The 72,089-nt window shown below is 43.9% G+C and overlaps 1 protein-coding gene across 1 annotated transcript; it reads left to right on the top strand.

The window, feature by feature from the left end:
* The first annotated feature begins 19,521 nt into the window (after positions 1-19,521).
* On the top strand, positions 19,522-55,842 carry COQ10A (coenzyme Q10A). The gene is made up of 5 exons (XM_069758386.1): positions 19,522-19,953; positions 38,932-39,087; positions 50,656-50,848; positions 53,944-54,045; positions 54,170-55,842. Exons 1-5 carry the CDS (start codon positions 19,829-19,831, stop codon positions 54,335-54,337), a joined length of 744 nt encoding a protein of 247 aa, XP_069614487.1. The 5' UTR covers positions 19,522-19,828; the 3' UTR covers positions 54,338-55,842.
* The last annotated feature ends 16,247 nt before the right edge of the window (positions 55,843-72,089 follow it).

Raw genomic sequence — 72,089 nt, 5'->3', positions numbered from 1 at the left:
CTTAGGGACCTCCTTCAGAGCTCGTCCCATGTTGCTCCTAAACCACCAGATCATAACAGTACAAGTGGCCAAAAATGAATTAAATGCATCTCAAAAGAAGGAAAAAAAAATTCTGAGCCATTTTTTTTCTGTGCTCTGTTTTGTCTTTTTTTTCCTCTTGATCTCTGGGTGGTTCAGGATTTATGCTCTGGCATGGATGTTCAGGGCTTATTTTCTCATGTGGATCAACTTGCTGCAAGAGTACAGAGTATCCAAGATTATGTTGTCCAGACTCCGGCTTTGGAGCCTAAAATTCCTACTCCTGATTTGTTTTTTGGAGACAGATCCAAGTTTTTGAACTTTAAAAATAACTGCAAATTGTTTTTTTGCTTTGAAACCCCGTTCTTCTGGTGATCCCATTCAGCAAGTTAAAATCATCATATCCTTGCTGCGTGGTGACCCTCAGGACTGGGCATTCTCCCTTGAATCAGGGGATCCGGCATTGCTGAATGTAGACGCATTTTTTCAAGCGCTCGGATTATTGTATGACGAACCTAATTCTGTGGATCATGCAGAAAAAACCCTGTTGGCCCTGTGTCAAGGTCAGGAAGCGGCAGAATTATACTGCCAGAAATGTAGGAAATGGTCTGTGCTCACTAAATGGAATGAGGATGCTCTGGCTGCTATTTTCAGAAAAGGTCTTTCTGAAGCCCTTAAAGATGTTATGGTGGGCTTCCCTACGCCTGCTGGTTTGAGCGAATCTATGTCTCTAGCCATTCAGATTGATCGGCGTCTGCGTGAGCGCAAAGCTGTGCACCATATGGCAGTGTCCTCTGGGCAGAGTCCTGAGCCTATGCAATGTGATAGGATTTTGACTAGAACAGAACGGCAGGAATTCAGACGTCAGAATAGGCTGTGTTTTTACTGTGGTGATTCTGCTCATGTTATTTCTGATTGCCCTAAGCGTACTAGGAGGGTCGCTAGGTCTGTTACCATCAGTACTGTGCAGCCTAAATTTCTTTTATCTGTGACCCTGATTTGCTCATTGTCGTCCTTTTCTGTCATGGCGTTTGTGGATTGGGGTGCTGCCCTGAACTTAATGGACTTAGAATTCGCCAGGCGCTGTGGTTTTTCCTTGCAGCCTTTGCAGAGCCCTATTCCTTTGAGAGGCATTGATGCTACTCCATTGGCCAAGGATAAACCTCAGTACTGGATGCAGATGACCATGTACATGGCTCCAGCACATCAGGAAGATTGCCGTTTTCTGGTGTTGCATAACCTGCATGATGTTGTTGTACTGGGTTTTCCATGGTTACAGGAACATAATCCGGTGCTGGATTGGAAAACTATTGCTGTGACTAGTTGGGGTTGTCAAGGGGTACATAGTGACGTTCCTTTGATGTCAATTTCCTCTTCCCCCTCTTCTGAGGTCCCTGAGTTTTTGTCGGATTTCCAGGATGTATTTGATGAGCCCAAGTCCAGTTCCCTTCCTCCACATAGGGACTGTGATTGTGCTATTAACTTGATTCCAGGTTGTAAGTTCCCTAAGGGCCGACTTTTCAATCTGTCTGTGCCAGAGCATGCCGCCATGCGGAGTTATGTTAAGGAATCTTTGGAGAAGGGGCATATTCGGCCGTCTTCGTCACCATTGGGAGCGGGTTTCTTTTTTGTTGCTAAGAAGGATGGCTCCTTGAGACCCTGTATAGATTATCGTCTTCTTAATAAGATCACGGTCAAATTCCAATACCCTTTGCCTTTGCTTTCTGATTTGTTTGCTCAGATTAAGGGGGCTAGTTGGTTTACTAAGATTGACCTCCGAGGGGCATATAATCTTGTTCGTATTAAACAGGGTGACGAATGGAAAACTGCATTTAATACGCCCGAAGGCCATTTTGAATACCTTGTGATGCCATTCGGGCTCTCTAATGCTCCATCTGTGTTCCAATCTTTTATGCATGATATTTTCCGCAATTATCTTGATAAATTCATGGTTGTATATTTGTATGATATTTTGATTTTTTCCGATGATTGGGAGTCTCATGTGAAGCAGGTCAGGATGGTATTCCAGATCCATCGTGATAATGCTTTATTTGTGAAGGGGTCTAAGTGCCTATTCGGAGTTCAGAAGGTCTCTTTTTTGGGTTTTATTTTTTCTCCCTCGTCTATGGAAATGGATCCTGTTAAGGTCCAAGCTATTCATGACTGGATTCAACCCACATCAGTGAAGAGCCTTCAAAAATTTTTGGGCTTTGCTCATTTCTATCGCCGTTTCATTGCCAACTTTTCCAGTGTAGTTAAGCCCCTTACTGATTTGACTAAGAAAGGCGCTGATGTGGCGAATTGGTCCTCTGCAGCTGTTGAGGCCTTTCGGGAGCTTAAACGACGATTTACTTCTGCCCCTGTGTTGCGTCAGCCGGATGTTTCTCTTCCTTTTCAGGTTGAGGTTGACGCTTCTGAGATTGGGGCAGGGGCCGTTTTGTCTCAGAGGGATTCTGATGGTTCTTTGATGAAACCGTGTGCTTTTTTTTCCAGAAAGTTTTCGCCTGCGGAACGCAATTATGATGTCGGCAATCGGGAGTTGTTGGCTATGAAGTGGGCGTTTGAGGAGTGGCGACATTGGCTTGAGGGAGCTAAGCTGTTATGAACTGGTGATTCAGAAACACAATGGACCTGGTGGTTAAGAGCACACAAAGTGACCTGATAGTTACTAATAACATAGGACGAGCTCTGAGACGTGGGAGCTCTGCTGACCGCAATCCCTAATCCTATCACACCACACTAGAGGTAGCCGTGGAGCGCTCCTGACCAGACCTAGGCGCCTCGGGCACAGCCTGAGAAACTAGCTAGCCCTGAAGATAGAAAAATAAGCCTACCTTGCCTCAGAGAAATTCCCCAAAGGAAAAGGCAGCCCCCCACATATAATGACTGTGAGTAAAGATGAAAATACAAACACAGAGATGAAATAGGTTTTAGCAAAGTGAGGCCCGACTTACTGAATAGACCGAGGATAGTAAAGATAGCTTTGCGGTCAGCACAAAAACCTACAAACAACCACGCAGAGGGCGCAAAAAGACCCTCCGTACCGACTAATGGCACGGAGGTGCTCCCTCTGCGTCCCAGAGCTTCCAGCAAGCAGGAAAAACCAATATAGCAAGCTGGACAGAAAGACGATCCAGGAGAGAGCAAGACCAATACTGGAACATTGACTGGAGGCCAGGAACAAAGAACTAGGTGGAGTTAAATAGAGCAGCACCTAACGACTTGACCTCGTCACCTGAGGAAGGAAACTCAGAAGCCGCAGCCCCACTCACATCCACCAGAGGAAGCTCATAGACAGAACCAGCCGAAGTACCACTCATGACCACAGGCGGGAGCTTGACCACAGAATTCACAACACTAAGCACCGCGTTGTGGTCTTGACTGATTATAAGAATCTGATTTACCTCGAGTCGGTCAAGCGGCTGAATCCTAGACAGGCTCGAGGGTCCCTGTTTTTCTCCCGTTTTGATTTTGTGGTCTCGTATCTTCCGGGATCTAAGAATGTTAAGGCTGATGCCCTCTCTAGGAGTTTTTTGCCTGATTCTCCTGGAGTCCCTGAGCCGGTTGGCATTCTTAAGGAAGGGGTGATTCTTTCTGCCATCTCTCCTGATTTGCGGCGGGTGCTTCGGGAATTTCAGGATGATAAGCCTGACCGTTGTCCAGTGGGGAAGCTGTTTGTTCCTGATAGATGGACAAGTAAGGTAATTTCTGAGGTTCATTGTTCAGTGTTGGCTGGTCATCCTGGGATTTTTGGTACCAGAGATTTGGTTGCTAGGTCCTTTTGGTGGCATTCCTTGTCGCGCGATGTGCGTGCTTTTGTGCAGTCCTGTGGGACTTGCGCCCGGGCCAACCCTTGCTGTTCCCGCGCTAGTGGGTTGCTTTTGCCTTTGCCGGTCCCTGAGAGGCCCTGGACGCATATTTCCATGGATTTTATTTCGGATCTTCCTGTTTCCCAGAAGATGTCTGTTATCTGGGTTGTTTGTGACCGGTTCTCTAAAATAGTCCATCTGGTACCTTTGCCTAAGTTGCCTTCCTCCTCAGATTTGGTTCCATTGTTTTTTCAGCATGTGGTTCGTTTACATAGCATTCCGGAGAATATTGTGTCTGACAGAGGTTCTCAGTTTGTCTCTAGGTTTTGGCGGGCCTTTTGTGCTAGGATGGGCATTGATTTGTCTTTTTCTTCGGCGTTTCATCCTCAGACTAATGGCCAAACTGAGCGAACTAATCAGACCTTGGAAACCTATTTGAGATGCTTTGTGTCTGCTGATCAGGATGATTGGGTGGCTTTCTTGCCGTTGGCCAAGTTTGCCCTTAATAATAGGGCTAGTTCGGCTACTTTGGTTTCACCTTTCTTTTGTAATTTTGGTTTTCATCCTCGTTTTTCTTCTGGGCAGGTTGAGCCTTCTGACCTTCCTGGTGTAGATTCTGTGGTGGACAGGCTGCAGCAGATTTGGACTCATGTGGTGGACAATTTGACGTTGTCTCAGGAGAAGGCTCAACGTTTTGCTAACCGCCATCGGTGTGTTGGTCCCCGGCTTTGTGTGGGGGATTTGGTTTGGTTGTCTTCTCGTCATGTTCCTATGAAGGTTTCTTCCCCTAAGTTTAAGCCTCGGTTTATTGGTCCGTATAAGATTTCTGAAATTATCAATCCTGTGTCTTTTTGTTTGGCTCTTCCAGCCTCTTTTGCCATTCATAATGTTTTCCATAGATCTTTGTTGCGGAGATATGTGGTGCCCGTTGTTCCCTCGGTTGATCCTCCTGCCCCGGTGTTGGTTGAGGGAGAGTTGGAATATGAGGTTGAGAAAATTTTGGATTCTCGTTTTTCGAGGCGGAGGCTTCAGTATCTTGTCAAGTGGAAGGGTTATGGCCAGGAGGATAATTTTTGGGTTGTTGCCTCCGATGTCCATGCTGCCGATTTGGTTCGTGCTTTTCACTTGGCTCGTCCTGATCGCCCTGGGGGCTCTGGTGAGGGTTCGGTGACCCCTCCTCAAGGGGGGGGGCACTGTTGTGAATTCCGCTCTTGGGCTCCCTCCGGTGGTTGTAAGTGACACTTTTGTGAGTTCTGCTCTTGGGCTCCCTCCGGTGGTTTTAAGTGGTATGGCTGCTCCTTGGATTTAGCAGTCTGCAGCTGCTTCCACTGATTGTCTTTCTGCTCGGCTATTTATGCCTGGCTCTTCCCTTCAGCCAGTTCCACTTGTCAATGGTTCCTGGTTGGATTCATATCTCTCTTGGATTTCCCTGATATCCTGACCAGTTCAGCAAAGTTAAGTCCTTGCTTTGCTTTTTTCTGTCCACATGTTGTGGACTTATTCGTTCTGTGCATTCTATGTTTTGTCCAGCTTGTTAGTATGGATTAATTCTGTTAAGCTGGAAGCTCTGGGAAGCAGATTTACCCTCCACACCTTTAGTCAGGTGTGGAGATTTTTGTAAACTCTGTGTGGATTTTTGTAGTTTTTAATACTGACCGCACAGTATTCCATCCTGTCCTATCTATCTAGCTAGACTGGCCTCCTGTGCTACATCCTGGTTTCATTCTGTGTATGTCTTTTCCCTCTCCACTCACAGTCATTACTTGTGGGGGGCTATCTATCCTTTGGGGATTTTCTCTGAGGCAAGATAGTTTTCCTGTTTCTACCTTTAGGGGTCGTTAGTTCTCAGGCTGTGACGAGGTGCCTAGGGAGTGACAGGAGCATCCCATGGCTACTTCTAGTGTTGTGTTGAGCTTAGGGACTGCGGTCAGTACAGGTACCACCTCCTTCAGAGCTCGTCTCATGTTGCTCCTAAACCACCAGATCATAACACATTTCAAACTTGCTTATAGCAGCATGTTATGCTACATTACAGTGATTTATTAATGACCTACAAACGCGGTACCTTCCCTTTAAATGAGAAGGTGTGTCCAAACTTTTGGTCTGTACTGTACATAGTGCTGAACATGTGTTGTACATGTAGTATAGCGGGCTGGGCAATTTTTGGCCTTCTTGCACTGCGATCATGTACACACTGCATTCACAGTGAAGGATTACATCCCAGGATGTTCTTTATGAGCACAGTTAGTTCACAATGTGCTCCCGTCCCACAGTATCCAGCCACAATATCTCATATGATGTATATGCTCCAGGCCCAATATCTTGCTATCTGCTCTTTCCCCAGTGTCTTCTGTGATGTATGCTTCAGCCCCAATGTCTCAGGGGATGTATATGCTCCTGCCCCAGCATCTTCTGTGATGTACAGGTCTGGCAAAAATTAAGAGACCACTGCAAAATGTTCAGTTTGTCTGATTTTTTGTCTTTATAGGTATATTTTTTGTGTAAAATGTAAATTGTTATTTTGTTCTATAAACTTCTGACAACATGTCTCCAAATTTCCAAGCAATAAATGTAGTTGTTTTTTTTCTAACAAAGAAAATTGGTCAAAATGAAAAAAACAGTGCTTTCAGACCTCAAATAATACAAAGAAAACAAGTGTGTAATCATTTGCAAACAATAATACTAATGTTTTAACTCAGGAAGAGTTCAGAAATCAATATTTTATGGAATAACCATGAATTTTAATCACAGCTTTCATGCGTCTTGGCATGCTTTCCACCAGTCTTTCACACTGCTTCTGGCGCAAAAATGTAAGCAGTTCTTTGTTTGATGGCTTGTGACTATCCATCATCCTCTGGATTACATTCCAGAGGTTTTCAATAGGGTTCAGGTCTGAAGATTGGGCTGCCCATGACAGGGTTTTGATGTGGCGGTCTCTTAATTTTTGCCAGAGCTGTACATGCTCCTGACTCAGCATCTCCTGTGATGTATCTGTTACTGCCCCAGCGTCGTTTATGTTATATACAGTGGGGCAAAAAAGTATTTAGTCAGTCAGCAATAGTGCAAGTTCCACCACTTAAAAAGATGAGAGGCGTCTGTAATTTACATCATAGGTAGACCTCAACTATGGGAGACAAACTGAGAAAAAAAAATCCAGAAAATCACATTGTCTGTTTTTTTTAACATTTTATTTGCATATGATGGTGGAAAATAAGTATTTGGTCAGAAACAAAATTTCATCTCAATACTTTGTAATATATCCTTTGTTGGCAATGACAGAGGTCAAACGTTTTCTGTAAGTCTTCACAAGGTTGCCACACACTGTTGTTGGTATGTTGGCCCATTCCTCCATGCAGATCTCCTCTAGAGCAGTGATGTTTTTGGCTTTTCGCTTGGTAACACGGACTTTCAACTCCCTCCAAAGGTTTTCTATAGGGTTGAGATCTGGAGACTGGCTAGGCCACTCCAGGACCTTGAAATGCTTCTTACGAAGCCACTCCTTCGTTGCCCTGGTGGTGTGCTTTGGATCATTGTCATGTTGAAAGACCCAGCCACGTTTCATCTTCAATGCCCTTGCTGATGGAAGGAGGTTTGCACTCAAAATCTCACGATACATGGCCCCATTCATTCTTTCATGTACCCGGATCAGTCGTCCTGGCCCCTTTGCAGGGAAACAGCCCCAAAGCATGATGTTTCCACCACCATGCTTTACAGTAGGTATGGTGTTTGATGGATGCAACTCAGTATTCTTTTTCCTCCAAACACGACAAGTTGTGTTTCTACCAAACAGTTCCAGTTTGGTTTCATCAGACCATAGGACATTCTCCCAAAACTCCTCTGGATCATCCAAATGTTCTCTAGCAAACTTCAGACGGGCCCGGACATGTACTGGCTTAAGCAGTGGGACACGTCTGGCACTGCAGGATCTGAGTCCATGGTGGCGTAGTGTGTTACTTATGGTAGGCCTTGTTACATTGGTCCCAGCTCTCTGCAGTTCATTCACTAGGTCCCCCCGCGTGGTTCTGGGATTTTTGCTCACCGTTCTTGTGATCATTCTGACCCCACGGGGTGGGATTTTGCGTGGAGCCCCAGATCGAGGGAGAATATCAGTGGTCTTGTATGTCTTCCATTTTCTAATTATTGCTCCCACTGTTGATTTCTTCACTCCAAGCTGGTTGGCTATTGCAGATTCAGTCTTCCCAGCCTGGTGCAGGGCTACAATTTTGTTTCTGGTGTCCTTTGACAGCTCTTTGGTCTTCACCATAGTGGAGTTTGGAGTCAGACTGTTTGAGGGTGTGCACAGGTGTCTTTTTATACTGATAACAAGTTTAAACAGGTGCCATTACTACAGGTAATGAGTGGAGGAAAGAGGAGACTCTTAAAGAAGAAGTTACAGGTCTGTGAGAGCCAGAAATCTTGATTGTTTGTTTCTGACCAAATACTTATTTTCCACCATAATATGGAAATAAAATGTTAAAAAAACAGACAATGTGATTTTCTGGATTTTTTTTTCTCAGTTTGTCTCCCATAGTTGAGGTCTACCTATGATGTAAATTACAGACGCCTCTCATCTTTTTAAGTGGTGGAACTTGCACTATTGCTGACTGACTAAATACTTTTTTGCCCCACTGTATATGATCCAGCCCCTGCCTCCTATGTGATATATAGTGGGTACAGAAAGTATTCAGATCCCTTTACATTTTTCACTCTTTGCTTCATTGCAGCCATTTGGTAAATTCAAAAAAGTTCATTTTTTCCTCATTAAAGGGACACTGTCACCTGAATTTGGAGGGAACAATCTTCAGCCATGGAGGCGGGGTTTTTGGGTGTTTGATTCACCCTTTCCTTACCCGCCGGCTGCATGCTGGCTGCAATATTGGATTGAAGTTTATTCTCTGTCCTCCGTAGTACATGCCTGCACAAGGCAATCTTGTTTTGCACTGGCGTGTACTATGGAAGACAGAGAATGAACTTCAATCCAATATTGCAGCCAGCGGGTAAGGAAAGGGTGAATCAAACACCCAAAAACCCCGCCTCCACGGCTGGAGATTGTTCCCTCCAAATTCAGGTGACAGTGTCCCTTTAACCCCTTTCTGACCTCGGATGGGATGGTACATCAGAGGTCATATCCCTTGCTTTGATGCGGACTCCGGCGGTGAGCCCGCATCAAAGCTGGGACATGTCAGCTGTTTTGAACAGCTGACATGTGCCTGCAATAGCGGCAGGTGGAATCGCAATTCATCCCCCGCTATTAACTAGTTAAATTCCGCTGTCAAACACTGACAGTGGCATTTAACTAGCGCTTCCAGCCTGGGAACTTTTCAGAATATTTTCCCATGCTCGAGTTCATATGAGGACATCAAGCAGAGGGCGCATTACCGCAACTGAAGGTAACTACAGGTCATTGACCTACATTCCATCATTCCCCGGGGTTTTACAGGCAGAAGCACAGCTGCATTAGCAGAGCTTCTGCTTGTAAAATTAGTTAAATCCTTCAGATGGATTTACATCATGGGACGTGACAGAACAACGGAAGGTTTGGGATATTGTTGATTTTTATTTTACCTTTTTTACAGAACGAGGGTCTTCAGGTGGATTACCAGTATAATAATATATTACAAAAATCTGTGTATTTATTTCATTAAAATACTTTGTAATAATGTGTGTGTTTTTTAACCATTTCATACTATTGGATTAATAATGGATAGGTGTCATAATTGACGCCTCTCCATTATTAACCTGGCTTAATGTCACCTTACAATAGCAAGGTGACATTAACCCTTCATTACCCCATATCCCACCGCTACACAGGAATGGGAAGAGAGTGGCCAAGTGCCAGAATAGGCGCATCTTCCAGATGTGTCTTTTCTGGGGTGGCTGGGGGAAGATGTTTTAGCCAGGGGGGGACCTATAACCATGGACCCTCTCCAGGCTATTAATATCTGCCCTCAGTCACTGGCTTTACCACTCTGGCGGAGAAAATTGCACGGGAGCCCATGCCAATTTTTTCCGCGATTTAACCCTTTAATTTAATGGAGCGCCCAAATTTTGCACATGCACACTACTAACATTAGTAGTGTGGAATATGCAAAAAAAAAAAAAGGGATATGAGATGGTTTACTGTATGTAAACCATGTCTCATATCATTTCGGGTTTGGGAAGGAGATAGCTTAACCCCTTAAGCCCCGAGGGTGGTTTGCACGTTAATGACGGGCCAATTTTTACAATTCTGACCACTGTCCCTTTATGAGGTTATAACTCTGGAACGCTTCAACGGATCTTGGCGATTCTGACATTGTTTTCTCGTGATATATTATACTTCATAATAGTTATTACTTCGATATAATATGCGTTTATTTGTGAAAAAAATGAAAATTTGGCGAAAATTTTGCAATTTTCCAACTTTGAATTTTTATGCCCTTAAATCACAGAGATATGCCACACAAAATAATTAATAAGTAACATTTCCCACATGTCTACTTTACATCAGCACAGTTTTGGAACCAACATTTTTTTTGTTAGGGAGTTATAAGGGTTAAAAGTTGACCAGCAATTTCTCATTTTTACACCAATATTTTTTAGGGACTACATGACATTTGAAGTCATTTTGAGGGGTCTATATGATAGAATGGTGTCACACTTGGGTATTTTCTAAAAACTGCACCCCTCAAGGTGCTCAAAACCACATTCAAGAAGTTTATTAACCCTTCAGGTGTTTTACAGGAATTTTTGGAATGTTTAAATAAAAATGAACATTTAACTTTTTTCATAAACAATTTACTTCAGCTCCAATTTGTTTTATTTTACCAAGGGTAACAGGAGAAAATGGACCCCAAAAGTTGTTGTACAATTTGTCCTGAGTACGCTGATACCCCATATGTGGGGGTAAACCACTGTTTGGGCGCATGGCAGAGCTTGGAAGGGAAGGAGCGCCATTTGACTTTTCAATGCAAAATTGACTGGAATTAAGATGGGACGCCATGTTGCATTTGGAGAGCACCTGTTGTGCCTAAACATTGAAACCCCCCACAAGTGACACCATTTTAGAAAGTAGACCCCTTATGGAACTTATCTAGATGTGTGCTGAGCACTTTGACCCAACAAGTGCTTCACAGAAGTTTATAATGCAGAGCCGTAAAAATAAAAAATCATATTTTTTCACAGAAATGATCTTTTCGCCCCCAATTTTTTATTTTACCAAGGGTAAGAGAAGAAATTGGACCCCAAAAATCGTTGTGCAATTTGTCCTGAGTATGCTGATACCCGATATGTGGGGGTAAACGACTGTTTGGGAGCATGGCAGAGCTCGGAAGGGAAGGAGCACGGTTTTACTTTTCAATGCAAAATTGACTGGAATTGAGATGGGACACCATGTCTCGTTTGGAGAGCCCCTGATGTACCTAAACATTAAAACCCCCCACAAGTGACACCATTTTGGAAAGTAGACCCCCTACGGAACTTATCTATATGTGTTTTGAGAGCTTTGAACCCCCAAGTGTTTCACTACAGTTTATAATGCAGAGCCCTACAGTTTATAATGCAGAGCCGTGAAAATAAAAATTCTTTTTTTTTTTTCACAAAAATGATTTTTTAGCCCCCAGTTTTGAATTTTCACAAGGGTAACAGGATAAATTGGACCCCAATAGTTGTTGTCCAATTTGTCCTGAGTACGATGATACCCCATATGTGGGGGGGAACCACTGTTTGGGCGCATGGCAGAGCTCGGAAGGGAAGGAGCGCTATTTGGAATGCAGACTTAGATGGATTGGTCTGCAGGCATCACGTTGCATTTGCAGAGCCCCTGATATACCCAAACAGTAGAACCCCCCCACAAGTGACCCCCATATTGGAAATTAGACCTCCCAAGGAACTTATCTAGATGTGTTGTGAGAACTTTGAACCCCCAAGTATTTCACTACAGTTTATAACGCAGAGCCGTGAAAATAAAAATTCCTTTTTTTTTTCACAAAAATGATATTTTAGCCGCTAGTTTTGTATTTTAACAAGGGTAACAGGATAAATTGGACCCCAATAGTTGTTGTACAATTTGTCCTGAGTATGATGATACCCCATATGTGGGGGGGAACCACTGTTTGGGAGCATGGTAGAGCTCGGAAGGGAAGGAGTGCTATTTGGAATGCAGACTTAGATGGATTGGTCTGCAGGCATCACGTTGCATTTGCAGAGCCCCTGATATACCCAAACAGTAGAACCCCCCACAAGTGACCCTATATTGGAAATTAGACCTCCCAAGGAACTTATCTAGATGTGTTGTGAGAACTTTAAACCCCCAAGTGTTTCACTACAGTTTACAACGCAGAGCCGTGAAAATAAAAAAATCTTTTTTTCCCACAAAAATGATTTTTAGCCCCCCCAATTTTTTTCCCCAAGGGTAACAAGAGAACTTGGACCCCAAAAGTTGTTGTCCAATTTGTCCCGAGTACGCTGATACCCCATATGTGGGGGTAAACCCCTGTTTGGGCGCACGGGAGAGCTCAGAAGGGAAGGAGCACTGTTTTACTTTTTCAACGCAGAATTGGCTGGAATTGAGATCGGACGCCATGCCGCGTTTGGAGAGCCCCTGATGTGCCTAAACAGTGGAAACCCCCAATTCTAACTGAAACCCTAATCCAAACATACCCCTAACCCTAATCCCAACAGTAACCCTAACCACACCCCTAACCCTGACACACCCCTAACTCTAATCCAAACCCCAATCCCAACCGTAAATGTAATCCAAACCCTAACCCTAACTTTAGCCCCAACCCTAACTTTAGCCCCAACCCTAACCCTAACTTTAGCCCCAACCCTAACTTTAGCTCCAACCCAAACCCTAACTTTAGCCCCAACCCTAACCCTGACTTTAGCTCCAACCCTAACCCTAGCCCTAACCCTAACGGGAAAATGGAAATAAATATATATTTTTTTTTTATTATTTTTCCATAACTAAGGGGGTGATGAAGGGGGGTTTGATTTACTTATTTAGCGTTTTTTATACCGGATTTTTATGATTGGCAGCTGTTACACACTAAAAGACGCTTTTTATAGCAAAAAAGTTTTTGCGTCTCCACATTTTGAGACCTATAATTTTTCCATATTTTGGTCCACAGAGTCATGTGAGGTCTTGTTTTTTGCGGGACGAGTTGACATTTTTATTGGTGAAAAAGAAAAAAAAGAGCATGAACCGCACATCCCAAAATCATACGTTGATCTAAAGCCGCTAGGCAAAAACTAATATAACTGAATATGAGGTTTTCAGTTTAACATTCTGATCAGACTGTATGAAGCCCACTGCCCCTTCACGGCAAACCTCGTAGTGGGTCCTATCGCCCTAACAGAGCGGAGCCGTGCGGCGCCCACCGCCACAGCGGCCATGCACCAGCAGGGCGGACGGCCTGTTGCCCCACAGCACCCATGCTGCAAGACTGAGTCCCCAAGACTCCAGACCGCGCCGCCCCAGCAAAAAGCCACAGCAACAATGGCCGCCACACAGCACCAACAACAAAATGAAAGGAGCACTTAAACTCACCTTCCTCCAGCTCTTCAGTGAGAGCCAAAATGGGCTAGACCCCTTACTTTGCAGTCTCCTGCTAATTAAAATCACCTGAGCCAAATGGGAGGAGTGCTGGTCCAAGAAGAAGACTAGAACATGCTTTGCAAAAAAGAAAAAAAAGAGCATGAACCGCACATCCCAAAATATTTAGATCAACGTATGATTTTGGGATGTGCGGTTCATGCTCTCTTTTTTTTTTTTTTTTTTTATTGGTAACATTTTCTGACACGTGACAGTTTTTGATCGCTTTTTATTCCTATTTTTGTGAGGCAGAATGACCAAAAACCAGCTATTCATGAATTTCTTTTGGGGGAGGCGTTTATACCATTCCACATTTGGTAAAATGGATAAAGCAGTTTTATTCTTCGGGTCAGTACGTTTACAGCGATACCCCATTTATATAATTTTTTTATGTTTTGGCGCTTTTATACGATAAAAACTATTTTATAGAAAAAATAATTATTTTGGCATTGCTTTATTCTCAGGACTATAAATTTTTTATTTTTTAGCTGATGATGCTGTATGGCGGCTCGTTTTTTGCGGGACAAGATGAAGTTTTCAGCAGTACCATGGTTATTTATATCTGTCTTTTTGATTGCGTGTTATTCCACTTTTTGTTCGGCGGTATGATAATAAAGCGTTGTTTTTTGCCTCGTTTTTTTCTTTTCTTATGGTGTTCACTGAAGGGGTTAACTAGTGGGACAGTTTTATAGATTGGGTCGTTACGGACGCGGCGATACTAAATATGTGTACTTTTATTTATTTTTTTATTTAGGTAATGAAATGTATGGATGCCGCGGCCATCTTGGATCCGGGCCTGCTGCAGGGAGGGAGGTAAGGAGACCCTCGCAGCAACGCGATCACATTGCGTTTCTGCGGGGGTCTCAGGGTAGCCCGCAGGGAGCCCCCTCCCTGCGCGATGCTTCCCTATACCGCCGGCACATAGAGATCATGTTTGATCGCGGTGTGCCGGGGGTTAATGTGCCGGGGGCGGTCCGTGACCGCTCCTGGCACATAGTGCCGGATGTTAGCTGCGATAGGCAGCTGACACCCGGCCGCGATCGGTCGCGCTTCCCCCGTGAGCGCGGCTGATCGCATATGACGTACTATCCCGTCACTGGGAATTAAGTCCCAGGGCACCTTGACGGGATAGTACGTCATATGGGATTAAGGGGTTAAAAGCCGGTAATTCAATTGCCGGCTTTTGCTATTTAGTGCTGTATGAAATATTAATATACATACTGTATGTGTCTCACTGACATATACTGTATATATATATATAGATATACTAGATGGTGGCCCGAAATGCATCGGGTATTCTAGAATATGCATGTCCACGTAGCATATTGCCCAGCCACGTAGTATATTGCCCAGCCACGTAGTATATTGTCTAGCCACAAAGTATATTGCCCAGTCACGTAGTATATTGCCCAGCCACGTAGTATATTGCCCAGCCACGTAGTATATTGCCCAGTCACGTAGTATATTGCCCAGACACGTAGTATATTGCCCAGTGACGTAGTATATTGCCCAGACACGTAGTATATTGCCCAGAGCCACGTAGTATATTGCCCAGTTATGTAGTATATTGCCCAGTGACGTGGTATATTGCCCAGTGACGTAGTATACAGCATAGAGCCACGTAGTATATTGCACAGCGATGTAGTATACAGCACAGAGGCACGTAGTATATTGGCCAGTCACATAGTATATTGCCCAGTGACGTAGTATACAGCACAGAGCCACGTAGTATATTGCATAGCGAAGTAGTATACTGCACAGAGCCACGTAGTATATTGCCCAGCCAGGTTTGTCACAGGTTAAAAAATAAAAATATACTCACCTTTCCGAGGGCCCCGTTTAGTACACGGCAGCTTCCGGTCCCAGGGTTGGTATGAGCACAGGACCTGTGATGACATCGCGGTCACATGACCATGACGTCAAGGAAGGTCCTTCTCCCATACGATATTTGCCACCGGAACCTGCAACGGAAGATGGCGGCCGGCGCGAGCGACTACGGAGGATGAGTATAGCAGGTTTTTTCTTTTTTATTATTATTTTTAACATTACATTTTTTACTATTGATGCCGCATAGGCAGCGTCAATAGTAAAAAGTTGGGGACACACAGGGTTAATAGCGGCAGTAATGGAGTGCGTTACCCGCGGCATAACGCGGTCCGTTACCGCCGGCATTAACCTTGTGTTATCGGTGACCGGAAGGGAGTATGCGGGCGACTGGTACTGACTGCGGGGAGTAAGGAGCGGCCATTTTCTCCCGGACTGTGCCCGTCGCTGATTGGTCGCGGCAGCCATGACAGGCAGCTGGCGAGACCAATCAGCGAATGAATAACCGTGACAGAAAGACAGACAGACGGAAGTGACCCTTAGACAATTATATATAAGATATATACCCCTATACTATGTGTAGACATTTATTTCAGCTATTCTATTCTAACTTGTCAGTGTGATTTTACTGTACACCGCACTGAATTGCCGGCTTTTCTGTAGAACACCGCTGCGTATTTCTCGCAAGTCACACTGTTGGCCCGTGTGTAATCCGTATTTTTCTCGCCCCCATAGACTTTCATTGGCGTATTTTTTGTGCAATACGGTGACAAACGCAGCATGCTGCATTTTTCTACGACCGTAGAAGACCGCATAATACGGATCAGTAAAATACGGCTGATAGGAGATGGGGCATAGAGAAGCATTGTACCGTATGCAATCCGCATTTTCAGCACCTCTCTTACGTCTGTAAAACACGCTAGTGTGAGGCCGGCCTAAATACTGCTAGTGTGACGGCAGCCTTAGGCCGGTCTCACACGTCCAGATAATTCCGGTACCGGAAAAATCGGTACCGGAATTATCCGTGTCCGTGTGCTCACGTTGAACATCAGTGTGGCACACGTGCGGCAGCCGTGTGCCGCCCGAGGACCACACGGACCGTGCAGGACAGGAGACCGCGCTAGAGTTAAGCGCTGTCCCCTGCATCTGGTGCTGAAGCCGCCATTCATTTCTTCTCTCCAGCATCGTTTGCTGGAGAGAAGATAAGAAAAATCTTTTTTTTTTTGTTTAAAAAAACTTATCCCTGTCCCCAACCTCCTCCCACCCCCTGTGCGCCCCCCCGCTGTTAATAAAATACTTACCCGGCTCCCTCGCCGCAGCTTCTCCTGTATGAGAGGTCACGTGATGCCCCCTATTACAGTGATGAATATGCGGCTCCACCTCCCATAGGGGTGGAGCCGCATATTCATCACTGTAATGGGCGGCACCACGTGACCGCTCATACAGGAGAAGCTGCGGCGAGGACAGGAAGCAGCGCCAGCGAGGGAGCCGGGTATTTTATTAACAGCAGGGGGGCGCACAGGGGGTGTGAGGGGGTTGGGGACAGGGATCTTTATTATAAACACCCCAAAAAAATATATATATATTTTTCATATCTTCTCTCCAGCGAACGATGCTGGAGAGAAGAAATGTCTCCTGCGCTGTCTCCTGCACGGCACACGGACAACATCCATGTGCGGTACGTGTTTTACACGGACCCATTGACTTTAATGGGTCCGTGTAATACGTGCGTTCCCACGAACACTGACATGTCTCCGTGTTTTTCAAATGGACACACAGTCTGTGAAAACACGCTGACATGTGCAGAGACACATTGATTTTAATGTGTCTACATGAGTCAGTGTCTCCGGTACGTGAGGAAACTGTCACCTCACGTATCGGAGCCACTGACGTGTGAAATCGGCCTTACTTGCACACAGAATCCAGAACTGATTGTGGGACATAACCTGTAGGGCAGGTGCAGACGATCAGGAATTAATGAGGCTGAAGTTGGTTTCTTATTCGTTCAGTTTCTTATTCGGAGCTGAAGTTGGTTTCTTATTCGGAAATGTTTTCTTTTCTGTTTTTTATAGGTTTAACAGCAAAAAATAAGCATCACAATAATAAAAGACAATGCAGTGAGGTGCCCTGATGTGAATACACTTAAAAAGAGCTACAAAAACAATAAAACTGGCACAAAAATGGGCATCAAAGAGCGCTGAAGAAAGGGTTAAATGCCTTTGGGCCACTGATCTCACACTACAGACATATAGAACAGGGCGCCCCACATCAAAATCAGTTATCTCCAGCCTGGCCCAAATGGGTTTTGGGCACCAGAACTGGCATCAAAGTGGGCAAACAGCCCATTTTCACAGATTTGAATAATTAACTCATGGTTTTAACGGGTCAAACGCCTTTGGGCCAATAATACCACAGTGCATACATATAGAACAGGGAGCCCCACATCAAAAAGAGGTCCATCCAGCCTGGCCCAAATGGGTTCTGTTTTTAAGGGGTTAAAGGGAACCTGTCACCAGTTTTTTTGCCTATCAACTAAAAATATCATCTAATAGAGTGTGAGCTAAACATTCCCCAACTACTTGTGAAACCCCCCCGACTCCCCATGAATCCCCCATAAGAACCTTTTATATTTCTCTTGCTCTGTATGGAAATATCCTCGGTCCGGTCCGATGGGCGTTGGTTCTGGCCCCTCTCCCCACCCAAAATCGGCGTGCTGTACGCATTCCGTTCTGTGAATAGCGTTGTTCGCATACAGGCCCCGTGCGTGCGCCTTCAAATTGCCTCCTGCGCAGTATGCTTTGCCCAACTGCAGGCAAAGCCGTAAAGCATTAGTATGCATGCACCCATAAACTACGTCCCGGAACACAGCGAAAGACTTCAGGGACATAGTACTTCCAGTGCATGCGCACTAATGCTTTTCGGCTTTGCCCGCAGTTGGGCAAAGCATACTGCGCAAAGGCAATTTGAAGGCGCACGCGCAGGACGTGTACGCGAACAATGCTATTCACAGAATGGAATGCGTACAGCACGCCGATTTGGGGTGGGGAGAGAGGCCAGAACTAATGCCCATCGGACCGAGGATATTTCCATACAGCGCAGCAGCAATATAAAAGGTTCTTATGGGGGATTCACGGGGAGTCGGGGGGGTTCACAAGTAGTTGGGGAATGTATAGCTCACACTCTATTAGATGATATTTTTAGTTGATAGGCAAAAAAAAACTGGTGACAGGTTCCCTTTAAAGGGACACTGTCACCTGAATTTGGAGGGAACAATCTTCAGCCATGTAGGCGGGGTTTGGGGGTTTTTGATTCACCCTTTCCTTACCCGCTGGCTGCATGCTGGCTGCAATATTGGATTGAAGTTCATTCTCTGTCCTCCATAGTACACGTCTGCACAGTACAATCTTGCCTTGCGCAGGCGTGTACTATGGAGGACAGAGAATGAACTTCAATCCAATATTGCAGCCAGCTGGTAAGGAAAGGGTGAATCAAAAACCCCAAAACCCCGCCTCCATGGCTGAAGATTGTTCCCTCCAAACTCAGGTGACAGCGTCCCTTTAAGAACCCATTTGGGCCAGGCTGGATGGACCTCTTTTCGATGTGGGGTTCTATATGTCTGTCATGTGAGATCAGTGGCCCAAAGGCATTTAACCCTTTCTTCAGCGCTCTTTGGTGCCCATTTTTGTGCCAGTTTTGTTTTTGTAGCTCTTTTTAAGTGTATTCACATCAGGGCTCCTCACTGCACTGTCTTGTATTATTGTGATGCTTATTTTTTTGTTGTTAGACCTATAAAAAACAGAAAAGAAAAAAATTACGAATAAGAAACTGAACGAATAAGAAACCAACTTCAGCCTCGTCAGGAATTAGCATTGCTTTAGATGCAGCGACGTGCTGCCGGCTATGGAACGCAGGTGAATGTGCTTGTGATCACTGAACCGTGCGTCCAGTCCATTCTATGGGAGAAATAGACCTGCTGCGGTCTGGAGAGACGCGCCACATGTCCGTCTCCGCGGGTTTCTTGAGATCCATCCACTATGCTGTAACATCGAACGCTGCACAAGTACACAGCGATTACTGACCGTGTGCACCGACCCCAATAATATGCCCCCAACCGTCTTATATGACACCATGTGTGAACTAAAGCAAAGAAACCTTTATGCCACCACAGATATTGGCAAATAAGACAAACCTGAGCATAAAGCCTCGGGTATCACAAAAAGGGGCAAAAAATATTTAAAATATGCAAATGAGAAAAACTTTACAGCTATTTACACCGCAAGTATGAGAAAAGCGGACAGTGTGCGCGGTGCTGAGCCGGTCACAGCACAGAAGAAGGCGCCGAGCTGTGCACAGCAGGAAACATGACCCAGAACTGCGGAGACTCCGCCACACGGAACACAGCGCCGCGAAAACTACATCTCCCAGCATTCCATTCTCCCGCCAACGTCACCAGGTATTTCCATGGTAACGCAATGACGTAGGAGCCAGTGACAGTGGAGCTCTGAACCGGCATCTCTCCGAGGTCAGTCTCCGGAGTCCAGCAGAGCGGCGGCTCCTCCTAATCAACACTCCGGTCTCTTAGGCTTCCTCCTGACTCGCAGCAATGGCCGCCAAATGCGCGGGCCGCCTCACTGGTGTAGGGGCGCGCTCCCTGAGCGACTGGGCCGGGCTCCAGACATTCCAGGGGTTCCGGGGCTGCCGAGCGAGGGCGCAGCGTCATCCAATCAGGTGAGAGCGTCTATGTGGGGGCGCCAGGGGGGGTGCGGGGCCGGGAGCAGTCACGTGAAAGTTGTAGTAAAAGGCGCAGGATGGAATTGGTGGGGGGAGACCCGCTGTGCTTCCCGTAACTGTGTGTTATTAGCAACCTCCCCCATATCAGGCCTGTAATGGACTCTACCAGGAATGATAATATTTGTGTATCGAACCAAAACAACTGCGGGAATGTACCAGTGTGGGGCATGGGGGGCGACACTGTGCTACCTTGTGTGATTGTACTCTGTAAAGTGGAAGCTTGTGGACCCCAATGCAAAATCTGTCATCCCCCGAGGACCCTGGATCTTTATTAGCGTAGGCTTTCAGTAATGGATCTATTGTGCCCCTGCTGGGTTCCAGGGCAACTGTCGCCCCTAGTTATGTCCCTGGGTCCAGCTATACGGTGGCGGTATGGTCTGCAGTACGCATCCCACTGCACTGTGCCGGCCGGTGACACCACTACAATAATGGTGTCCTGATGGAATGTGGAATGTGTGCAGCCTTATTGTGGACCAGAATATACAAAAAGCAGCGCTGTCCTGTACGGTAATGCATATAGATAACGGCACTACGTACACACGTATGCACTTATACATGTACGGCACATATATATATATATAATTTTTTTTTTTTTTTTTAAATTATACGGCACATATATAGATATATAACAGCACATGCATGGCTTATCCATCTCCACAGATCCTACATGTTTATCTGATGAGGAGGGGAGATGTTCTGCTGCCATCTTCTCCCCCACTGAAGTGGCCTCCAGCTTAACAAAGCCTTGGACAAGTTAGAAATCCAATCTGGCCATTCATCTCTTCCCAGGCAGGGGGACCTTTGTCACATCCCAATTCTGCCTTATGACTAACTTTAGGCCGCACCTTTTCTACCTGATTTATTATATAAAGTGAGAGTTTACGACTTCTCTAAACAATATGGAGAAAATAACACCCAAACAATTGATTGTGAGCTTAAATCTGCCTTAGGCTAAGTTCACACTAGGCGGTTTATGCAGCGCGTTTTTTATGCAAATTTGCAACTGCATTTACTGTACCAGCAAAGTCTGAGCTTTCAGCAGTCTCATACACACGTGTTTTTTTTTTCCCCCCCACACATCAGATTTTTGTGCTTTGCAGGTTTTTTTTGCACAATGGAGCATGTCACTTCATTCCGCATTTTTCACCCATTAAAATGAATGCGTACCAAAACCTGATTCTATAGAAAGGGACTTTATTTTTTTCCAACACTAAACATTATCAGCATGCACAAGAGACACATCTAGCATGCCAAAACTGCTGTAAATGCGCAAGAAAAAAACAAGAACATGCTTTTTTTTTCTGCAGCTTCTTTCCTGCCAAGAGATCAGGTTTTGTTGCTGAAAATTCCTATTGTGACCTTACCCTTACTACCCAGTCTATTATGTGACTTGTATGCACCCTCACCACTACTGAACACAATGCATTTACTGCGAAATGGTCTGGTAGCAGAGCGTGCTTAATAATTACATACGTGTGTACATGCGCTGTTCGTACTTGCTCCTTTACAGAAGCTCTCCTAGGAATATTTCTTGAAACTACACCTCTGCAGCAAAACACACAAAAAAAGAAAAAAGTTCCACCCAAGATCTTCTGTGTGAACCTGGTGCTAGCTATACCGGTATTTTCTGCCTTTAATAGCCGACATTGGACAATTACTTGTTTCTCAAAGAAGGTAACACGAAGGTTAAAAGCTGCAGGAAAATTCCAGCACTCGGCTGAACAGGTTTTTTTCTTCTTATCATTCCCAATCTATGGTACTTTTCTAACATTTAGGACTTTTCATTAATGTACTGCTATAAAGTGTACATTTAGGCCTACCTTGTGTTTAGGAACACTGAGTGCCATATCTGTAGAATTATTGTGCCCCCTTTTACTTCTGAGTGGTCCCATATCACACTCATTATGTTACATCCATGGTACAGTATAGCCTCATTATGGTGTATATCCATAGGCTTTGGCATCAGTGTCTGTTGGATGCAGATATGACCTTTGGGGCACACATCTATGTTGACATGTAGGTTCCCTCTGCACCTGCTTTTTGGGCAAAGAGGGGCACGGTGGCTAGCATACTTTTTTTTTTTTGTAAGCTATGCATATTCTAGCTCTCCATTTTTTTTTTTTTTGCCTGAATGCAAGCACATAATGTGTTGGGGTTTGGCATACCGTCTCTTATATCTTTGGGATCCATTTAGAAATGTCTTGGATGCGACATCCCATTTGATGCAAAGCTAGAAAATAGAATGGGTCATCGACTGCTGAACTGACTGTTTTCTGCTTTGTGCACACCTTCCCTAGGCCACACAGCACACTTACCAGTATATCAGTTTGGCCTGGAGCTTACTCTCTACAGGACATGCATTAGGTCAGATCCTTATTACAGCCCCATTGTTAAGCAATATCTACCAAAAAATAAGTTATGACCCCTCCCCCCAACACTCACACTCTAAGGCTACTTTCACACTAGCGTCGGAATCTCCCCGTCGCAATGCGTCTGGGAGAGATTCCGACGCTAGCGTTTAGCGCATTGCACAATGGAGGCAGCGGATGCATCCGCTGCCCCATTGTAAGGTGCAGGGAGGTGGGGGCGGAGTTCCGGCCGCGCATGCACGGTCGGAAAAAACGGTCCGTCGGGAGCAAAAAAACGTTACATGTAGCGTTTTTTGCTCCCGACGGTCCGCAGAAGCACGACGCATCCGTCGCTCGACGGATGCGACGTGTGGCAATCCGTCGCAAATGCGTCGTCAATACAAGTCTATGGGGGAAAAAACGCATCCAGCAAGCACTTTTGCAGGATGCGTTTTTTCTGCAAAAAGACGCATTGTGACGGATTGCAGAAAACGCTAGTGTGAAAGTAGCCCAAGACTATCCGTTGTGACATCTACACCTTGGCCCTGGAAGAAGCCAAGGGGGTGTGCAGTGTAGGCATGTCGCTGTCTAGCCTATGGTCTTGAGCAATGATATGTGATAGCCGAACTAGCATTAATAGAAGACACGTGAACCCGTGATACCTCCGTCATCTGACTGAAGTGGTCATGACGTGGAGCTGTCTCCTTCCAGAGCCAAATACATAGCACATGAGCGGAACTGTGTCCTGTATCGCTGTCAGTAATGTGAGAAAATGAGTTCAGTCAGGCTCCTTTACTTATCTGTGATATGAAGAACAATTCCACCCAGAACTCCTGGTAATATTTCTTGTAACTTGTATCTCTGCTGCTAAAACATCACAGCTGTCTCTTCTTGGTCCCTTTTTGTTGATTCTTCCCTCCCCCTCCACAAGCTGTGAACCAACCCACCAAATCTAGGAGGTGTCAACATTCCGAACTCCCTGTCTTCTCATTATGCTTTCAGCTGGAAACACACAATGGTGTTTGTCACAATCTGCCTTTATAGTGTAAATGTAGAATGATAGTTGTGCACTTATTCACTCAGTGTGACCAAAACTGCGGAGTATAGACTGCCCTGTAGAATGATCTAATACGGTGCTGAGTCCTGTTGAACTTGTCAAAATAATTTTTAAAAGTTCCTTGAGGTGGCACTATATAGTTCAAGTCCTCTTTTTCTCTGAAGAGGCAATTTGCATATTATATTTCCCAGAGGAGCATTGCACAGTGAATAAGCCTCCTTACCTTGACAAGCCAGAGCTGGTATGTCACTCTCCACAAGGAGAAACGATACCCCTTAGACCCCAGTCCAGAGCCTCGCATCTAGCCAAATCAGTTCTCATGCTTCGCACTGACGAGGGCCAACAGCCCGAAACACCGTGTCTGCGAATTGAGATACTGATTTGGCTTTAAAGGGAACCTGTCACCCCGTTTTTTGAGATATAAATACTGTTAAATAGGGCCTGCGCTGTGTGTTACTATAGTGTATGTAGTGTACCCCGATTCCCCACCTATGCTGAGAAATAACTTACCAAAGTCGCCGTTTTCGCCTGTCAATCAGGCTGGTCAGGTCGGGAGGGCATGTTCACAGCGCTGGTTCTTCCTCAGCTTTACGTTGGTGGTGTAGTGGTGTGCGCCTGTTGAAGTGACTAATCCACTGTGGGCACGTGAACAAGCAGCGCGCGATCTGCGCTGTCATCCCTTTCGTCGGTGGGGGCGGCCATCTTCCTGAGGCCGCGCGTGCGCAGATCGAGTGCTCTGCTGCACGGGGCTTCAGGAAAATGGCCGCCGCGATCTCTAATGCGCACGCGCGGCATCCCGCGGCCATTTTCCTGAAGCCCCGTGCAGCAGAGCACTCGATCTGCGCACGCGCGGCCCCAGGAAGATGGCCGCCCCCACCGACGAAAGGGATGACAGCGCAGATCGCGTTCTGCTTGTTCACGTGCCCACAGTGGATTAGTCACCTCAACATGCGGACACCACTACACCACCAACGTAAAGCTGAGGAAGAACCAGCGCTGTGAACACGCCCTCCCGACCTGACCAGCCTGATTGACAGGCGAAAACGGCGACTTTGGTAAGTTATTTCTCAGCATAGGTGGGGAATCGGGGTACACTACATACACTATAGTAACACACAGCGCAAGCCCTATTTAACAGTATTTATATCTCAATCTCAAAAAACGGGGTGACAGGTTCCCTTTAATCCTAAGTCATATATTGCACGACTCGTTAAAGGGTTGATCGTGACTTGTAGGATCTCTGCTTCCAACAGGTGGCGCTATGGAGTTTAAGTCCTCTTTTTCTCTGAAGAGGCAATTTGCATATTGAAAAATGAAAACCCTTTACACTGGTTTCAATGAAGTTCCCCTATTCACTTAACTTAAAGTTGGGTTCACACATAGCGTATTTGACACAGAGTTAAAATCCACAATATTTTACACTACCAGCACTAAATCCCATCCATATGCTTTTTTCCCCCTTCCTTTGTGGAGAGATACATAGATAGATAGAGGCCCGATTCTAACGCATCGGGTATTCTAGAATATGCATGCCCACTTAGTATATTGCCCAGCCACGTAGTATACAGCACAGAGCTACGTAGTATATTGGCCAGTCATGTAGTATCCCTGTTAAAAAAAAAAAAAAAAAGTTACATACTCCCCTTCCGGAGTCTCCAGATCGAAGCGGCCGGTTACCGATGCTCATCGCGCGCTCTGGTCTGAAGAGTGCATTGCGGTCTCGCGAGACCGCAATGCATGGAGCGGTCACCGGGGCGTTGCGAGGAGCATCGGTAACCGGCCGCTTCGATCCGGGGGCCAACGGATTGTGAGTATGTAACTTTATTTATTTTTTTTATTTTTTTTTTTAACATTTGGATCTTTTTACTAAAAAGTTGGTCACTCAGGGTTAATAGCAGCGTTAACAGAGTGCGTTACACCGCGGTCAACGCTGCCATTAACCCTGTGTGAGCGCTGACTGGAGGGGAGTATGCGGGCGCCGGGCACTGACTGCAGGGAGTAAGGAGCGGCCCTTTTCTTCCGGACTGTGCCCATCGCTGATTGGTCGTGGCTGTTTTGCCGCGACCAATCAGCGACTTTGATTTCCATGACAGACAGAGGCTGTGACCAATGAATATCTGTGACAGAAAGACGGAAGTGACCCTTAGACAATTATATAGTAGATTTTGTCTATTGCTTTTTGGTGTGGATTTTTTTTTTTTTTACCCCTTGATGTCAATGAGGACCATAAAGTTGCAGCACAAACTGCTGAACTGGCTTTTTTTTTTTTTTTGGGTGCATTTCTGTCTCACAAATGTGCAGAAAATGTGCTCAGATTTCCGATGTAAAAATAATGTGGATTTAAGTTTTTGATGTCAACGAATAAAATCCGCACCAAATATGCGACGTGTGAACCTAGGCTTCAAGAGTTAATTTAGTAAAGCCGTCAGCTGGTAGCCCTGGTCCTGACCCCAGCACCCGTCAAACAGCTGGTTTTGCCAGAAAGAACCAGGAAAACTGGTAATACTACATGACAGCCATTGGGATGTATACACTGTGTACAGAATTATTAAGCAAGTTGTATTTTAGAGGATTATTTTTATTATTGATCAACAACTATGTTCTCAATCAACCCAAAAGACTCATAAATATCAAAGCTTAATATTTTTGGAAGTTGGAATGGTTTTTTTTTTAGATTTGGCTATGTTAGGAGGATATCTGTTTGTGCAGGTAACTATTACTGTGCAGAATTATTAGGCAACTTAATAAAAGCCAAATATATTCCCATCTCACTTGTTTATTTTCACCAGGTAAACCAATACAACTGCACAAAATTTAGAAATAAACATTTCTGACATGCAAAAACAAAACCCTCAAAAATGAGTTACCAATATAGCCACCTTTCTTTATGATGACACTCAGCAGCCTTCCATAGATTGTCAGTTGCTTGATCTGTTTAGGATCAACATTTTCGTGCAGCAGCCACCACAACCTCCCAGACACTGTTCCGAGAGGTGGACTGTTTTCCCTCCCTGTAGATCTCACATTTTATGAGGGACCACAGGTTCTCTATGGGGTTCAGATCAGGTGAACAAGGGGGGCCAAGTCATTATTTTTTCTACTTTGAGACCTTTACTGGCCAGCCACGCTGTGGAGTAATTGGAGGCATGTGATGGAGCATTGTCCTGCATGAAAATCATGTGGTTTTTTTTTTTTGTTTTGTTTTTTTTAACGATACCGACTTCTTCCTGTATTACGGCTTGAAGAAGTTGTCTTCCAGAAACTGGCAGAAGGTCTGGGAGTTGAGCTTCACTCCATCCTCAACCCGAAAAGGTCCCACAAGTTCATCTTTGATGATACCAGCCCATACCAGTACCCCACCTCCACCTTGCTGGCGTCTGAGTCGGAGTGGAGCTCTGTGCCCTTTACTGATCCAGCCTCTGGCTCATCCATCTGGCCCATCAAGAGTCACTCTCATTTCATCAGTCCATAAAACCTTTGAAAAGTCAGTCTTAAGATATTTCTTGGCCCAGTCTTGACATTTTCTTAAGTTTGTTGTTCACAGGTGGTCGTTTTTCAGCCTTCCTTACCTTGGCCATGTCCCTGAGTATCGCGCACCTTGTGCTTTTTGTTACTCCAGTAACGTTGCAGCTCTGAAATATGACAAAACTGGTGGCAAATGGCATCTTGGCAGCTTCACGCTTGATTTTCCTCAATTCATGGACAGTTATTTTGCGCCTTTTTTGCCCAACACGCTTCTTGCGACCCTGTTGGCTATTTGCCATGAAACGCTTGATTGTTCGGTGCTCACGCTTCAGAAGTTTGGCAATTTCAAGACTGCTGCATCCCTCTGCAAGACAGCTCACAATTTTGGACTTTTCAGAGCCCGTCAAATCTCTCTTCTGACCCATTTTGCCAATGGAAAGGAAGTTGCCTAATAATTAAGCACACCTTATATAGGGTTTTGATGTCATTAGACAACACCCCTCCTCATTACAGAGATGCACATCGCCTGATTTACTTAATTGGTAGTTGGCTCTCAAGCCTGAACAGCTTGGAGTAGGACAACATGTATAAAAAGTATCATGTTATCAAAATACATCTTGCCTAATTATTTTGAACACAGCGTAGTCGATATGTAGTATAAGTACAGCTTTAAGTTTTCTCTTGCAGTGTAGCTCATAGACCGTCCCTTTAATGCAGGCGGCCCTAATTTCATCGGGTGGTCTGAGATATTATAGGTTATACTAATCAGGAAATTATGATTAAGGAAATCCACATATTTTGAGTCTCTATAAAGGGGCATTTTATACTGCAATATAATTATGAACCAGGGTTGTTTCACTATTATCGTGCTGTGTAAACAGCCAGCCGATTACCCGATGAGCAAGCAAAGCGCTTTTCCATCTTGTGAAATATTCTTTTCTGCAGCGCAAAAAAAAAATCATCGTTCTCGTTGGTGCATCGTCCTGTGTAAACAAGACTCACGCTGCTGAGAATTATTGCAGCCTATGTGCACTCAGAGGCTCATTGTTTACTTTGGTCTGCCTGTGTAAACAAGATATTAAACCACCAGGAAGTTTACCGATCGGTAGTCGTATCAGGTCTCCTGGGACGTAACGGTGCATTTACATCGGTCAATTATCGGTAACAAGACTTCGTAGGAACGCTCAATTCCAGGTAATCGAGCAGTGGTATCAGGCTGACAACTGAGCTCAATGACCATTATTTGGGTAAAATTAATTTAACCTCTTCGTTCTTGGCAGCACATTACTGTCTATCTATTTTTCTGTTTTTACATTTTTGCCCATTGGCCAATGTAAATGCTCTGTAGACTAACTGTACCTTAATGAGGATTCTGCTTAAAATCCCTCTAAAATGTAGTTTTAACCATTTTTTTTTTCCTCGTCTTTTTAAAAGGAAAACTACACAAATCGCTGTTGTTTCCTTCTCCCTCCCCCGATCATCCTTCTTCTATGTGAAGGACCCTGTAGCCATTGATGCCATTGTCCTGCGGTGAGGGCAGGGCCGAGGTTTGTTGATTTCCTTGGCTCTTTGTCCTCAGAAAACTTGTGTCTGAGCTCAGGGGATGGGAGGTAATTTTAGTTTTGGAGGAAGTTGTAGTTACCAGGCTGCGTACTACGTCGGCCGGATTGTGAGGACTTGTAGTGCTGCCAAGCGAGGCCTTGGCTGGTGAACGCCGCCGCAGAGCTGGAAGGTGACTCCCGGCATCTGTAATGTGTTGGGCCGGGAGCTCTTATGTAACGCGCTGCTCCAACACTGAGTTGTGGGTGGAAATATAATCCTTCACATACGATATTACTCACTTATCTTGCAGGGAACAGTTCTGCCCTCGGGGACATTTTTTACGATGTTCGTTGTAACCCCCCCAAGACTACTTCTCATGAAATTAGTTATTAAAGGGTTGAGTTTGTTTTTGCGCTGTATTTGGATCTACGTGGAATAGATATTGTACATAGCAGACATCCCGCTACTAACCAGGGATGCCGGCAAGTATTGGTGAGCTGCTGCCTACTCGCCTACATGTCAGTACCTGACCTTCACTGGTGCAGTCAGGGTCACATCAAGGTGAGATGATCTTACCACTGGTTTTCTGCCGTATTTTGCAATGCCCTTCCCGGATTCCACCCCATGGTAATGTTTGCTACACAGTGTCTGTTCTGTGCCTCTTGTGTTCATGGGGTTATTATGCTTGAAATATTGATCTGCAGTTCCAGGTCTTAAGCTGTGGGATTATTTACTGTCTCAATGGTCCCATTTGTTTTGGGCAGATGCCACCTAGCCTTACATTGGAGAATTTGCCAGTTACGTAAGTGGTAAATGTGATTTACGTCACTGCGGATAATTTTGGTATCATCTTTCAGCTAACGTACTCTGCCTGAACAGAGCAATGGGGATCATGTTCTGTCATTGTAATGGCATTGCTGATTGTCATGTTTAACCCCTTAATGACTGCCAATACGTCTTTTAACTGACCTGAGATATAGGAGAATAGCCTCCCCATACAGGTGACAATCCAGCAGCTGTCGGCAGTACACTGTAGCTGACAACTTGTTGCATCAGCCACGATCAGTGTTTGCTCCATCCATATCTGTTTAACCCCTTAGATGCTGCTGTCAATAGTGACTACATCATTATAAATGGTTAACAGAGTGTGGGGGCTTCCTCTTTATCCCAATTGGTGCCCTCAGATCTTGATTTTGTGTTCCTGATGTTTGCCGTGGCAATTCATGACCAAATAGCGGCCTTAGGGTACCGTCACATTTAGTGACGCTGTAGCGATATAGACAACGATGCCGATCGCTGCAGCGTCGCTGTTTAGGTCGTTGTGTGGTCGCTGGAGAGCTGTCACACAGACAGCTCTCCAGCGACCAACGATGCCGAAGTCCCCTGGTAACCAGGGTAAACATCGGGTTACTAAGCGCAGGGCCGCGCTTTGTAACCCGATGTTTACCCTTGTTACCGTTGTAAAAGTTAAAAAAAAAAAAAAAAAACGTACATACTTACATTCCGGTGTCTGTCCCCCAGCGTCAGCTTCCCTGCACTGTGTCAGCGCCGGCCGGCCGTAAAGCAGAGCACAGCGGTGACGTCGTGATGTGATCGCCGATTCAGCGATGACAGCGGGTGATCAGCGACCAAATAAAGGTCCTGATCATTGCCCAACGATCTCCCAGCAGGGGCCTGATCGTTGGTCGCTGTCACGCATAACAATTTCGTTAACAATATCGTTGCTATGTCACAAAAAGCAACGATATCGTTAACAAAATCGTTATGTGTGAAGGTACCTTTATGCTGTGTGCACACGATGCAGATTTGGTGCAGAATTTTCTGCATAAAATCTGCACTAAATCTGCATCTCCTGGCAGAATCCGCAGGTGCGTTTTTTATGCATTTTTTGTGCGTTTTTTATGCGTTTTTTACCAATGGATTTCTATTATGGAGGGGTGCAGAAACGCTGCAGTACTGCACAAAAGAAGTGACATGCACTTATTTGAAATCTGCAGCGTTTCTGCGCAGATTTTTCTGCACAGCTTTTTTTTTTTTCACATTGATTTACATTGTACTATAATTCACAGTGCGGATCTGCAGCGTTTCTGCTGCAGAAAAATCTGCTGCAGTTCTGCACTAAATCTGCATCGTGTGCACATACCCTTAGAGTCTGACTGCTATAGTAAACTGTTCAGAAGTTAGAAGCATTTAGGTGGTAAAAATACACATTTTCATTTCTGTCATGCCACTTTGTATTAATTCCTGAAAAGCACCTGACTGGTTAATAAACTACCTGACTGCAGTGTTTAATATGTCAGGGGGTGCTGTTTTTAAAATGGTATCACTTTTGCGGGTTTCCCTATATATAGGACCCCTAAAAGCAAACATGGATAAATCCCTCAAAAAATAAATTTTGTAAATATCCTTGAAAAAATGAAAAATTACTGCTACATTTTTAAACTTCCTAAAATGCTAACAAAACAAAATAACATTTTACAAATGGTGCTGATATAAAGCCGACATGTGGGAAATGTTATTTATTAACCCCTTTCTGCCATTAGACGTACTATTGCGTCCATGTGGGGTGGGCTTTACTTCCCAAGGACGCAATAGTACGTCATATGCGATCGGCAGCGCTCACGGGGGGAGCGCCGCCGATCGCGGCCGGGTGTCAGCTGTTTATCGCAGCTGACATCCGGCACTATGTGCCAGGAGCGGTCACGGACCGCCCCCGGCACATTAACCCCCGGCACACCGCGATCAAAGATGATCGCGATGTGCCGGCGGTACAGGGAAGCACCGCGCAGGGAGGGGGCTCCCTGCGGGCTTCCCTGAGCCCCCCGCAGCAACGCGATGTGATCGCGTTGCTGCGAGGGTCTCACCTCCCTCCCTGCTCCCTCCAGCCCCGGATCCAAGATGGCCGCGGATCCGGGTCCTGCAGGGAGGGAGGTGGCTTCACAGAGCCTGCTCAGAGCAGGCACTGTGAAGCAGCCTGCACTCCTATCAGATCAGTGATCTGACAGAGTGCTGTGCAAACTGTCAGATCACTGATCTGTGATGTCCCCCCCTGGGACAAAGTAAAAAAGTAAAAAAAAAAAATTTCAAATGTGTAAAAAAAAATAAAAAAAAATATTCCAAAATAATGAAAAAAAAAATAAAAATATTATTCCCATAAATACATTTCTTTATCTAAATAAAAAAAAAAAAACAATAAAAGTACACATATTTAGTATCGCCGCGTCCGTAACGGCCCGACCTATAAAACTGGCCCACTAGTTAACCCCTTCAGTAAACACCGTAAGAAAAAAAAAAAAAAAACGAGGCAAAAAACAACGCTTGATAATCATACCGCCGAACAAAAAGTGGAATAACACGCGATCAAAAAGACAGATATAACTAACCATGGTACCGCTGAAAACGTCATCTTGTCCCGCAAAAAACGAGCCGCCATACAGCATCATCAGCAAAAAAATAAAAAAGTTATAGTCCTGAGAATAAAGCGATGCAAAAATAATTATTTTTTCTATAAAATAGTTTTTATCGTATAAAAGCGCCAAAACATAAAAAAATGATATAAATGAGATGTCGCTGTAATCGTACTGACCCGAAGAATAAAACTGCTTCATCAATTTTACCAAACGCGGAACGGTATAAACGCCTCCCCCAAAAGAAATTCATGAATAGCTGGTTTTTGGTCATTCTGCCTCACAAAAATCGGAATAAAAAGCGATCAAAAAATGTCACGTGCCCGAAAATGTTACCAATAAAAACATCAACTCGTCCCGCAAAAACCAAGACCTCACATGACTCTGTGGACCAGAATATAGAAAAATTATAGCTCTCAAAATGTGGTAACGCAAAAAATATTTTTTGCAATAAAAAGCGTCTTTCAGTGTGTGACGGCTGCCAATCATAAAAATCCGCTAAAAAACCCGCTATAAAAGTAAATCAAACCCCCCTTCATCACCCCCTTAGTTAGGGAAAAATTAAAAAAATGTATTTATTTCCATTTTCCCATTAGGGCTAGGGTTAGAGTTAGGGCTAGGGTTAGGGCTAGGGTTAGGGCTAGGGCTAGGGCTAGGATTAGGGCTAGGGTTAGGGCTAGGGTTAGGGCTAGGGTTAGGGTTAGGGCTAGGGTTAGGGCTAGGGTTAGGGCTAGGGTTAGGGTTAGGGCTAGGGTTAGGGTTAGGGCTAGGGTTAGGGCTAGGGTTAGGGCTAGGGCTACAGTTTGGGTTGGGGCTAAAGTTACAGTTAGGGTTTAGATTACATTTACGGTTGGGAATAGGGTTGGGATTAGGGTTAGGGGTGTGTCAGGGTTAGAGGTGTGGTTAGGGTTACTGTTGGGATTAGGGTTAGGGATGTGTTTGGATTAGGGTTTCAGTTATAATTGGGGGGTTTCCACTGTTTAGGCACATCAGGGGCTCTCCAAACGCGACATGGCGTCCGATCTCAATTCCAGCCAATTCTGCGTTGAAAAAGTAAAACAGTGCTTCTTCCCTTCCGAGCTCTCCCGTGTGCCCAAACAGGGGTTTACCCCAACATATGGGGTATCAGCGTACTCAGGACAAATAGGACAACAACTTTTGGGGTCCAATTTCTCCTGCTACCCTTGGGAAAATACAAAACTCGGGGCTAAAACATATTTTTTGTGGGAAAAAAAAAGATTTTTTATTTTCACGGCTCTGCGTTATAAACTGTAGTGAAACACTTGGGGGTTCAAAGTTCTCACAACACATCTAGATTAGTTCCCTGGGGGGTCTAGTTTCCAATATGGGGTCACTTGTGGGGGGTTTCTACTGTTTAGGTACATTAGGGGTTCTGCAAACGCAATGTGACGTCTGCAGACCATTCCATCTAAGTCTGCATTCCAAATGGCGCTCCTTCCCTTCCGAGCTCTGCCATGCGCTCAAACGTTGGTTTCCCCCAACATACGGGGTATCAGCGTACTCAGGACAAATTGGACAACAACTTTTGGGGTCGAATTTCTCCTCTTACCCTCGGGAAAATACAAAACTGGGGGCTAAAAAATAATTTTGGGGGGAAAGATTTTTTTTTTTTAATTTTCACGGCTCTGCGTTACAAACTGTAGTGAAACACTTGGGGGTTCAAAGCTATCACAACACATCTAGATGAGTTCCTTAGGGGGTCTAGTTTCCAAAATGGTGTCACTTGTGGGAGGTTTCTACTGTTTAGGTACATTAGGGGCTCTGCAAATGCAATGTGACACCTGCAGACCATTCCATCTAAGTCCTCATTCCAAATGGAGCTCCTTCCCTTCCGAGCCCTCCCATGCGCCCAAACAGTGGTTCCCCCCCACATATGGGGTATCAGCGCACTCAGGACAAATTGGACAACAAATTGTGGGGTCGAATTTCTCCTTTTACCCTCGGAAAAATACAAAACTGGGGGCTAAAAAATAATTTTTGTGGGAAAAAATTTTTGTTTTATTTTTACGGCTCTCCATTATAAACTTCTGTGAAGCCCTTGGTGGGTCAAAGCGCTCAGCACACATCTAGATAAGTTCCTAAGGGGGTCTACTTTCCAAAATGGTGTCACTTGTGGGGGGTTTCTACTGTTTAGGTACATTAGGGGCTCTGCAAACGCAATGTGACACCTGCAGACCATTCCATCTAAGTCTGCATTCAAATGGCACTCCTTCCCTTCTGAGCCCTCCCATGTGCCCAAACAGTGGTTCCCCCCACATATGGTGTATCATCGCACTCAGGACAAATTGGGCAACAAATTTTGGGGTCCAATTTCTCCTGTTACCCTCAGGAAAATACAAAACTGGGGGCTAAAAAAATAATTTTTGTGGGAAAAAAATGTTGTTTTATTTTTACGGCTCTGCATTATAAACTTCTGTGAAGCACTTGGTGGGTCAAAGTGCTCACCACACCTCTAGATAAGTTCCTTAGGGGGTCTACTTTCCAAAATGGTGTCATTTGTGGGGGGTTTCAATGTTTAGGCACATCAGTGGCTCTTCAAACGCAACATGGCGTCCCATCTCAATTCCTGTCAATTTTGCTTTGAAAAGTCAAACGGCGCTCCTTCCCTTCCGAGCTCTCCCATCCACCCAAACAGTGGTTTACCCCCACATATGGGGTATCCGCGTACTCAGGACAAATTGTACAACAACTTTTGGGGTCCAATTTCTTCTCTTACCCTTGGGAAAATAAAAAATTGGGGGCAAAAAGATAATTTTTGTGAAAAAATATGATTTTTTATTTTTACGGTTCTACATTATAAACTTCTGTGAAGCACTTGGTGGGTCAAAGTGCTCACCACACCTCTAGATAAGTTCCTTAGGGGGTCTACTTTCCAAAATGGTGTCACTTGTGGGGGGTTTCAATGTTTAGGCACATCAGTGGCTCTTCAAACGCAACATGACGTCCCATCTCAATTCCTGTCAATTTTGCATTGAAAAGTCAAACGGCGCTCCTTCCCTTCCGAGCTCTCCCATCCGCCCAAACAGTGGTTTACCCCCACATATGGGCTATCAGCGTACTCAGGACAAATTGTACAACAACTTTTGGGGTCCAATTTCTTCTCTTACCCTTGGGAAAATAAAAAATTGGGGGCGAAAAGATAATTTTTGTGAAAAAATATGATTTTTTATTTTTACGGTTCTACATTATAAACTTCTGTGAAGCACTTGTTGGGTCAAAGTGCTCACCACACCTCTAGATAAGTTCCTTAGGGGGTCTACTTTCCAAAATGGTGTCACTTGTGGGGGGTTTCAATGTTTAGCCACATCAGGGGCTCTCCAAACGAAACATGGCGTCCCATCTCAATTCCAGTCAATTTTGCATTGAAAAGTCAAATGGCACTCCTTCGCTTCCGAGCTCTGCCATGCGCCCAAACAGTGGTTTACCCCCACATGTGGGGTATTGGCATACTCAGGACAAATTGTACAACAATGTTTGGGGTCTATTTTCTCCTGTTACCCTTGGTAAAATAAAACAAATTGGAGCTGAATTACATTTTTTGTGAAAAAAAGTTAAATGTTCATTTTTATTTAAACATTCAAAAAATTCCTGTGAAGCACCAGAAGGGTTAATAAACTTCTTGAATATGGTTTTGAGCACCTTGAGGGGTGTAGTTTTTAGAATGGTGTCACACTTGGGTATTTTCTATCATATAGACCCCTCAAAATGACTTCAAATGAGATGTGGTCCCTAAAATAAAATGGTGTTGTAGAAATGAGAAATTGCTGGTCAACTTTTAACCCTTATAACTCCCTAACAAAAAAAAATTTTGGTTCCAAAATTGTGCTGATGTAAAGTAGACATGTGGGAAATGTTACTTATTAAGTATTTTGTGTGACATATCTCTGTGATTTAATTGCATAAAAATTCAAAGTTGGAAAATTGCGAAATTTTCATAATTTTCGCCAAATTTCCGTTTTTTTCACAAATAAACGCAGGTACTATCAAATAATTTTTACCATTGTCATGAAGTACAATATGTCACGAGAAAACAATGTCAGAATCACCAGGATCCATTGAAGCGTTCCAGAGTTATAACCTCATAAAGGGACAGTGGTCAGAATTGTAAAAATTGGCCCGGTCATTAACGTGCAAACCACCCTTGGGGGTAAAGGGGTTAATGCTTTGCTGTGGTATGACTATCTGCAATAAAGGGATAATGATTCAAAGTTTGAAAATTGCAAATTTCTAAACATTTTTCTCAAATTTGTTTTTTTTTTTTTTTTTTTTATAAATAAACACAAAATATATCAACCTAAATTTACCATTATCATGAAGGATAATGTGTCACGAAAAAACAGTCTCAAAATCACTGGGATTTGTTGAAGCGTTCCAGAGTTATAACCACATAAATTGACACTGGTCAGATTTCAAAAATTTGGCTCCGCTACTAAGGGGTTAAATTCTAAGTTTTACATTTTGCTGATTAGTTTTTTGGCTTTAGCTTATAAAGGAATTATTACGTTACGTATCATCCTGGTTTACATGTACACGGTCAAATACTGGCTCGTGCATTAAAGGGTAACTCCAGTGGCAAATTGATGATTTATAATTAAAGGGATTTTCTGCTACTCGGACATACTCTTCTCAATTCATATGTGTTCCCCTTTAAAACAATACCAGTACTCCCCTCTGGTCCCAGCACCATTCCAGCGGCGTCGCCATTGGCTCTCCCAGGGATTGCGTAACATTGGCCGCAAGGATCACATGACAGTCATCAGCGGCTGCTTCACGCTCCCCGCCTTTGGACGTATCGCGTACATCTGGAGGAAGCGAGACAACATCATACGGATGTATATGATTTGTTCAAATGCAGGGAAAGCGAAGCTATTGCTGATTGGCCGCAGTGATCACATGACATTACAGAATGTTACGTGATCCCCTGGGACTGCATCGGAGATGAGTATAAGTATTTTTTTTTTTTTTTTTTTAAGGGAGAAACGTGGCTGGAGAAGGAGTTGCTGAGTAGTAGACAACCCCTTTTTAAAGGATAGATATATATTTTTTTTTATATAATCATAGTTCAAAATTTAAAGTGCTTGTCAAAACCAACAACTTTGCCACTTACCTCTCATTAAAAATCCATTCATATTTTCAAGAACAAAGGCAATTCTATAGTTTACAACTGTGTGCGCTCCTTTGCAGGCATTCCTCTAGACAAGGAGTGCACTGCACATTGGCAAGCTTTTTGCTACGGAGCTTGTAGGCGCTGCTCTGAAGGTGGCCGGGTTCCTGGATCTGGTAGTTTTCCTGAACTCCTGATGTGTGGAGGCTAAGCGCACGCTGCCTGCAGCATGGGAGAGCACACAGCTGGTACCAATGGCTCAGCCATGCTGCCGGCCCACCTGGCAATCTTGGCAACCAGGAGATAGAGCAGCGAAGATCAATCATCATGAGAATAGCCTCGTTAAAACAGTTATTTGGTGTGATTAACTTGTCATGTCAACCAGGGGAAACAGACACCAAATGTGAAAATGTGTGGTCTACATTGTATCTGTAATGTGAGATTACAGTATATTATCACAACTTCCCTATATCTATATATCCAGAAACACATGGGCTACTTGCACATTGAACAAGTCTGTAGGAACATGTTCATACCACCAAGAAACTTGAATACACAAAAGAGCACAGTAAGGTCAAAAACACTCTGTTGTAAAAAAAAAAAATCACAGTAAAGGTACCTTCACACACAACGATATTGTTAACGATATCGTTGCTATTTGTGACGTAGCAACGATATCGTTAATGAAATCGTTCTGTGTGACAGCGACCAACGATCAGGCCCCTGCTGGGAGATCGTTGGTCGCTGAACAAAGTCCAGAACTTTATTTCATCGCTGGACTCCTGCTGACATCGCTGGATCGGCGTGTGTGACACCGATCCAGCGATGTCTTCACTGGTAACCAGGGTAAACATCGGGTAACTAAGCGCAGGGCCGCGCTTAGTAACCCGATGTTTACCCTGGTTACCATGCTAAAAGTAAAAAAAAACAAACACTAGATACTTACCTACCGCTGTCTGTCCTCCAGCGCTGTGCTCTGCTCTCCTCCTGTACTGGCTGTGAGCCGGAAAGCAGAGCGGTGACGTCACCGCTCTGCTTTCCGGCTCACAGCCAGTACAGGAGGAGAGCAGAGAAGCAGAGCACAGCGCTGGAGGACAGACAGCGGTAGGTAAGTATCTAGTGTTTGTTTGTTTTTTTACTTTTAGCATGGTTACCAGGGTAAACATCGGGTTACTAAGCGTGGCCCTGCGCTTAGTTACCCGATGTTTACCCTGGTTACCGGCATCGTTGGTCGCTGGAGAGCGGTCTGTGTGACAGCTCTCCAGCGACCAAACAGCGACGCTGCAGCGATCCGGATCGTTGTCGGTATCGCTGCAGCGTCGCTAAGTGTGAAGGGGCCCTAAGGCTGCCGTCACACTAGCAGTATTTGGTCAGTATTTTACATCAGTATTTGTAAGCCAAAACCAGGAGTGGGTGATAAATGCAGAAGTGGAGCATATGTTTCTATTATACTTTTCCTCTATTTGTTCCACTCCTGGTTTTGGCTTACAAATACTGATGTAAAATACTGACCAAATACTGCTAATGTGACGCCAGCCTAATAAGCAAGTGCTAGTCAAAAGATGGGGAAAAAAACAGGGTATTAAGTTGATACGTTTTTTTGCAAAAAAATGTATACTAAGCTGCTCCACCAATCGTCAAGGTATACCCATATAGAGCAGCTGATCAGGTTTTAAATACATCAGATAGGGATTGTATACATTAGTTAGGTCTGCTCTATGTGGGTATACCTTGACGATTGGTGGAGCAGCTTAGTATACATTTTTTTGCAAAAAAAAGTATCAACTAAATACCCTGTTTTTTTCCATCTTTTGACTAGCACTTGCTTATTACTGTGATTTTTTTTTTTTTTTTTTTTTTTTTTTTTTAACAGCAGAGTATTTTTGATCTCACTATGCTCTTTTGTGTATACATTTTCATTTCAGCTGGAATGTCACTTTTTTCTTTTCTGACCGTTTCTGTCTTTTGCAGACATCTGTCTTCCTGTGGCATCCTCATGACCAGAGCTTCAAAAGGGATTTTACAAGATGTCAGCAACCCCTGTGTGCAATATTGTCGAGGCTTCCTTGGATTTGCTGGACCATTGACTAACAAGAGGAAAGAGTACTCTGAGAGGAGAATTATAGGGTAAATGGGATCTTGTAAAGCTTTGTTTCATGCCCCTCCTGAATTCTGTATGTGTAAGTGTTACAGCTCTGAGACGGCTCAGATGATCCTCCGCTACTGGCACAGTATTGAGGACCGTATTATGCAGGTTGGCACAGTTGTACCCACTGAATGGCTTCCAAATCATCCTTTTGGACAGAGAATAATGTCCCGTTCAGAGGGTCTGATAATTGTCGAAAGAACATTCACAAGAGTGCTCGTTTGTCAATAAAACAGATCTTTTATACCGGCATAAAAATCATCATTGTTCGCAGCAAATTGCCCCATGTAAACAGGAGGGGGGGGGGGGGGTTGTGCTGCTGACAACGTGGTTCTGTATGTGGATGGAACAATCGTATTTCCCTATGCAGCCTGAAACAATGAGTCTATAAACGAGTGGCGATTACATTGTATAGATTCAGTCAGCGCTTGGTAATGGGCCAAAATTATCCTGTCTACGGTAACATAAAAGTCGCAGGGGTAATTGACATGTTGCTGAATTCAGAAACACACTGCGCTAGATTTTTGATAAGACTGTAGGACGCAGCAATTTTGGTGCAGTGAAAATACACAGCGTCAAAAACTCATCTTGGTAACTTAGCCTTAGATTATGTGCACACAGTTTATTTCATGTGGGTACATGCGGACACCCGCCTGGAAAAGCGCATAATAATCTTTATTTTCCAGGACATCCCTCCTGACAGCACCACCAGAAGGTTGTCCTTCTTATCCTTGATAGGGACAGGAACACAGAAGAGGTTAAATGGCCCCTCCCCACCTCCACCCTTCAGTATTTTTCCTGTCCCTATCAGGGACAGACGGAGAGGAGTTTGGTGCTGCTTACCGTGCCAAAGATTCTAGACAGCCGGTTGAGCAGGGCTCCCGGGAAGCTTCATCCCTCTCCAGAAGGCTGTGAGCAGCGGAGGCTTGCTCCAGCGGCAGACTCCGCAGAGCGCGCTGACACCGAGGGAGGTCCCTCAGCGCGGGTCGAGCTGTGTGCTCCCATCTTCGGCGCACCCCTTACCAGAGGGCTCTGCGCTTGCAGCTGTGTACCCGGCCGCATGCCGGCGGTGATCAGTCTCCTGGCGCGACACGTAATCGGGAGCGCCGGAGTCGACTTCCAGTTCCGGTGACGACTTCCGGGGCGGGGTGACTACTTCCTGGGCAGGGTTCCGGCCCGGGCCTCGTTGCTGCAGGCAGGGAATTCCCACCCACGGTTCAGTGTTCCATCTGGGATGCGTACAGGTCGTCGCAGATCTTCAGGAGGATCACCAGCTGCTGTGCTCGGAAGGAGGACGAGGCAGATGATTTGAAGCTTGGTAAGGCAATCTATTTAAACACAAACATCTGACAGCACACTTGTCCTAGGAACATGGAAGGGGCAGGTCGTGCAGACATTCAGTCCTCAGAGCTCGCCCCAGAACATGTAAGATATACATAGCACCCAAACGTTCAGCGGCAGTTCCTAAACGCAAGACAAATAGATGCCCACTATGTTCTAACAAAATCCCAGATGGACATATTAAGAAATTGTGTGACTGCTGTATGTCGGGACTACTTAAAGAGGAGCAGTCTTCCTTTCTGGATAGTTTTAATACTATCATTAGAGAGGAGGTACAGTCCACGGTATCAGCCCTGATGCCGGTCGAATCCCCCCGTCCTAAAAGGCCCAGGTGGGAGCAGGATCCTAGCTCAGAAGAGGGTGAGCTTTCAACTTACTCTATATCTGTTTCCGTGGAAGGCGAATGTTCTTCAGCCATCCTCCCAGAAGAGAGAAAGAGATACCTGTTCTCCTCTGAAAACACAGACATACTCCTGCAGGCCGTCAGAAACACTATGAAGGTGGAAGAGGCCACAGAACCCCTTACGGTCCAAGATGAGATGTTTGGCGGGCTCAGAGCTCGCAGAAACAGGGTGTTTCCAGTGAATCACCATGTAACAGAAATTATCTTGGAAGAATGGGAGGATGTCGGAAAGAAGCTAGTAGTCCCAAAATATTTTAGATACCGACTCCCTTTTGATCCAGACGAAACCAAAGTATGGGAATCTGTACCTAAAGTGGATATACCAGTGGCCAAGGTCTCAAAAAAGAAGATTCCTCTGGTCTCAAAGACCCCATGGACAAAAGATCAGAAGATCTTCTCAAGAAGGCCTGGGAAGCGTCATCAACTATCATGAAAACTAATATCGCGGCTACCTCAGTGGCCAGGTCAATGACTCTGTGGGTAGAAAAATTAGAAACCCAAATTAATAATAAAACGCCCAGAGAGGAAATCCTAAAGTCTTTACCGTTATTGAAGATGGCAACAGACTTTATGGCCGATGCTTCGGCGGAATCAGTTCGATTCGCAAGGAACAGCGCCCTATCTAACACAGCAAGAAGAGCCCTATGGCTCAGGTCATGGTCTGGCAATACGCAGTCAAAGAACAAACTGTGTTCAATACCCTTCTCCGGCCTTCACGTTTTTGGTCCAGTATTAGACGAACTGCTTGAAAAATAAGCAGATAAGAAGAAAGGCTTTCCTGAGGAAAAGCCGAAAAATCCACCGTCCTTTTCGGAGGAGCCGTTCCCATCCCAGACAGGACCATAGAGGGAAAGGCGGAAGATGGAGCTACCCGAAAGGTGGTAGAGGTAGAGGTACCTTTCAGGATCAGAAGCCAAGAACCAGCAGACAATGACGCCAGCTTGGCGGGTGGAGGACTCCAGTACTTCTTACAGGGCTGGAAAAAGATCACTCAAAATTCTTGGATCTTGGGTACAATAGAAAGGGGGTACAGAATAGATTTCAGCCAATTACCCCCCTGCCCCCCCCCCCCCCAGAAGATTTTGTCTGACACAGACCCAGTCCTTGACTGTTCACCAGAGGCTTCTAAAAGATATTCAGGAACTTATCCAGATAAAAACCATCATTCCGGTACCCCACTCTGAGGTTCAAGGGACACTATTCAAGCCTGTTCTCCATAAAAAAAAAAAATGGGTGGAGAATACCGTAGGTTCATAAATCTAAAACCTCTAAATCTGTCAGTAACTTACAAACAGTTCAAGATGGAGTCCCTCAAATCCGTAATACCTCTTATCCAGAAAGGATCAGTAATGAGCACTTTAGACCTAAAAAGTGCTTACTACCAGGTTCCCATCTACGCCTCACACCAACAATATCTCAGATTTGCTATAAAAGACGGAGATCACATTCTACACTTCCAGTTCACGTGCCTGCCGTTCGGCCTCTCGTCTGCTCCCAGAATCTTCACCAAACTCATGGCAGAGGTGATGGCCTTTTTAAAAGAAAAAGAGATCCTGATAGTCCCTTATCTGGACGACATCCTACTTATAGCAGAATCCTCTCAACAGATGGAGAAGAATTTAACAATGGCGATGTCCGTTCTAAAAAGCCTAGGATAGCTAATAAATCTAAAAAAATCAAACCTCAAATCCGAGACAAGGAAGGCGTTTCTCGGAGTGATCTTAGACTCAACTCAGGAACATACGTACCTCCCGCAACACAAGCAAGAATCATTCAAAAAAGAGATTCAAATATTGCAAAAGCAAAAACAAACCTACATGAGGAAGGCCATGCGGATTCTGGGGTTAATGACATCATGCATTTCCAGCGTTCAATGGAGTCAGTATCACTCAAGACCCTTGCAGCAGGAAGTCCTTTCACTTCGGGACGGCAGAGACACAACCCTGGACAACAAAGTGCGTCTATCCAGAGACGCAAAAAGATCACTGTCATGGTGGACCATACCAACAAACTTCGAGAAAGGAAGACCTTGGAGAACATCTCCGTGCGTGAACATCACTACGGATGCAAGTCTCAGAGGCTGGGGAGCCCACATAGAGGACGACTACTCTCAAGGAACTTTGCCCGCGTCAATACGAATTACAGAGAGCTCAGAACAGTCTGGGAAGCCTTAAAGACATATCAGGAGAAGTTAAAGGACCAACACATCCATATTTTTTCTGACAATTCAACATCAGTAGCCTTCCTACTGCACCAAGGAGGTCCAAAACATCGCCATTTACAAGACCTATCAGATACAATATTCTCCTGGGCAGAGCTCACAGTGAAATCAATAACGGCAGTTCACCTAAAAGGCACCGAAAATCAGGTAGCCGACTTTCTGAGCAGACAAAAGTTATGCCCCACAGAATGGTCCCTAAATCAGGAAATCTTCCTCCACATAACCCAACGTTGGGGTTTCCCAGAGGTGGATCTATTCACCTCAAAGAAAAATACAAAGACAGGTTATTTTCTCTAAATCCAGGAGACAAGCCGTCAGGAATAGACGCCCTGGCTCAGAAGTGGGACATGAATCTGGCATATGCTTTTCCTCCTTTGGCTCTAATACCGAGAGTCCTGCGGAAGATCCAGGAGAGCCAGACATCAGTAATCCTAATAGTTCCATAGTGGGCCAAAAGGAGCTGGTTTCCTCTACTAAAATGATATTCTTAGAAGAGCCAATCTATCTACCAGCAAGACGGGATCTTTTATCTCAGGGCCCTCTACTTCATCAAAACCCGGATCTGCTACAGTTAACAGCATGGATCCTGAAAAGGAAACCCTAAGGTCAAAGGGCCTCTCAGATCCAGTCATTGCCACTATCCAGAGCAGCAGGAAGCCTGTGACTTCCGCAATATACGGGAAAGTATGGAAAAAGTTCTGTTCAGAGTGCAACTCCTGTGTCGTTCTCTCAGGGCCCAAATATCCCTAAGATCCTAGACTTTCTCCAGTCAGGCTTTGATAAAGGACTAAGGCCTAGTACGTTAAAAGTTCAAATTTCAGGCCTTGGTGCCTTCTATGACTTTGTTAGCTACTCATCCATGGATAGTGAGATTTGTTAAGGCCATCCAAAGACTTAGGCCTACAATTCGCAGTGCAGTACCTCTCTGGGATCTAAACCTGGTCTTGAATGAACTTTGTAAGGAACCATTAAATCAAGCAGACTTAAAAGCTGTAACCCTTAAATCCCTCTTCCTTGTTGCAATAACTTCAGCGAGATGTATTGGTAAGATTCAATCACTATCCATTAAAGATCCATACCTAAAAATTCAGGATGATTGTATTATCCTTAAACTAGATCCCGGGTTTCTCCCTAAGGTCGTTTCCGACTTCCATAGAAGTCAAGAGATTTGTTCTACCCACATTTTGCCAAAATTATAGTAATGAGAAGGAGCATTCTCTTCACGCCTTAGATGTTAAGAGGACAATTCTACACTACCTAGAGATCACAAACAGAAGAAGGCGGCGTCCAAAGCTACTCTAGCTAGATGGATTCAGTCAACTATCAGGGCAGCCTATATCTCGGCAGGTTAACCCCCCGCCAGAAAGTCTCAAAGCACACTCGTTGAGGGCAGTCTGTGCCTCATGGGCAGAAAGCGCGGGGGCTTCTATGGACCAAATATGCAGAGCTGCAACTTGGTCGAGATCAAATACGTTCTGTAGGCACTATAAATAATAATCTTTATTTTAATAATCTTTATTTTTATATAGCGCTAACATATTCCGCAGCACTTTACAGTTTTTGCACACATTATCATCACTGTCCCCGATAGGGCTCACAATCTAGAATCCCTATCAGTATGTCTTTTGAATGTGGGAGGAAACCGGAGTGCCCGGAGGAAACCCACGCAAACACGGAGAGAACATACAAACTCTTTGCAGATGTTGTCCTGGGTGGGATTAGAACCCAGGACCCCAGCGCTGCAAGGCTGCTGTGCTAACCACTGCGCCAATTAACGCTACCGCGAACCAACAGTCTACATTTGGGAGGAAAGTCCTCCAAGCTGTAATCCCGCCCTAAAATAGGAGTTATTTGGTATTTCTCCTGGTGGTGCAGTTAGGAGGGACATCCTGGAAAGTAGGAATTAGTCCTACCGGTAATAGTGTTTCCAGGAGTCCATCATGACACCACCATTTATATACCCTCCCTTGAGTTCCTGTTCGAAATGTGATTTAAACATGTGTAGAAAGGAATTCTAATAAAATAGAGTTGCATCCATCCTGGTGTGGTACTTGGGAAAATCACTGAAGGGTGGAGATGAGGAGGGGCTATTTAACCTCTTCTGTGTTCCTGTCCCTATCAAGGATAAGAAGGACAACCTCCTGGTGGTGCTGTCATGATGGATGATTTCTGGAAACACTATTATAGGTAGGACTAATTCCTACTTTTATATAGCGCTAACATATTCTGCAGCGCTTTAGTTTGCACACATTATCATCACTGTCCCCGATGGGGCTCACAATCTAAATTCCCTATCAGTATGTCTTTGGAGAGTGGGAGGAAACCGGAGTACCCGGAGGAAACACACGCAAACACGGGGAGAATATACAAACTCCTTGGTGGGATTTGAACCCAGGACTCCAGCGCTACAAGGCTGCAGTGCTAACCACTGAGCCACCATGCTTAAAACAATGAACATGCACTGCAATGTCAAAACATGTCACTGTTCCTATGCTCAGGCTTTAGTTTCCTTCAGCTTCTTAGGCTACTTTCACACTAGCGTCGTACGACGCACGTCGCAATGCGTTGTTTTGGAGAAAAAACGCATCCTGCAAAATTGCTTGCAGGATGCGGTTTTTTTTTTCTCCATAGACTAACATTAGCGACGCTTTGCCACACGTCGCAACCGTCGTGCGACTGTTGCGTCGGACAGTCTAATCCAAAAAACATTGCATGTAACGTTTTTTAGTGCGTCGTGTCTGCCATTTCCGACGGCACATGCGCTGCCGGAACTCCGCCCCCTCATCCCTGCAGCTCAGAATGGGGCAGCGAATGCGTTGAAAAACTGCATCCGCTGCCCCCGTTGTGCGGCACTTTCACAGTATGCGTCGGTACTTCGCAACGTCGCTAGTGTGAAAGTAGTGTTACCCGCTCGTTATTCAGAGTAGGCTGCGTTTTCCTGAAGCGTTGTGTACACATGCCCTTAGTGGATCTGTAAGTGTTTCTGTTATTCTTTGTAGAGACTCTTCCTTTAAGGAGTCAGGGGCTGTAGGAAAGTTTGTAATGTGACTCCTCTTGGATGTGATGGATGGCTGAGAGTGCTTACAGGACTGTAGTGTCAGGTATGTGCTATCTGTGAGCAATGATAAACTCCACTTAAAATGCCTTTATCTTTAGATAAAATCGGTCAGATCCCATCCGCACAAATAACAAAAAGCATCAAGGGTTTTAGATTAACTGATATCAAGAGTAATGAATAAACTAAAACAAGTGTTTGTGCCACAGAAAAGCTGATCTCTAGAAAGAAAGACCTGTTCAGGGGCCTTAATCTGAGAACCTTAAGGTACCTTCACACATAACGATTTCGTTAACGATATCGTTGCAACGTCACGCTTTTTGTGACGTAGCAACGATCCCGCTAACGATCTCGTTATGTGTGACAGTGACGAACGATCAGGCCCCTGCTGGGAGAACGTTGGTCGCTGATCACCCGCTGTCATCACTGGATCGGCGTGTGTGACGCCGATCCAGCGATGTGTTCACTTGTAACCAGGGTAAATATCGGGTTACTAAGTACAGGGCCGCGCTTAGTAACCCGATATTTACCCTGGTTACCACTGTAAAAGTTAAAAACAAAAACAAAAAAGAGTACATACTCACATTCTGATGTCTGTCACGTTCCCCGGCGTCAGCTTCCCGCACTGACTGTCAGCGCCGGCCGTAAAGCAGAGCACAGCGATGACGTTACCGCTGTGCTCTGCTTTACGGCCGGCGCTGACACAGTCAGTGCGGGAAGCTGACGGCGGGGGACGTGACAGACATCAGAATGTGAGTATGTACTGGTTTTTTTGTTTTTTTCTACTTTTACAATGGTAACCAGGATAAATATCGGGTTACTAAGCGCGGCCCTGCACTTAGTAACCCGATGTGTACCCTGGTTACCCGGGGACTTTGGCATCGTTGAAGACAGTTTCAACGATGCCGAAGTCGTTCCCCGGATCGTTGGTCGCTTGAGAGAGCTGTCTGTGTGACAGCTCCCCAGAGACCACACAACGACTTACCAACGATCACGCTGGTCGTATCGCTGGTCGTGATCGTTGGTAAGTCATTTAGTGTAACGGTACCTTTAGACTGACAAAACAATCATTAATACGGCGTTTCCATGCTTTCTTCTTATTGTCATCGGCACATCCCCATTTACATCTGGAGATGTGCTGCCAACGTTAGTTTTATGCTCGTTATTCAATTTTGCTCATTTGTTTTCGGTCTGGTGGCATGTTTACATTGGCCAAAGCTCATTAATCCAGAATCCACTGATATGGGGGAACCAAAAAGATAGAATCCATTATAAAGCCAAGGACATCAAGGTGTGATTATTGTGTGAACAGTTTAGATGTTAAGAACACACCTGGTTATACTGAAACTTATGAAGTATAAGGCTATGTGCACACGTAGAATGGACCACTGCAGATTTTTCCGCAGCGGAATTGATAAATCCACAGTGGAAAACCGCTGCGGTTTTTACTGCGGATTTATTGCGGATTCTACTGCGGATTCCGCTGCGGTTTTACATCTGCTGTTTTCTATTGGAGCAGGTGTAAAACCGCTGCGGATTCCACACAAAGAATTGACATGCTGCGGAAAATAATCCGCTGCGTTTCCGTGCGTTTTTTTCCGCAGTATGGGCACAGCGTTTTTGGTTTCCCATAGGTTTACATTGTACTGTAAACTCATGGGAAACTGCTGCGGATCCGCAGCAAAATCCGCATCCTTAAAAGGAGTTGGACAACTCACAACCTATTCACATTTCGGAGTCAGAGAACAGATGATGCACCCAGTCCAGGTATGCCACATACATGTGTGACCTGATTATGGTTGACTCCCAACCAATGCGTTTGCATAAGGAGACTAGTATGGGAGGAATCCCTGGAATGCCACCTGAATACCATATACAATGACCAGAACAAGATACTGCGGTCATTTCTACTGTGGACAAATAATTGGGCTACAATTGAATTCAAAGGCTAATCCCATTAGTTTTGACTTCAGTTTGACTCTTCAAAAATATTAACCTGAGAACTGCCATAAATTTGATAAACCACACACTTTGCCTCATATGAGAAATGGCAATCCTGCTACATCCTAGTGGGTATCACCAGGAGGATAAAGCATCCCACACATAATGTTATGGATCCCTGATGTATGGTACATGGAGACATCTCCACTGTCCTGTCAGATTGTTGCATCCAGTGTCTGGCAATGGCGTCTCCTCTCACACTCGTTCGGGTCCAGCACTCGCATTCATAAGAAGTCATGGAAGATGGCCGTTGCATTTACCGTTATAGTATATACATGCCTTGATTTGCTCTCATATTCACGATTTTCCTATGTAAAGACTGGCTTCAAGGAGAGGCAGTATGTCCATGTGATCTGGCGAAAGCCCAACGATTGTAATGCTTAGTTTGACAGGAGTCCCCCCTACACTGATTGCACCTGAACTCTGGGGATCCACCCTAACTAGTGATGAGCGAGTGTTCTCAGACTATCTTGGGCGTGCTCGAGTAACATGTTTGAGTTCCCGCGGCTGCATGTTTTGTGGCTGTTAGGTAATCCCTGCATGTGTTCAGGTTGCCTGTTTGTTAGACAGTCCCCGCATGAGTTGCGGCTGTTGAACAACCATGAGACGTGCAGCCACGGGGATGCAAACATTATTCATGCACACTCGCTCATCACAATCCCTAACAAACAGAAGTATATCTGTCTTACCTGTTACACAGAGGTTTGGTGAGACTTGATGGTTATCCATTACATTGTAGATCACGTGAGCTTGGTTTTATCTTGAGGGTGGTTTCCATTATCCGACTTGTGGAATTGAGTAACCACCAATCAGCTACTTGTTTTCTGACCGGTGGTTAAAAGCCTCTTTAGACATTTTCAATTCTCACAGAACATTGTCCTCGGCAGCACATCATCCTGTTTACATCAGTGCATGAGGGGCACATCCACATTTGGAGAAACCACAAATGAAATGGCCAATTTCAACCTTATCTAACAATCGTCAGCTACCTAGATGAAATAAGTGCGGTAATCTTTCATTTTGAACGTTCGGAATCGTTCACACTGGTGGGGTGCGTTCAGTCCCCTTATCTCTCCATTGAATGATCTGCATTGCCAAAATCATCTTCCAAAATACATTTTGGTGTATGTGTGGAAATGTGAGCGTTACTACATGTTCTGTAAGGACACTTGTGTGATCACGTGAAAGTGAATAATCGTCAGTATTTGTGGCAGTAGGAAGGCTGTGTCTGCAGTGGACGTGATAAGGAAATGCCGGCATTACATGATCTTGTGGGTAGATGTGTATTTGTGGCTGCTTTTCACTGATGCAGAGCAAAAGTTGGGGCACTTTGGTCACTTCATTATATCCTACTGATGTTCTATAAAAGTATATAATTTTATTCTTCTTTTTGCATTTTATGATGAAAAGATGTTAGAGGATATATTTTCATGCAAGCTGAAGTGCAGCATTAGATACAACACATGCCATCCTAGAGGCAATGTGAGCGCCTCAATGCTGGCCACATAGTACTTTGCTGGACAACCCAAACATTTCCTTTTCTGCTGCTTCTAATGCGTCTACAAGGCCAACTGCAGTTTGGACTGTGCTGCAAGCTGAAGATTATATTATGTAGTATGGGTCTGAATATATATAAAGCATTGCTGTATCAGTGCAGAGTTCACTTCAAGGCCAAAACTAGACCATGACAATATGTGCTCCCAGTGCTTACCCCATCACACAAGAAAAGCTTTACAGCAACGTAACTTGTCACCTGGGTGATGTCATTTGTAAGCAGATCAGTCATCAGACTATGCTCCCTGGGGTAAGGACAGCATAATAGTCATGTTTTCTCTGCTAACCAAAACCGTGCAAAAATGAATAAAAATATTCATATTGTGCTGTTTTGGATAATGGGAAAGCCACTAAAACACTCTGGATGCCTAGTTAAGAGTTGAGTGAACTAATGAAGAGCACGCCCTGCTTCCTCTCTACCCTCCCCGCCCCCCCAATTTCCCTGGCTGAGGTGTATCTGCTTACCCAGCAGCCTGTCAATCTCTGTGAGTGGGGTGGGAGATCTCCTCCCCCATCAGTACACCATACTCATTGTATCTGGTGTGTTATTTCATTGCTTCGATTAGTCAATATGTGGCAATATTTTTTTGCCCGATAAGAGAGGGGATCTGGCTCTGTAATATCTATTATACCCTATTTTTTAATGACTTGCTTGTTTTTACAGATGTATTCCCAAAATTGAAAGTTATGCAGTTTCCATAGGATATAGTTTAACATGCTGGAGGCTCTGGCTCCCAAGGATGGATCTCTGTAGAGTCGCTTTTTGAGTGAAGGTTGAGCTCAGCTCCATTGAACATGGGTCTCTGGACTTTCAGCGATCACTAAGTGACAATGCAATTTGTATTCACTTGTAGGGCTGTTTCTTTTAGGGTATTTCCACACCACTGAGTAGCTCTAAACCCTAAAACTTAATATTTGACTTTTGAGACTTATAATGATTTTACTTGTCATTAACTGTGTTCCGTTATCTTCAGGTACTCCATGCAGGAGATGTATGAAGTGGTGTCCAATGTAGAAGAATACAAACTGTTTGTGCCTTGGTGTAAAAAGTCCACAGTTCTCTCCAAGCGTACCGGCTATGCTAGAGCACAGCTGGAGGTCGGCTTCCCACCTATCCTGGAACGGTACACCTCTATCCTCACACTAGTGCGTCCTCATTTAGTGAAAGTAAGTGTATGATCTATTGTGCAACTTGTCTGTAAAACCCTTTCAGTAGATGCATCATAATTTGTAAAAGAAAAAAAAAAAAAGTACCATACAATACCTGAGAATATATATTTATTTTTGAATTTCAGCAATATAGTCTGTATTGCAGCATAGAAGCTTGCTTGTGTGTCTGTCTATACCCATGTAAAGAAATGTCATGTTTAGGTTATCTACCATTTTGAGTCGTGGTTCCCCAATGAAAACTACATTTGCAATGGGGGTGTAGGGGATCACTAGGCTTTTTCTTCTACCTAATGTCAGCTGCCGCATAGCTCTGTCCCTTATAAAGCAGAGTCTGTGTATCCTGTGTGATGCAGTTTCAACCTGTCTTGTCCGCCTCCTTCTGGTGATAAGTTATTACATGTCAGCTTTTATCTGTGTGAGCTGCATCTCATAAAAATACACTAGAGATTTAAAAAGATATATACAGTGTATTAATTTTATGGCCTAGAATACTATACTGTTATGTCCTCCCATGCTCATGAAGAGGTAATTTGATAAGTAGCAGAGAGGGTGCAGCGGAGTCTAAGAGCCGCCAAGAAAAATATTGAAAGGTGATGACACGTGGTAGTTCAGAGGAAGTAAGAGACTGACTTCCTGTCTGTACATTAGCACATGTACTACAGTATTTGGCAGGCTGGAGATGACATGATCCAACTGCCTGTATGTAGAGAGATAACTGGGCTTAGACTAATTAGATTGCACAGCTGAAATAATGCTGCTCAGGTAACATTTTATGTGCAAAAAAAACCCCGCAAAACATTGTGGTAGTGATTATTTAAAATTTATCCCAGCTAAACAATATTCAGTCATGAGGCAGAGTGGCTCCAAAATGATTCTTTAAATTTTCATTTTCTGGACCCACTTAAAAACATATTGCAGGTAAGAAAAGGATCTGCAACTTATAAAATCTGCACTCCATAATCAACATGTTTCTGTAAAAAAAATAAAAAAAAAGATAAAAGGGAAAATACAGATAAGAAAACTGGGTAATATGTTGTGTTTATCTTTCCAGGCTGTAAAATTTTCTTCTAGAATAACAGAAGTTCTATTATATTCTAATTCAGGCTTGGTAATTGTAAAACATGAAGTGCTAGAGTGCTTCGCTTTGTCATGCCCTCCATTACCATCCGCGTTCAGGAGACGAGTCCTGTTCATGTCCAGATGACATAAGTGTTCTGCTCTTTACAAGATCGACACATATAATATAGGTGGCGGGCTTTTTGCATACATCAGAACACCATTCTTTAAATGTAAACCATGAATGTTTCCATTCACTATGTATGTATGATGAATTGACACAGATTGTAATACAAAAGTTCAGAACTTTCCATGATACAATGAATATGGTATATCTGTATAAGCCAAAAAAAAAACACCCTTTATGTTTTGGGGATTTGGTCCACATGATTGTGGCTTGAAAACTAATAGCTTTACTAATATGGTTCTAGTTTTGCTGACTGATTATTGCAGAAAATCAACTTTTAATTGTGAGCACTATATCGTAAATACGCTAAACTAGCCATGTTAGCATAGCTGTCTGTCTCAATAGTCAGTCAGTCCCTCTGTCTGGCTGATGCCCTCTGGGTGACTTTGTCTTCTAGAGCATATACAGTCCACAGATGAAGCTAAGCGAGTATATCTGGCTTCTTTGAGCATCCGGCAGGAGTAGGAATCAGTCTAGACAGTGGGGACTGCATGACTGAGACGAAAAGTTGAGAGCAGTTATACAACGCATGCACAATTTAAAAGTTAATTTTCGTCAGTATTCATTATGAGCCAACATAAGTAAAACCATTCTAATACAGATACACTCCTCAACATTGAAATTGCGTCACCAAGAAGGAAAAGTCATGGAACTATATTAAGAAAATCACAGGATGGAGCTATGTTAGTGATACTCAAATTATGCAAAAATTGAAACAATGAAAAAAAATCTCAATTTGTCCAGTAACGAGTGTGAGTGGTCCAAGCAGAATACACATACTTGCACACCTTAGCTGCTATCAGTGAGGTTACTAATGGTTGCCTGAAGCATGCACTTCTTCAACGTGGAAATCGTCAAGATGAGTTATGATCAGCCCCCTTTGCAATTGCTGAAATAAGACATTTCCGATATACTCAATGGGTAACGCCACTGGCCATGCTAGCATGTTTAGGCCCCGTAGGCTGCTTACAGGCCTGGCGTTGTGTTGAAAACAGCTCCTGGGACACTTTGGAGAAATGAATGTACCACTGATCTCACAATCCAATCCATGCAATGTCAAGCTGTTATTGTACTAGGAATGAAGACTAGAGGGGTCCAGCTACCATCACGCCACCCCACATCATAACTGGGAGTAAGACAGGTGTGACATTCCCTTGTGTTTCACCCTTCATGATATTGCCCATGTGGTTTCGTCAGATTTAGGGAATGGCACCTAATGAGTCATTCTGTATGGCAAGTGAAATTTAGATGTTGCATACTAAGCCTAACGTTTGTGTCTACACAACCATAACAAACCACTGCATTCAACGTGGCAGAACATTCCTGAAACAACCAGTAAGAACCTCACTGATGGCAGCCAAGACATGTAAATGCACGCATTTCTGCATGTGGTGCTTGTACTAAATACTGACTAAATCGAGATATATTGAATATATTGTTGTATTTTCACCATTTGCATATGATTAACATGTCTATCCTGTTCTGTGATGTTCATAATTCCACCACCCTTCATCCAGTGACCAGTTCCTGTGTTTATCTTCTGAATCTCCCTGCGCTTTACTTGTACAGTACCTGTTCATTATCTTTTTTTTTTTTTTTTCACTGCACTTTTATTGAAGATGGTCGCTGCCAGCCTGACCATGAGCCAAATCTATATTTTGCAGCTACTCAAACGGTAAGGTGGCCTTCAAGGTCACGAGTAATGAAAGGAGGTTATATTACTTTGAGATTGCTGAATGCCAGGAAAATTGGAACCTGTGCCAAATCATACCCAGCTCTTTTGAGCGTGTCTACTGCACAGTTCTATGGAGAGGCCATTAATTTATTTTATTATTTACTATATTTTCAGGCTGCATGTACAGACGGGCGTCTTTTCAACCATTTGGAGACCGTTTGGCGCTTTAGCCCTGGCATCCCTGGCTATCCTCGTACATGCACAGTAGACTTTTCGGTAAGTATGTTAAAGGGGGTTTCCTAATGTCTTCCCCCCCCCCCCCCCCCTTAATATCCTCATTACTTGTTGCTCCCATGCCATTTCCAGATACACTTTATCCTAATTTTCTCCTTTCTTACAGATATCATTTGAGTTCCGGTCCTTGCTGCATTCCCAGCTGGCGACTGTCTTTTTTGATGAGGTAGTGAAGCAGATGGTTGCAGCCTTTGAAAGACGGGCGGGAAAGACCTTTGGTCCCGAAACGCCGATTCCGCGTGAACTGATGTTTCATGAAGTGCACCACACGTGATGTCCTCGCAGTTCTACATGTTAGGCAGAGACCGCGATGAAACATTAATGCAAGCCAACCAAAAGTTCACACAATGAAAACTGAACCGGAGTCTCAAACTTTGTGCACTCACAAGGACTTAAGAGCTCAGAACCACATTTAGGGTTTTTTTTTTTTTTTTTTTAACAACCATATTTATTTAATTTCACATCAGATTGTGTTGAGAAATATATTGTATAAGTTATCAGTAGTGTCTATGGGAGAGGCTGATAAGCCGGACTAGCACCACCTGGGACTTTTTATTAGTGTGTTCTCCTAGTTTTTTGTTTTAGAGCCTCATTTACAAAGAGATGGATTGTGCTAGTATATAGGGAAGGGACTTTTATTTTACTCCTGCGGTAGTGGTATCACTGGCAAACGCTAGGCCTGTATATCTAAATATTCATTGTAAGCCATCCCCTGCCCCTTGTGTTACAATGGGGTACCGCTGATTTACTTAACACATATATTTCCTTTTGTTCACTGATCACTTGGGCCCTTGACAGTTTTGTTTCATTGTACAGTCACCGTATGTCAGCTCTTGTGCCCAGTCACTTGCAATACTGTATGCATTGTGGAAATTTTCCATTGATAACTTGAAATGAAAATGCATTATCCTTGTTGGAAGCCCTACATCTGCTTGTTTCACCTGTCCAGCAGTGCAACACCACAGCAGGAATGGAGAGCCACACTAGCCATCATGCCTTTTACGCATTAGAATCTATGCAAAGGACTATGATTTGGAACAGCAGGGTAAAACGTGACCATACATTGTGCCAAGTGACCTACGGGGATTTATTTTTATATATTTCTAAATGGGACTGGTTCAGAGAAGAGCAAAGTGATATTGAAAGTGCCACAGTGATGGGTTTTTTTTTTTTGTTGGGTGTACAAGCTGCATTCTGATCTAATGTCCAAGTGAAATGTTCAGAGATAGAGGAGTGCATGTTTATATGCATACAATGTAAGATCTATGGGAAAAGTTCCGAAAAATAAACTAGCCTCTGCTGTCTCCGAAGCACAAACAGATGGAAGGCTGATCCTGGTGCAAGAGTTTACAAAAATGTGCAATACTGCCCACCGATCACACTGCTGCTGTAGGAACCAGGAGCACGTGCAAAGGAAAAGCCCACAGCTTTTATTGAACACACATGGTCTTTGTTGTTGTACTGACAGATGTGGTGACTCCTCGCTGGAATCCATTTTTATTTTGTTAAAATTCTCTGTTGCCTTTCTTCTAGGTGCAAAAAAACAGGGACCACTTGTCTTTGTTTTATTAGTTATCGTTTGACCTACTGGGACTTCAAGGATGCAACATAGAACCATCTCTTTGTGAAACATGTTGGCTTCAACTCCTACTCTTGTGCCGTGCTTTTTTTTTCTGTTCATGTTATTGGTCAATTTACCATTCGTTTACTGGTAATATTAACAAGCCAACAAAACATGGACAAACGGAAGTGCAAAATGAAAATAAAGAAATACACACACCCATGTGTCATGGCGTAATACTAAATCTTGATGGCCCCTAAATATTAGTATTGTGCATAATTATTAAAGGGGTTGTCTGGGACTTCAAGAACCTATTTTTAGGATAGTTTGTCATTGTCTGAGTGGTGGGAGGTGTGACACCCGCCATCCCCCCTCCCCCCCCCCCGATCAGCTGTTCCTGGTGTTTGTGGTGGCTGGAAGCGTTCCGTTACAGTGCTCCACAGCTCTGCCGATGAAACAGTTGCTGCAGCCAACTGCTGCACATTGATTTGAATAGGGGCGGATTTGCAGTACCTGGTCGCGGCCACTATATAGTCGGTGCAGTACAGCTCCATAGATGAGCCGTTCCAGATGCTTCTGACACCGGAAACAGTTGTTTGGTGGGCGTGCAACATCCAGCACCCTCAGCAATCAGACATTAGGACATCAATGTCTGAAGTCCTGGCCAACCCCTTTTAACTTTCCTACAAATTGAAATTTGAATAATCCCTATCAAAATCGGGGAGTAGTGCTTGAGCCCATTCCTACTTGCTTATATTTGGGGCACTGCTTGCTGTTATATACTTGCTAGGTTAAGATCCTACAATGAGCTGCTCATACTAAATACAGAAAGGTGAACACATAAATATTTAGTGTATTTCTGCTGTGGAAACTAAAACTACATGTTACCCACATATGACTGTGTCACTAAAGTATTGTCACAGCCAAATACCAAGAAGTATCAAAACCAAAGCAGCTTCATTTAAACAATGACATATAAAGAGACAAAAACTGCAACATACAATAACAGAAAGCGCCACTGGAGGGCGGGTTTGTTTTTTGTTTTTTTTTTGGGGGGAAGGGGGTGCTTTAGGTGTTTGTGCAGCATTGAATGGAGTGGTGATACCTGCCCCCTGTCTTAGGCTGCCGTCACACTAGCAGTATTTGGTCAGTATTTTACATCAGTATTTGTAAGCCAAAACCAGGAGTGGGGGATAAATGCAGAAGTGGAGCATATGTTTCTATTATACTTTTCCTCTAATTGTTCCACTCCTGGTTTTGGCTTACAAATACTGAGGTAAAATACTGACCAAATACTGCCAGTGTGACGGCAGCCTTATACTTACCAGCCGCCGTCTTCATCTTTCACCACCGCCGCTTCGGTCAATCTCCAGCAGTTTGTGACCTGACAGATTGTTCCAGCAAGATTGTGGCAGAGGATTGGAGCAACGCTGGGAAAAGTTGAAGACACCAGCTGGTGAGTAAAATACTAAGGGAAGGGAACTTAGTTGTATCTTTTTTTTTTTTCCCACAGATACAATACCTACCCATTAAAATCTAATGTCTATTCACAGCTTTGTAATCAATTTCTTTAGCCGTAAAAACCACTGACAAAAACAAACACACGGAAGACATACTGATGCACACCAGTACCATTTTTCACATACATGTTTAAATATGGATGTGTGAATGAGGCCTAATGGTCTAAAAACATGTCTGCCTATCTTTTATTAGATGGGTCTAAAGGGAAAATACATTGTTTTAGAGAAACATTGAATTGATATATATTTTAAATGTACGGTATTTACTTCTGCTATTGGGTTGATTATGCTTTATTCAACAGAGCCTTTTATGACACTCGTGCTACTTAAAGAGACGTTATACGTTAGTTAGGGTTTACACTTCCATCAAGTTCTGTCATTGCTAACCCCCTTCCAACCTTGGACATAAAGGTAGGTCTAAGGTTGTTCGCCCCCTGTTTACTGTGGGCTCCTGCGCTGAACCTGCATCTTTTCTGGCACATGGCAGCTGATTTCATTAGCTGACATGTAACCTAACAGCTGCGGGTGGAATCATGATTTACCCATGGCTGCTAACTTGTTAAATGCTACTGTCAATCTCTGATAGCGACATTTAATATGATCTCGCCCGTCGGCACCTGTGTCACATGACTGCGGGTAACCGATGGGCTGGCATGACTCTGCAGGAGACCCCTGTCATTGTCATAGCTATGAGTGTCGCCCTGCGGTCAGAGCTCATAGCAAGTGAGCTGAAGCCCTGATCTGTGTAGGACAGGTGATCAGATGATCGCAGCTTCTAGTCTGCCATGGAGACTATTGAAGCAAGTGTAAAGTAAAAAAAAGTTTTTAAAAAAATATAAAAGTTTAAATCACCCACCTCCATTCAAAATAAAACAAAAAAATACACATATTTTGGTATTGCTGTGTTCAGAAATGCCTGATCTATCAATATATAAAAAGAATACAGAAAATGGTGTAATGAGAAAAAACAACGCCAGAAATACATTTTTTTTTGGGTCGCTGCAACATTGCATTAAAATGCAATAATGGGCGATCAAAAGATCTCTACACCAAAATGGTATCTATAAAAACGTCAGCTCAGCGTGCAAAAAATAAACCCTCGCCCAACCACAGATCATGAAAAATGGAGACGCTATGGGTCTTGAAAAATGGCAATTTTTTTTTGTTTATTTTGAGAAACTTTGGATTTTTTTTCACCACTTAAATAAAAAAGAACCTAGAAATGGTTGGTATTTAGAAACTTGTAACGACCTGGAGAATCATATTGGCACCTCTGTTTTAGCATTTAGTGAACATGGTAAAAACCAAAGCCCCAAAAAACAATTATGGAATTGCACTTTTTTTTTTTGCAATTTCACCACACTTTGAACTTTTTTTCCTGTTTTCCAGAACACGATATGGCAACACCAATTATGTAATTCAAAAGTAAAACTCGTACCGCAAAAAAACAAGCCCAAAACACGGCCATATTGATGGAAAAGTAAAGAAGTTATGGCTCTGGGAAGAAGGGGAGCAACAAAAAGATTGTGAAACTCAAACAGGAAAAACCAAGGTGGCGATGGGGCTAATGGAGGCCCGTGTCTTCTTTTCTATAGAGTAGTTGTATTGGAAACTACAACAGGTCGCCACAGTGTAACAATTTCTTTTTCTGGGGCACAGAAACGTGAAGACTTCCAGCCGATATTAAACCACTGTCTGAGGCGGATACAGGGTGTTTTATAGTCTTTGGATTTCAAATAAAGAACAAGACTCCTGATCAGAAGTGATGTACGGCCATTTATAAGGATAGATGGGATGCATGCGCAATAGCTGCTAATCGCTAAAGCATCTTTGCAGTCACTGACGTACAGCCGTGCTTTCCCCTGATATGGAAGTGACCGTTGCAGAAAAAGAAAACCTTTATCAGCCTGCGCTGTGATCGTACAGCAGAGTAATGATGCATTTGCAGCAAGTCTCTGCATTAAGGTACAGGGCCTAATATGTTGCTTGGTTTACAATGTTAAGACTAAATTCATACATCCATGTGTCTGGTCTAAGTAAGGACTGGCCGGGGGTCTCCTGACCTGAAACCCTGATACGGGAATGCAGCGCAAAGCATGGGTGTGACACACATTTTCTAAAACTATAAAAATATGGCATCACTGTAAACCGCAATCTGCAGAATTAAGTTATTGGTTTAAGCTATACCACACTATCTGTCCCATAAAAAAATTGCAAAAAGAGTTGCTCTTTTCCAAGCCTTTCCATTGGAAAAAAAAAGTACACAATACATTATATACAGTCATGGCCAAAAGTATTGAGACCCCTGCAATTCTGTCCGATAATACTCCGTTTCTTCCTGAAAATGATTGCAAACACAAATTCTTTGGTATTATTATCTTCATTTAATTTGTCTTAAATGAAAAAACACAAAAGAGAATGCAGCAAAAAGCAAAAGATTGATCATTTCACACAAAACTCCAAAAATGGGCCAGACCAAGGTATTGGCACCCTCAGCCTAATACTTGGTTGCACAACCTTTAGCCAAAATAACTGCAACCAACCGCTTCCAGTAACCATCAATGAGTTTCTTACAATGCTCTGCTGGAATTTTAGACCATTCTTCTTTGGCAAACTGCTCCAGGTCCCTGATGTTTGAAGGGTGCCTTCTCCAAACTGCCATTTTTAGATCTCTCCACAGGTGTTCTATGGGATTCAGGTCTGGACTCATTGCTGCCACCTTAGAAGTCTCCAGTTCTTTCTCTCAAACCATTTTCTAGTGCTTTTTGAAGTGTGTTTTGGGTCATTGTCCTGCTGGAAGACCCATGACCTCTGAGGGAGACCCAGCTTTCTGACACTGGGCCCTACATTATGCTGCAAAATTTGTTGGTAGTCTTCAGACTTCACACGCCATGCACACGGTCAAGCAGTCCAGTGCCAGAGGCAGCAAAGCAACCCCAAAACATCAGGGAACCTCCGCCATGTTTGATTGTAGGGACTGTGTTCTTTTCTTTGAATGCCTCTTTTTTTCTCCTGTAAACTCTGTGTTGATGCCTTTGCCCAAAAAGCTCTACTTTTGTCTCATCTGACCAGAGAACATTCTTCCAAAATGCTTTAGGCTTTTTCAGGTAAGTTTTGGCAAACTCCAGCCTGGCTTTTTTATGTCTCGGGGTAAGAAGTGGGGTCTTCCTGGGTCTCCTACCATACAGTCCCTTTTCATTCAGACGCCGACGGATAGTACGGGTTGACACTTGTACCCTCGGACTGCAGGGCAGCTTGAACTTGTTTAGATATTAGTCGAGGTTCTTTATCCAACATCCGTACAATCTTGCGTTGAAATCTCTTGTCAATTTTTATTTTCCGTCCACATCTAGGGAGGTTTGCCACAGTGCCATGGGCTTTAAACTACTTGATGACACTGTGCACAGTAAACACCGGAACATTCAGGTCTTTGGAGATGGACTTGTAGCCTAGAGATTGCTCATGCTTCCTCACAATTTGGTTTCCCAAGTCCTCAGACAGTTCTTTGGTCTTATTTCTTTTCTCCATGCTCAATGTGGTACACACAAGAACACAGGACAGAGGTTGAGTCAACTTTAATCCATGTCAGCTGGCTGCAAGTGTGATTTACCGTATTTTTCCGACCATAAGACGCACTTTTTTCCCTCCAAATTTGGGAGGAAAGTGTGTGTGCGTCTTATGGTACGGATGTAGCATGTGGGGAGGGGGGTAACAGTGAGTGGGATCACACTGTTATGCCACTTCAGGATGTCCCAGCTGCCCAGAATCAGTGCTGGGGAAACCATGTGGTCCCGATGATTAAGTGCAGTGAATATTCATTAGCGGCACCCTGCCCACCTATCAGCTGAGAGGTGAGCTGGGAGCAGCAAATGAATACTGCACTTAAGCAGGGACACACATGGCTTCTCCAGCTCTGATTCCTGCAGCAGCTGGGGAGGTCTGTGTGTCCGGGGGAGAAGGAGGCAGCAGGGGCCAGAGGAGATCGCTGCATAATTGCCTGCCATGCCTGGGCTGGACGTCAAGTGCTGTGCACAAACAGGACCTGTTTGATGTCAGGAGTGGGCGGGCTGGAGCATCACATGGCAGCTCAGAGCCCTCCCTCTTCTTGACATCATCACAGGTCCTTCAGGCTCTCCACTAGAATCTGCAGCTTCCTGATAACCTGTGCTGTGGAAAGGAAACAAGAGGGAGGGCTCTGTGGCTGGCTTCCACATTTAAGAGGTTAGTCTTTCCAAAACACAATAAAGCACTCTGCCACTCCTTTGGTGAACTATAACTCCCAGCATGTCATAGGCTCTGCAGGACATGCTGGGAGTTATAGTTCTCCCATGGGATTTTAAAGCCGCACTCCAGTGTTATTTTGCAGTGCTGGAGTGGTGCTTTCAATATAAGCCCTGTGCCCCCATTCTTATACTCACCCTCCAGCATCTTCATATAGTACTGTACAGACACCACACTGGTCCCGCAGCTTCCAACATAATAACATACTATTATATATAATAGTATGTTATTAAATATGTTACCACTTTTTTTTGCTTCAAATATTTTTTTTCCCTATTTTCCACCTCTAAAACCTGGGTGCGCCTTATAGTCCGGTGCGTCTTATAGTCCGAAAAATACGGTAGTTATTGCCAACACCTGTTAGGTGCCACAGGTAAGTTACAGGTGCTGTTAATTACACAAATTAGAGAAGCATCATGATTTTTCGAACAGTGTCAATACTTTTGTCAACCCCCTTTTTTTTATGTTTGGTGTGGAATTATATCCAATTTGGCTTTAGGACAATTCTTTTTTCGTTTTTTTATTTAAGACGAATTAAATGAAGATAATAATACCAAACAATTTGTGTTTACAATAATTTTCAGGAAGAAAATGAGTATTATCTGACAGAATTGCAGGGGTGTCAATACTTTTGGCCATAACTGTATACCCTAAAATGGTGCCATTAAAAATGCAACACCTCCAGCAACCAACAGGTTCCAGCTACAATTCTGAGAAAGCCATGGAAATTCTCAATTAGCCACTGGCACCATGTATAAAAAAAAGGAATAGGGGTAAATGCTACATCAGTGGTTGGACCGTCATATCTGGCTACATTTCGGAATGGGATTTATGCACAAATTCTAGAAGATATTAGGATTAATAGAAAGCAGTTGAGGTCAGTGAGAGCTAGTCACTGTGTTTAAAACAGGCCTACACATTACACCTAATGGAGCTTTTATGACATCCCATTGCAAATCCAAAAGCAATAATATGGAGTTGGTTTCCCCTTTGTAACTATATCCTCTTCCACTGTCTTGGTATGGCTTTGTATAGGATTTTGGACTGTATCTTGGAATGTTTGCACAGTCATCCTGAAGAGCATTTTATTATTATAGCACCGTTTATTCCTTTACAATTATGAACAATACAAGTCACGACTGGTGCAGGAGAAAAGGACCCCGCCTGTAAGGGCTCACAATCTACAAGGGATGGATGAGGATACAGTAGGTGAGAGCTTTTCGTGCAACGGTGTGGTGGAGCGATGGTTATTGTAGGTTGTAGTTGTTGATAGAGGTAGGTCTTCAGGTTTCTTTTGAAGGTTTACACGGTAGGCAAGAGTCTGATATGTTGGGGTAGAGTTCCAGAGTAGTGTGGATGCACAGGAAAAAATTTGCATGCAATTCTGGGAAAAGGAGATAAGAGGGGAGCAGACAAGGCGATCTTGTGAGGATCAGAGGTTGTGTGCAGGTAAGTACCGGGAGACGAGGTCACATGTATGGAGGAGACAGGTTGTGGATGGCTTTGTATATCATGGTTATTGTTTTGAATTGGAGTCTGTGGGCAATGGGGAGCCAGTGAAGGGATTGGCAGAGAGGAGAGGATAGGGAATACCGGGAGGACAGGTGGATTAGTTGGCCAGCGGGGTTTAGGATAGATTGTATGGGTACAAGAGTGTTCGAAGGGAGGGCACAGAGCAGGAGGTTGCAGTAGTCATTGCAGGAAATGAGGGCATGCACTAGTGTTTTCGCAGATTCTTGGTAAAGGAATTTATGGATGTGGTAAATATTTTTGATCTGGAAAGGGCTTGAAAATGTGGTTTGAAAGAGAGCAGAATCGAGGGTTACCCCGAGGCAGTGAGCTTGCAGGACTGGTGATGGGGAACAGCCATTGAATTTGATGGCTAGGTCTGTTGGGGGGCGGGGGGGGAGTTAAGTGAGCTGGAGGAAAGATGATGAATTCTGTTTTGTCCATATTAAGTTTTAGGAATCGAGCAGAGAAGAAGGATGAAATAGTAGACAGACATTTTTGGGTTTCTGATTAGTAATGAGGTGATATCTGGTCCAGATCGGTAGATCTGCGTGTCATCAGCACAGAGATGATATTGAAAGCTGTGGGACTCTTATGAGCTGTCCGAGGCCAAAGGTCTAGATGGAGAAAAGCAGGGATCCTAGTACTGAACCTTGGGGGGACACCGACAGATAGGAGGTGAGATGAAGTGTGTGAGTGGAAGACACTATGTCCGGTCTGTTAAGAATGAAGAGATCCAAGATAGGGCCATGTATGTGATGCCACGAGATGAGAGAATCTAGTATGAGGGAATGGTCCACTGTGTCGAAAGCAGAGAACAGGTCCAAGAGGAGAAGAACAGAGTAGTGTCACTTAGCTTTGGCGGTTAGTAGGTCATTGGTGAGTTTAGTAAGGGCAGTTTTGGTCAAATGATGCGGTCAGAAGCCAGATTGTAACAGGTCAAAGAGGCAGAGGTAGGAGGGCAGTTCAATATAGACATAGTGTTACAGTAGTTTTGAGGCATAGGAGAGAAGTGATATGGAGCGATAGCTAGACACAGAGGATAGATCAAGGGAGGGCTTTTTGAGGATGGGTGTGATCGAGGCATGTTTAAAGCATGATGAGAAGACACCAGTTGTTAGGGTTTGTGTACACGTTGCAGATTTGCCTGCGGATTTTTCTGCACTAAATCAGCAGCTCTTGGCAGAAAATGCAGATGCATTTTTTGCACGGTTTTGATGCGGTTGTGTGTGCGTTTTTGAAAGCTAAATAAAGATGTATTATTGAACAAAAAAAAAAGATTTGTGATGTCATGTCTTGTCCAACCTCCTCTTTTACATTTGTCCAACCCACACTTCATTACACACATAGATAGACAGATAGATAGGCATACTGTAGATAGATAGATAGAATGAGATAGATAGATGTAGATAGATATATGGATAGTTAAGCTACTTTCACACATCAGGTTTTTGCTGTCAGGCATAATCTGGCGAGTTTTGAAAAAAACGGATCCGTTTTTTTTTCACCAGATCTGTTTTTTTTCTCATAGAGTTGTATTAGCGCCGGATGGCCTCACGTTTCATTTGTTTTTTGCCAGATTCGTCAAAAGAAACTGTTTCCGGCGGACGGAAAAAACGTACAGAGGAAAGTTTTTTTCTGTCCGGTGAAAAAACACCCAGCGATGGATCCGGCGAAAAACGTATGAAACTGAGATGTGAAATGATGAATCTGGCCTCCGAATCCATTTTTTTATGCATTTTTTCCATTGAAATCATGCACATTTTCTGTTCTCTCTCTCTCTCTCCAATAAAATAAAACGGACCAGTTGCCTCAGTTTTTCACTATTTGCAACAAATCCGTTTTTTCAAAAATTCGCTCGATCCTGCCTGACGGAAACAAACTTATGTGTGAAAGTAGCCTATCCATATATCTATCTACATCTATCCATCAGGCAGGATCCGGCAAATTTTTGAAAAAACGGATCCGTTGCAAATAGTGAAAAACTGATGCAACTGATCCATTTTTTTTAGATAGAAAGAACGGAAAATGTACATGATTTCAATGGAAAAATGCATGAAAAACCGGATTCGGAGGCCGGATTCATCATTTCACATCTCAGTTTTATACGTTTTTCACCGGATCCGTCGCTGGGCTTTTTTTCGCCGGACAGAAAAAAAACATTTTTCTGTACGTTTTCTCCGTCCGCTGGAAACAGCTTTTCTGAAGGATCCGGCAAAAACCGGATGAAACGTGTGGCCATCAGGCGTAATCTGGCGCTAATACAACTCTATGAGAAAAAAATGGATCCGGCGGAAAAAAAAACATCCGTTTTTCCAAAACTCGCCGGATTGTGCCTGACGGCAAAAACCTGATGTGTGAAAGTAGCCAGATAGATATATGGAGATATATATAGAGAGAGAGAGATTGATATAGCCATAGTCATCCAAGTTTAGATATATCTGTACATATATCCATAGATATCCATGTATAGATATATAGATTTATCTATGGATATATCGCCTATCCATTATTAATCTTAGAGTAGTGAAAGAATCGCGATCCACCCGTGGCTGTTAACCTGTTAAATTCCACTGTCAATCTCTGGCAGTGGCATTTATCTACTATTCCTGCCCATCAACAGGCCTATAGTCTGAAAACATGTCTGCCTATCTTTCTTAGATGGGTCTAAAGGGAAAATGCATTGTTTTAGAGAAACATTTAATTGAGATATATATACGGTATATTTTTTTAAATGTACGGTATTTACTTCTGCTATTGGGTTGACTATGCTTTGTTGAACAGTGCCTTTTATGACACTCGTGCTACTTAAAGGGACTCTGTCACCTGAATTTGGAGGGAACAATCTTCAGCCATGGAGGCGGGGTTTTGGGGTGTTTGATTCACCCTTTCCTTACCCGCTGGCTGCATGCTGGCTGCAATATTGGATTGAAGTTCATTCTCTGTCCTCCGCAGTACATGCCTGCACAAGGCAATCTTGCCTTGCGCAGGCGTGTACTATGTAGGACAGAGAATGAACTTCAATCCAATATTGCAGCCAGCATGCAGCCAGCCGGTAAGGAAAGGGTGAATCAAAACACCCGAAAACCCCGCCTCTATAGCTGAAAATTGTTCCCTCCAAATTCAGGTGACAGTGTCCCTTTAAATCAGGGACAGCACACGTTAAGCTAGGGTTTACACTTCCATTAAGTTCTGTCATTGTTAACCCCTTTCTAACCTTAGACGTATAGGTACTAGTGATGAGCGAATATACTCGTTGCTCGGGTTTTCCTGAGCACGCTCGGGTGGTCTCTGAGTATTTGTTACTGCTCGGAGATTTTGTTTTCCTTGCTGCAGCTGCATGATTTGCGGCTACTGGACAGCTTGATTACATGTGGGGATTCCCTAGCAACCAGGCAACCCCCACATGTACTCCGGCTTGCTAGCAGCTGTAAATCATGCAGCTGAGTCAACAAAAACTTCATCTAAGAGCACTTACAAATACTCGGAGACCACACGAGCAACGAGTATGTTCGCTCATCACTAATAGGTATGTCTAAGGTTGTCATCCCGTTTGCTGTGGGCTCCTGTGCTGAACCTGCATTTTTTTTCTGGCACATATCAGCTGATTTCATTAGCATCATTAAAAACTTCAGCTCTGCACACAAAAAATAAGCACTCACCCAGCCCCAAATCAGGAAAAATGGAGACGCTACTGGACTCTGAAAATTACACTATTTTTCATTTATTTTTTAACAAACTTTGGATTTTTTTTCACCACTTAAAGGGCCACTGTCACCCCCCTCCAGCCGTTATAAACTAAAAGAGCCACCTTGTGCAGCAGTAATGCTGCATTCTAACAAGGTGGCTCTTTTAGTTTTTGTTTCTGTTATTGCCCTAATAAATGTATTTATAATTCTGCTGAAATACCTGTCTTTATCCATGGAGGCGGGACTGAAGCCTCCTCTTAGAAGCGCCCAACTGCCGTCAGTCATCTGTTGGGTTGATTTTCGCCGCCCCCTCAGCGCTATTATTGTGTGAAATCTGGCGCCTGCGCTCTGCTCTTCTGCCTTGCGCAGGCGCATAGAGCATTATCCGTCTGAGCACTGGTGCCGGGTTCCTTTCTGCGCCTGTCCGGTCAGTGCGGCCAGCCTGTTACTGAATCCCCGCACGGTGTTATGCAGTATGCACAGTGCGGGGCTGGGATTCCTGGGCATGCGCACTGCGCTTGTCAGACGCTCCACAGGTCCCCCGCCTTCCAGCGTTGTTCTGTGCGGATGTTCCAAACGCCGGCAAGGATACCTGTATATTCCGGCAACGCTGAAAGGCGGGGGACCTGGGGAGCGTCTGAGAAGCGCAGTGCGCATGCCCAGGAATCCCAGCCCCGCACTGTGCATAATGCATAACACAGTGCGGGGTGGGGATTCAGTAACAGGGTGGCCACACTGCCCACACAGGCGCAGAACGGAACCCGGCACCAGTGCTAGGACGGCAAATGCTCTTTGCGCCTGCGCAAGGCAGAAGAGCAGAGCGCAGGCGCCGGAATTCACACAATAACAGCGCTGAGGGGGCGGCGAAAATCTACACAAGAGATGACTGACGGCAGTTGGGCGCTTCTAAGAGGAGGCTTCAGTCCCGCCTCCATGGACAAAGATCGGTATTTCAGCAGAATTATAAATACATTTAATGTGGGAATAACAGAAACAAAAACTAAAAGAGCCACCTTGTTAGAATGCAGCATTACTGCTGCACAAGGTGGCTCTTTTAGTTTATAACGGCTAGAGGGGGGTGACAGTGGCCCTTTAAGTAAAAAAATGACATGTTTGGTGTCTATGAACTCGTAATGACCTGGACAATCATAACAGCCAAGTAATGGCCTCTAGCTCGGCCTTTTACTGTGGCCTGTTAGCATATAAAAAAGTATTTTTAAGATATTAATAAAACTTTTCACTATGAGGGCCCACTGAAAGCAAGCTCTCATACAGCAAAAAATTACAGCTCTTAGAATGTGATGAAACAAAACAGTTTAGCGCTGTGGACTAAAAAAAGTTTTTAGTGTGCAAAAGTTGGAAAGCATTAAAAAAAACCTACAGTGGGTACGGAAAGTATTCAGACCCCTTTAAATTTTTCACTGTTTCATTGCAGCCATTTGGTAAATTCAAAAAAGTTCTTTTTTTTTCTCATTAATGTACACTCTGCACCCCACCTTGACTGGAAAAAAAACAAAAATGTAGAAATTTTTGCAAATTTATTAAAAAAGAAAAACAAATATCACATGGTCATAAGTATTCAGACCCTTACCTCAGTATTGAGTATAAGCACCCTTTTGAGTTAGTACAGCTATGAGTCTTCTTGGGAATGATGCAACAAGTTTTTCACACTTTGATTTGGTGATCCTCTGCCATTCTTCCTTGCAGATCCTCTCCAGCTCTGTCAGGCTGGATGGTGAACGTTGGTGGACAGTAGTGATGAACGAGTGCACTCGTTGCTCAGGTTTTCCCGAGCACGCTCGGGTGGTCTCCGAGTATTTGTAACTGCTCGGAGATTTAGTTTTCATCACAGCTGAATGATTTACAGCTACTAGCCTGCTTGATTACATGTGGGGATTCTCTATCAACCAGGCAACCCCCACATGTACTCATCCTGGCTAGTAGCTGTAAATCATTCAGCTGCCGGGATGAAAACGAAATTTCCGAGCAGTTATAAATACTCGGAGACCACCCAAGCGTGCTCGGGAAAACCCAAGCAACGAGTACACTCGCTCATCACTAGTGGACAGCCATTTTCAGGTCTCTCTAAAGATGCTCAATTGGGTTTAGGTCAGGGCTCTGGCTGGGCCAGTCAAGAATGGTCACATAGTTGTTCTGAAGCCACTCCTTTGTTATTTTAGCTGTGTGCTTAGGGTCATTGAATTGTTGGAAGGTGACCCTTCGGCCAAGTCTGAGATCCAGAGCACTCTGGAAGAGATTTTCATCCAGAATATCTCTGTACTTGGCTGCATTCATGTTTCCTTCAGTGGCAACCAGTCGTCCTATTCCTGCAGCTGAAAAACACCCCCATAGCATGATGCTGCCACCACAATGTTTCACTCTTGGGATTGTATTGGGCAGGTGATGATGAGCAGTGCCTTGTTTTCTCCACACATACCGCATAGAATTATCACCAAAAATGTCTATCTTCGTCTCATCAGACCAGAGAATCTTATGTAGTCTGGGAGTCCTTCATGCGCTTTTTAAGCAAACTCTATGGCGGCTTTCATATGTCTTGCACTGAGGAGAGGCTTCTGTCGGGCCACTCTGCCATAAACGCCCGACTGGTGGAGGGCTGCAGTGATAGTTGACTTTGTGGAACTTTCTCCCATCTCCCTACTGCATCTCTGGAGCTCAGCCACAGTGATCTTGGGGTTCTTCTTTACCTCTCTCACCAAGGCTCTTCTCCCACGATTGCTCAGTTTGGCTAGATGGCCAGGTCTAGGAAAACTTCTGGTGGTCCCAAACTTCTTCCATTTAAGGATTAGGAACCTTGAGTACTGCAGAAATTCTTTTGTAACCTTGGCCAGATCTGTGCCTTGCCACAATTCTGTCTCTGAGCTCCTTGGCCGTTCCTTTGACCTCATGATTCTCATTTGGTCTGACATGTACTGTGAACTGTGTGGTCGTATATAGACAGGTATGTGCCTTTCCAAATCAAGTTCTATTAGTTTAATTAAACACAGCTGGACTCCAATGAAGGAGTAGAACCATCTCAAGGAGGATCACAAGGAAATGAACAGCATGTGTTTTAAATATGAGTGTCTGAGCAAAAGGTCTGAATACTTATAACCATATGATATTTCAGTTTTTCTTTTTAATAAATATGCAAAATTTGTACATTTCTGTTTTTTTTCAGTCAAGATGGGGTGCAGAGTGTACAGGGTGGGCCATTTATATTGATACACCTAAATAAAATGGGAATGGTTGGTGATATACTAATGTGCCACAAATAGGAAGTTGATATGGGAGGGGAAAAACTTTTAAAGATGGTTGGTGACCATGGCGGCCATTTTGAAGTCGGCCATTTTGGAGCCAACTTTTTTTTTTCCAATGGGAAGAGGGTCATGTGACACATCAACTTATTGAGAATTTCAGAAGAAAACAATGGTGTGCTTGGTATTAACATAACTTTATTCTTTCATGAGTTATTTACAAGTATATGACCACTTATAAAATGTGTTAAAGTGCTGCCCATTGTGTTGGATTGTTTATGCAACTCTCTTCTCCCACTCTTGACAAACTGATAGCAACACAGCAGAAGAAATGCTAGCACAGGCTTCCAGTATCCGTTGTTTCAGATGCTGCACATCTCGTATCTTCACAGCATAGACAATTGCATTCAAATGACCCCAAAGATAAAAGTCTAAGGGGGTCAGATCGGGAGACCTTGGTGGCCATTCAACTGGTCCATGACGACCAATCCACTTTCCAGAAAACTGTCCATGTAGGAATGCTCGGACCTGACACCCATAATATGTAGGGGCACCATATTATGGGTGTCAGGTCCAAGCATTCCTACATGAATAGTTTCCTGGAAAGTGCTAGCATTTCTTCTATGGTGTTGCTATCAGTGTGTCAAGAGTGGGAGAAGAGGGTTGCATTGACAACCCTTGCCGTTCCTAAGTGATTAGGCCACTTTTGGCTGCTGTCACACACTAAGGCTGCCGTCACACTAGCAGTATTTGGTCAGTATTTTACATCAGTATTTGTAGCCAAAACCAGGAGTGGAACAAATAGAGGAAAAGTATAATAGAAACATATGCACCACTTCTGTATTTATCACCCACTCCTGGTTTTGGCTTACAAATACTGATGTAAAATACTGACCAAATACTGCTAGTGTGACCGTAGCCTAAAAGACGCTGAACAAAACAAAAACCAGCAAATCTGGATTTTTTTAATGTTGTTCTGTGTCCCATAAAATTGATAAGGTAGCTTTATTTTGCGTGTTAGGATGATTACAGCGATACCACATTTATATTGTTTTTTGTGTTTTGACGCTTTTCCACAAAAACAATTGTAGAAAAAATAATTATTTTTGCATCGCTTAATTCTGAGAACTGTAACTTTATTTTTCCACTGATTGAGCTGTAAAACAGCATGGTTTTTTTGTGCAACAAGATAATATTTTTCAGCTAGTCCATTTTTATTTACAATTGATTTTTTATTTGAATTTTATTCCACTTTTTGTCCGGCAGTATGATAAAGCACTGTTTTTTGCCTAGTTTTTTTATTTATTTTTTATGGTGTTCACTAAAGGGGTAAACTAGTGGAACAGTTTTATAGGTCGGGTCATTCCGAAATTGGCGATACCAAATATATGTATTTTTTATTTGTATTATTATTTTTTATTTAAATGTAAAAATACTTATTCATGGGTACAATATATTTTAAATCACAAAATAATAAAAAAAGGGGAAAAAAAACAAACATTTTTACTATTTTTTTTTCACTTAGTTTCTCTATGGGATTTTCACTTTCAGCAGGCTGATCACTGGTATAAAGCATAACAATGCATTATACCTGTCAGTGCTGCATTGACACAAGTCCTTAAAGGGACTCTGTCACCTGAATTTGGAGGGAACAATCTTCAGCCATAGGGGCGGGGTTTTTGGGTGTTTGATTCACCCTTTCCTTACCCGCTCATGCTGGCTGCAATATTGGATTGAAGTTCATTCTCTGTCCTCCGTAGTACATGCCTGCACAGCATGCAGCCAGCGGGTAAGGAAAGGGTGAATCAAACACCCAAAAACCCCGCCCCTATGGCTGAAGATTGTTCCCTCCAAATTCAGGTGACAGAGTCCCTTTAAGACCATGCTCTGCTCTTGTTCTAAGGGGCTTGCCATAGCCTGGTGACCCAGATGTGGTCATGACGATGACGTGTCACCATGGCAACAATTGGGCCTCCCTCCTAAATACTGCGATTGATATCGATCGCAGCATCTAGAAGGTTAAACTGCCAGTGATTGCCGTGATGTTAACTGAACACCCAGTGGGGATCGCATGTGCACAGCTCCAGTGCATGCGCAATCGCTCATGATATACAGGTGCTTCTCACAAAATTAGAATATCATCAAAAAGTTAATTTATTTCAGTTCTCCATACAAAAAGTGAAACTTATATATTATATAGAGTCATTACAAA

Source organism: Ranitomeya imitator, chromosome 3 (assembly GCF_032444005.1).
Source record: "Ranitomeya imitator isolate aRanImi1 chromosome 3, aRanImi1.pri, whole genome shotgun sequence".
Taxonomy (NCBI): Eukaryota; Metazoa; Chordata; class Amphibia; order Anura; family Dendrobatidae; genus Ranitomeya; species Ranitomeya imitator.
The sequence above is the reverse complement of the archived record's forward strand: the minus strand, read 5'-3'. Positions and strand labels throughout refer to the sequence as shown.

What these genes read in the sequence shown, in the direction of transcription:
- COQ10A (XM_069758386.1), top strand. Translation starts at nt 19,829, where the DNA reads ATGGCCGCCAAATGCGCGGGCCGCCTCACTGGTGTAGGGGCGCGCTCC. An exon ending in GCGCAGCGTCATCCAATCAG is followed by an intron (nt 19,954 to 38,931) that starts GTGAGAGCGTCT and finishes TGTCTTTTGCAG; the next exon opens with ACATCTGTCTTCCTGTGGCA. An exon ending in CATGCACAGTAGACTTTTCG is followed by an intron (nt 54,046 to 54,169) that starts GTAAGTATGTTA and finishes CCTTTCTTACAG; the next exon opens with ATATCATTTGAGTTCCGGTC.